Here is a 72089-nt window from a genome sequence, read left to right on the forward strand (position 1 = left end):
TGTGCTCTTCACAGATGAAAGCAGGTTCACACTGAGCACATGTGACAGATGTGACAGAGTCTGGAGACGCCGTGGAGAACGTTCTGCTGCCTGCAACATTCTTCAGCATGATCGGTTTGGCGGTGGGTCAGTCATGGTGTGGGGTGGCATTTCTTTGGGGGGCCGCACAGCCCTCCATGTGCTTTCCAGAGGTAGCCTGACTGCCATTAGGTACCGAGATGAGATCCTCAGACCCCTTGTGAGACCGTATTCTGGTGTGGTTGGCCCTGCGTCCCTCCTAATGCAAGACAATGCTAGACCTCATGTGGCTGGAGTGTGTCAGCAGTTCCTGCAAGAGGAAGGCATTGATGCTATGGACTGGCCCGCCCGTTCCCCAGACCTGAATCCAATTGAGCACATCTGGGACAACATGTCTCGCTCCATCCACTGACAGTTGCACCACAGACTGTCCAGGAGTTGGCGGATGCTTTAGTCCAGGTCTGGGAGAAGATCCCTCAGGAGACCATCCGCCACCTCATCAGGAGCATGCCCAGGCATTGTAGGGAGGTCATACAGGCATGTGGTGGCCACACACACTACTGAGCCTCATTTTGACTTGTTTTAAGGAAATTATATCATTATAAGTTGGATCAGCCTGTAGTGTGGTTTTCCACTTCAATTTTAGGTGTGACTCCGAATCCAGACCTCCATGGGTTGATAAATTTGATTTCCATTGATCATTTTTGTGTGATTTTGTTGTCAGCACATTCAACTATGTAAAGAAAAAAAGATTTAATAAGAATATTTCATTCATTCAGATCTAGGATGTGTTATTTTAGTGTTCCATTTCTTTTTTTGAACAGTGTATTTGGCAGGCAAAATCCCAAGGACAAACCACCAGGAAAAAAAGGTTTTGAGGTCACTCTCTATTCAATGAGCTTTCTATGTGGATCTAGTTTTCTAAGGCACTTGCTTGCAGTCCCTATCGCTAACACTGGATATCAACAGTCTTTAGAAATTTGTTGATGTTTTTCCTTTGAGAAATTAAGAAGTAGGGCTGTTCAGAATGAGGGTCGAGACTAGTGTACTGTTGTGGTTGGGGCGCGACCTGAAAGCTCGCTCCACTTTTATCCACTATTGAACGCAGTTTATCCCGTCTTAAATTTTATCGATTATTTACGTTAAGAAAACAAGAGCAAAGAGAAAGAATTCGGCAGACAGAGTGGGAGGGTCGTCAGATCCTTGACTAGTCTCTCAAAGCACTTTATGATGACTGGAGTGAGTGCTACGGGTGGTAGTCATTTAGTTCAGTCTTGGTCATGGGGTGGCGGGTAGCCTAGTGGTTAGAGCGTTGGGCCAGTAACCGGAAGGTTGCTGGATTGAATCCCCATGCTGACATAGTAAATACAGGTGGAATGGGCATCAACCGAAGCAAAGCCAGCATTGCATTTATTGCATGTGTCACGCACTGGCCTTAGTATTTTGTGTTTTCTTCATTATTGTGGTTAGGCCAGGGTGTGACATAGGTGATTATGTGTTTGTCTTGTCTAGGGGTTTTGTAGATTAATGGGGTTGTGTTTAGTATAGTATTCCAGGTAAGTCTATGGTTGCCTAGAGTGGTTCTCAATCAGAGGCAGGTGTTTATTGTTGTCTCTGATTGGGAACCATATTTAGGCAGCCATATTCTTTGAGTATTTCGTGGGTGATTGTTCCTGTCTCTGTGTTTGTTGCACCAGATCGGGCTGTTTCGGTTTTTCACGTTTCTTGTTTTTGTATATTGTTCATTTTTCGTCTTTCATTAAAGATGTATAAAGATAACCACGCTGCATTTTGGTCCTCCTCTCTTTCACCAGAAGAAAACCGTAACAGCATGGATAATTTTCTCGCTTTCTGGACAGATGTAGAAATACAAATGTGTCTTATAGAACCGATAATCTGTATAACACCCCTTTAATACTATACCAGGTGTAAGTAGAAAGTAGTTCTGTTCTCAGGGCAATATGTGAATTAAGTAATAATAGATTCTTTAGATACCAGAAAATATTAGGGAAATTCCACTTGCAATCCCCAAAAGGTTTGGATGTGCAGAGCCAAACTCAACTGACAGAGTAACATGTGTGAGGAGAGGTCCTGAGAACAGACTGACCAACTCTCGAGAGATTAGTGAGGCAAGCGCCTTGAATCTCACTCCGGCAACCGCTGCAGCTCGTGCCAGTAAGGGAGTATGCTAGCTAGGATAACTACTTAATTGCATCCACCGTGGAGCCCAGTTTCAAAATTGCACCATATGTCCCAGCTGCTTACCGTAGTTTTGAAGTAATCACGAAAAAACAGGACTCATTTTTCACTCTGCCAGCTCCTGTTAGTTCTATTGAGTACCGTGGCACCAACTAGCCTTCCAAACGTTCTATTCCCAGCTTATTGTTCTACGTAACAATGCCTGCTTTGCTATTGTTAGCAATGAGGCCTGCCCATGTTGTTGGTAGATAAAATGTAAACAACAGAAAAAAAATACTCATGGAACTCTGAGGTTGTCCCGTGGTTTACTATAGGGAAATATAAGTATGTCTGTCTATTTTGCAATGTGTATATTTAGATTTTTTCCAATTGGACATTTTAAACATGAGAATCTCCTCTTTCTAATTATGTAAGGCTGGGCAGCGTACTCTGTTGTCATCAAATGCTAGTCCCGAAATACATTTTCCCCTTGGAACGCTCCCCCATTGTTTTCCTATGGATAGGAATGCTGGTATATTTCGCAAAATATCTCACACAATGTGTGTATTTAGATTTTTTTCAAGTCGGAAACCATTTTAATCAGGATAATCTCCTCTTTCTAATTACATAAGGTTAGGCAGCATAGTCTGCTGTCATTGATCGCTAGACCAGAAATATTTTCAATTTCTTCCCTGCTTCCGCATTATGCAGACATAAGGGTAGGCGCAGTACCCGGCCTCAATCTTCAGAGAGAAGAGACTATAGCGTCCAGCCGACGCTAACAAGCAACAGGTAACGCAATTAGCTGGGAGGCTAACAGGAGGACAGACTAGACAACTAAGCCTTGCGTTGTGAACAGGTTGGCCCAACCCGTTATGATTAAACAACATAGGGATTGGAGTATTTCACAGGCAGCCTGATATTCTGGTGTGTCTCAGAGTTATATTTTCAGGCAGTGGGGCTGCTTCCATATCAGCAGCCTGTTCACCACCTGCTTGGATGGCAGGTTCGTGCCATGGTCCCCAGTCATCCTCATCCATGTTTGTTTGGTGGTTGTTCAGGGGGATCCTGAGTTGTTCAGTCACTGCACAAAAATGTCTTTTCTGTTTCTGCTGTATTTTTTAGCATTTGCTAGTACTTCATACGACCGGTCTCTGAGTTGATCAGTGCATGGCCCAGCATCCAATTGCTGGCTGAGTTGTTGGTGGGGTGGAGAAGAACCCTTACTGTTTGTGGATGATGTTGGTCGTGTCATAGTGGTGTTTTACTGTCAGCCCGTTTGCTTGTTTTCTTGGAATGACATTTTGTACCACTTGGGGTTCGATAAGTTTTTTCCATGGTGGTTAGGACCGTGCGTATGCGGTCCTACCGGAGAACTGTTAAGTCCCTCTGTTGGAGTATTACGCCATGCCATGCCAACATTGCTTTCCATGGGTCTTCAACATCCATCGCAGCCTTTTTTTAGGAGCATTTTGGCAATTTTCACAGCTGATTCTGCTTTGCCGTTGCTTTGGCTGTCATATGGTGATAATGTCACATGTTTAAAGTCCCACTCATCAGCAAATCTTTGAAAGTCCATTCCGGAGAAGGGGGGTCCATCATCACAAATAACTGTGTGGGCAACGCCATGTCTGCTTTACTGCTTTTTGCAGCATTCAAGGATGGTGTCTGATATAGTGTACTTCATCTCATTGAGCTCCCAGTAGTCCGAGTGATAATCGACCATGATGAGGTAGTTACTTTTGTTGAATGTGAGTAAGTCCATCCCTGACATGGATGGACTTACTCATAGTCCTTCCATTCACCAGCTCCGGAGGTCTACGTCACCGGCCTTCTAGGCATCACTGAACTGGATTCATTACCACTGTCTTGTCTCATTACGCACACCTGGTTCCCATTCCCCCTGATTAGCATGTTATTTTTGTGCCCTCTGTTCTTCGTTGTCCTTGTTGGTTATTGCTACCATGTCCGTTGGTCCTGTGCTGTTGTATTGGCTTCCATGCTACGTGTATTTGTGCACTCGTCTTATTTAGAGGTTTGGGTGAAGAAAAAAAAACTATTACGTATTCCTGCACCTGTCTCCAATCATTAGGCAACATGACAGAATAACCAACCCCAAATAAATGGAGACAGCAGGAAAGACTGAGCTATCGACCATCGGAGAGACAGTCCAGCATCACGAGGACTGTCTCTCCAGATTCGGCAGCACCATGGAAAGCGTGATGGCAAACATCCTGCGCTTGCAGTCTCCAGCACCGGGTCTGGCACCAGCCCCCACACCACGACCTGCCTCTGTCCCATCTGAGCTGGCCCGCGGAATACCCCTGTCCCTCCCGGAGTGCTTTGACTGCGCGCCAGCAAGATACCGTAGCTGTCTACGGGAGAGACAGGGTTGCCACCGTCATCTCGGCATTGACCGGGCGGGCCCTGGACTGGGGAGCCGTGGTCTGGGAAATGGGCAGACCCGAGGTCGAGTCCTACAAGTGCTTCACCCTCCTATTCCGCTTTGCATGTTTGCCCGGGGCAGAGCGTAGGAGAAGGAGGAATCTGGGCATCTGTTCCTATTGTGGAGAAAGGGGTAATTTCTCCCTGACCTGCCCTCTAGCCCCAAAAAGGCGAGGAGGTGACAAGCTATGGAATTCTCCTGCTCCAACCCAGGTAGGAGGCAAGATCTCCCCTTCTTTTCTGACAACTCAACCAGCATGTTTTCCCGTTTAAATTCCCTGAATAACCTAGTCCCTCACTCCCGTTAGCTCTGATTTGATTCCAGAGCTGCCGGGAATCTTTTAAGTAGCACACTGGCCACTGCATTACGCATTCCTTTGGTTCCCCTACAGTCACCCATTTCGATTTGAGCCCTGGATAATCGTCCAATAGGGACAGGGTTTGTACATCACATCACTGTTCCAGTTTCTCTGCTGACCCATGACACTCATTTAGAAAAGATCACCTTTTTGATTATCGACACCCCCACGCACCCCGTTGTTTTAGGTCTCCCTGGTTGAGGTGGCATAACCCTGTTATTTCCTGGTCTGAGAGGAAACTGCTGGGTTGGTCGCAGGAGTGTCAGGGGAAGTGTCAACACCACTATGGTGGAAAGTCCGGACCATGCCCCTCAAGTGGAGTTACCGGAGGAATTCCAGGATCTGCACCGGGTTATCTCTAAGACCCAGGCTACATTCCTGCCTCCTCAATGCCCCTGGGACTGTGCCATTGACCTGCTGTATGACGCAGTCCTCCCGAGAGGACACGTCTACCCTCTCCTATGCCGAGACCGAGGCCATGGAGACCTACGTACAGGAGAGCCTCTAGCAGGGTTTTATCCGCCCCTCTACATCACCAGCCTTCTCAAGCTAATCTTTGTTAAAAACAGGGGGACTACGCCCCTGTATTGATTATCAAACACTGAATAAAGCCACCGTCAAGTTCAGCTATCCTTTACCCCTCATCCACACCATCATTGAACAAATGCACGGGGCGCAGTAATTTATGATACTGGAATTGAGGAGCGCCAATCTGGTGTGCAATCGTGCAGGCGACAAATGGAAAACTGCCTTTTCCATGACCACGGCCCATTACGATAATCTTGTACTGCCTTTTGGCCTGTCTAATACTCCTTCAGTCTTCCAGGCCTTTATTAACAAAGTGTTTCAGGACATGCTGGGACTGGGCATGGTGGTTTATATAGATGACATTTTGGTCTATTCTGCTGACTGTTTCCATCATGTCTTGTTGGTCAGGTCTGTGCTGGGAAGACTGTTGGAGCATCATCTATATGTTAAACAAGTGTTTGTTTTTCCAGCGGTCTGTGTCTTTTTTGGGCTACCTCACATCCACGGAGAGAGTGGAGATGGAGGAGCAATGCGCCAGCGCAGCCAGGTCATGGCCCATCCCCAACTCTATGAAAGAAGTCCAGTGATTACTGGGGTTCGCCAACTATTTCCGGGGGTTCATCCGGGGCGTCACAGTGGTCGTGCCTCTTGCCTCCCTGCTGAGAGGAGGTCCTCAGCAGCTTCGTTGCACGATGGAGATGGAGAGAGCGTTCAAGACACTGACGACATGCTTCACCACTGCTCCCTTGCTGGCACATCCCGACCCCTCACTTCCCTTCATCGTCGAGGTGGGTATCTCCGAAGCAGGAGTTAGGACAGTGCTGTCCCAGCGCTCCGGAACCCCTCCAAAGCTGCGGCCCTGCGCCTTCTACTCCAAGAAGCAGCTGTGCCCCGCCAAGAGGACTACGACGTCGGGGACCGAGAACTCTTGGAGGTCATGAAGGCTCTGAAGGCATGGAGGCACTGGCTGAAGGGGTCCAAACACCCTGTCCTGGTGTGGACGGACCACCGCAACCTGGAGTAAATCAGGGCAGCGAAGATGCTAAACCTGAGACAGGCCAGGTGGGCTCCATTCTTCGACAGGTTCCAATTCACGCTTTCTTATAGGCCAGGGTCAAAGAACATGAAGGCGGACACCCTGTCTCGCATACTGGAACCCTGCCGGTTCCACAACGACCCTGGTCTCACCTCTACGGTGGACTTTGTCACTGACCTTCCCCACTCCCAGGGGAACACCACCGTTCTCATCATTGTGGACCGGTTTTCCAAAGCTTGTCACCTCCTTCCTCTGCCTGCGCTCCCGTCAGCCATGCAAACCGCGGAGGCTATTTCTATGCACATCTTCTGGCACAACGCAATCCCAGAGGACATTGTGGCAGACCTCACATGTATGGAAAGCGTTCATGGAACGCCTGGGGATCACGGTCATTCTCACCTCCGGGTACCGTCCTCAAGCTAATGGGCAGGTGGAGAGGGTCAATCAGGAGGTGGGCAGGTTCCTGAGGTGTTACTGTCAGGACTGGCCAGGGGAGTGGGCAGATTTTCTACCTTGGGCTGAGTATCCGCAGAACTCCCTCCGTGCCTGATCCCCTCGCTGAGGCTGGACCCAGTGACGACCCGCCTCCTCCTCTGGACATCGAGGGAGGTCCGGCGTACTCGGTCTGTGAAGTCCTGGATTTGAGGCGTTGGGCGAGCATCTCCAGTACCTCATCGGCTGGGAGCAGTATGGCCCAGAGAAGCGGTGTTGGGTTCCTGCGGTGGACATCCTGGATATCCTGGACCAGGGATTTTCACCATTGGCGCCGTGTCCCTGTGGTTGTCCTCGGGGGGGGGGGGGGGGGGGGGGGGGGGGTACTGTCCCGGATCCCCCCAGGACTGCTGCTCATTCCGTTTACCAGCTCTGGAGGTCTACTTCACAGGCCTTCTAGGCATCACTGAACTGGATTCATTACCACCAACCCCAGACTATCTCGTTTGCCTTGTTCCCATTCCTCCTTATTAGTATGTTATATATGTGCCCTCTGTTCCCCATTGTCCTTGTCGATTTTTGGTAACATGTCCGTTGGTCCTGTGTGTACCTGTGCTGTTGTATCGGTTTCAATACTACGTGTATTTGTGCACTTGTTTTATGGGTCTCTACTCTTTTGTTTGGGTGGAGAAAATAAAACCCCCTGTTACGTATTCCTGGGCCTATTTCCAATCATTAGACAATGTGACACAGCAGCGCAAGTCGAAATGTTTTTGGGTTGTTGTTTGTTTTTGGGGTTTTGGGCCGGTTGCGACCGGTTGAACACAGAGTCTCTGGTGGCACAGCTGGTGCTGCAGTACAGCACCCTTAACCACTGCGCCACCCCGGAGGCCCCTATAGTCGATATGTTGATAGAACTTCGGCACCCTAGTCCCCAGATTTGCTTTGTTAAACTCCCCAGCTATAAAAAATGCAGCCTCAGGATATGTGGTTTCCAGTTTGCATAAAGTCCAGTGAAGTTCTTTGAGGATCATCAAGGTATTGGCATGACAAGGGATGTAAATGGCTGTGGCAATGACAGAGGAGAATTCTCTTAGGAGATAATATGGTCAGCATTTAATTGTGAGGTATTCTAGGACGGTGAGCAAAATAACCCTGAGTTCCGGTATGTTCCTAGAGTTACACCACGAGTCGTTAATCATGAAACACACCCCTCCGCCCTTCTGCTTCCCGGAGAGATATTTATTCTTTTCTGTGCGATGTACTGAGAACCCTGCTGCCTTTACCGACCCCAGCAGAGTATCCAGAGAGAACCATGTTTCCGTGAAACAAAGTATGTTACATGCCCCAATGTCTCTCTGGAAAGAAATCCTTGATCTAAGCTCATCAACTTTGTTATCCAAAGACTGAACGTTAGCGAGTAATATACTCGGAAGCGGTGGGTGGTGTGTGCGCCTCCTAAGTCGAACCAGCAGGCCAACTCGAGTGCCTCTCTTCCGCAAGCGATGTTTTGGGTCAGCCTCTGGAACAAGGTCAATTGCTCTGGGGAGAAGGAACAAAGGATCTCTTCCAGGGAAGTCATATTCAAATCAAATCTAATTTTATTTGTCACATACACATGGTTATCAGATGTTAATGTGAGTGTAGCGAAATGCTTGTGCTTCTAGTTCCGACAATGCAGTAATAACCAACAAGTAATCTAACTAACAATTCCAAAACTACTGTCTTATACACACAAGTGTAAGGGGATAAAGAATATGTACATAAAGATATATGAATGAGTGATGGTACAGAGCGGCATAGGCAAGATACAGTAGATGGTATCGAGTACAGTATATACATATGAGATGAGTATGTAAACAAAGTGGCATAGTTAAAGTGGCTAGTGATACATGTATTACATAAAGATGCAGTAGATGATATAGAGTAATGAGTAATGAGTAATGAGAATCAGAGATTCTACTTTGTCATACGTATACATATGAGATGAATAATGTAGAGTATGTAAACATTATATTAGGTAGCATTGTTTAAAGTGGCTAGTGATATATTTTACATCATTTCCCATCAATTCAAATTATTAAAGTGGCTGGAGTTGAGTCAGTGTGTTGGCAGCAGCCACTCAATGTTAGTGGTGGCTGTTTAACAGTCTGATGGCCTTGAGATAGAAGCGGTTTTTCAGTCTCTCGGTCCCAGCTTTGAGGCACCTGTACTGACCACGCCTTCTGAATGATAACGGGGTGAACAGGCAGTGGCTCGGGTGGTTGTTGTCCTTGATGATCTTTATGGCCTTCCTGTAACATGGTGGTGTAGGTGTCCTGGAGGGCAGGTGGTTTGCCCCCGGTGATGCGTTGTGCAGACCTTACTACCCTCTGGAGAGCCTTACGGTTGTGGGCGGAGCAGTTGCCGTACCAGGCGGTGATACAGCCCGCCAGGATGCTCTCGATTGTGCATCTGTAGAAGTTTGTGAGTGCTTTTGGTGACAAGCCGAATTTCTTCAGCCTCCTGAGGTTGAAGAGGCGCTGCTGCGCCTTCTTCACGATGCTGTCTGTGTGGGTGGACCAATTCAGTTTGTCTGTGATGTGTATGCCGAGGAACTTAAAACTTGCTACCCTCTCCACTACTGTTCCATCGATGTGGATAGGGGGGTGTTCCCTCTGCTGTTTCCTGAAGTCCACAATCATCTCCTTAGTTTTGTTGACGTTGAGTGTGAGGTTGTTTTCCTGACACCACACTCCGAGGGCCCTCACCTCCTCTCTGTAGGCCGTCTCGTCATTGTTGGTAATCAAGCCTACCACTGTTGTGTCGTCCGCAAACTTGATGATTGAGTTGGAGGCGTGCGTGGCCACGCAGTCGTGGGTGAACAGGGAGTACAGGAGAGGGCTCAGAACGCACCCTTGTGGGGCCCCTGTGTTGAGGATCAGCGGGGTGGAGATGTTGTTGCCTACCCTCACCACCTGGGTGCGGCCCGTCAAGAAGTCCAGTACCCAGTTGCACAGGGCGGGGTCGAGACCCAGGGTCTCGAGCTTGATGACGAGCTTGGAGGGTACTATGGTGTTAAATGCCGAGCTGTAGTCGATGAACAGCATTCTCACATAGGTATTCCTCTTGTCCAGATGGGTTAGGGCAGTGTGCAGTGTGGTTGAGATTGCATCGTCTGTGGACCTATTTGGGCGGTAAGCAAATTGGAGTGGGTCTAGGGTGTCAGGTAGGGTGGAGGTGATATGGTCCTTGACTAGTCTCTCAAAGCACTTCATGATGACGGAAGTGAGTGCTACGGGGCGGTAGTCGTTTAGCTCAGTTACCTTAGCTTTCTTGGGAACAGGAACAATGGTGGCCCTCTTGAAGCATGTGGGAACAGCAGACTGGGATAGGGATTGATTGAATATGTCCGTAAACACACCAGCCAGCTGGTCTGCGCATGCTCTGGGATGCCGTCTGGGCCTGCAGCTTGCGAGGTTTAACACGTTTAAATGTTTTACTCACCTCGGCTGCAGTGAAGGAGAGGCCGCATGTTTTGGTTGCAGGCCGTGTCAGTGGCACTGTATTGTCCTCAAAGCGGGCAAAAAAGTTATTTAGTCTGCCTGGGAGCAAGACATCCTGGTCCGTGACGGGGCTGGTTTTCATTTTGTAATCCGTGATTGACTGTAGACCCAGCCACATACCTCTTGTGTCTGAGCCGTTGAATTGAGATTCTACTTTGTCTCTACTTTGTCTACTGATGCTTAGCTTGTTTGATTGCCTTGCGGAGAGAATAGCTACACTGTTTGTATTCGGTCATATTTCCGGTCACCTTGCCCTGATTAAAAGCAGTGGTTCGCGCTTTCAGTTTCACGTGAATGCTGCCATCAATCAATCCACGGTTTCTGGTTTGGGAATGTTTTAATCGTTGCTATGAGAACGACATCTTCAACGCACGTTCTAATGAACTCACACACCGAATCAGCGTATTCGTCAATGTTGTCTGACGCAATACGAAACATATCCCAGTCCACGTGATGGAAGCAGTCTTGGAGTGTGGAATCAGATTGGTCGGACCAGCGTTGAACAGACCTCAGCGCGGGAGCTTCTTGTTTTAGTTTCTGTCTGTAGGCAAGGATCAACAAAATTGAGTCGTGGTCAGCTTTTCCGAAAGGAGGGTGGGGCAGGGCCTTATATGCGTCACGGAAGTTAGAATAGCAGTGATCCAAGGTTTTGCCAGCCCTGGTTGCGCAATCGATATGCTGATACAATTTAGGGAGTCTTGTTTTCAGATTAGCCTTGTTAAAATCCCCAGCTACAATGAATGCAGCCTCAGGATGTATGGATTCCAGTTTGCAAAGAGTCAAATAAAGTCTGTTCAGAGCCATCGATGTGTCTGCTTGGGTGGGAATATATACGGCTGTGATTATAATCGAAGAGAATTCCCTTGGTAGATAATGCGGTCGACATTTGATTGTGAGGAATTCTAAATCAGGTGAACAGAAGGACTTGAGTTCCTGTATGCTTTTGTGACCACACCACGTCTCGTTAGCCATAAGGCATACGCCCCCGCCCCTCTTCAGGGTGATTAGAAAGCTTATTTAGAACATCTAGTTTCGATTGACGCAACAGTCAGCATTTGAGCTGGCCACACTGTTTTTTTACAGAAACATTTTGCACAAATACAGTTCATACAAAGTTAAGTCCAGAATGAGGACAGTTGGATGCATTGTTCAGACATTCACAGGAGTAGCTACAGCATAACACAATCATCCAAACATGAAAGCTTATTTAACTGACGTGGCCATATTTTTATAACTCTAGGGCTGACAGAAACTACAATATGAATTAGCTAATAGCAATTCCTATTTATAGTTAATCACGACACGGGTGAGCTCACCATTGATCTAAATATTTGAGTAAAACACTTTTTAGAAATCAAAAGAAATCCGACGATGGGTAGTTTGTGCGCGCCACCATGTTTGTTTTTTCGACCAAAGATAATAAGAGGAGACAAGATGAGTTTGGTCTGTTTATAGTATGCATGTTGAAACGGGTGTGTCGTCTACCATCGGTCACATCCCATCATTCACATCAGAAAGTTCTCTCAAAAAATGAGTGAACCCTTCCTCACCTCATTTTGTTATATCATCGACAGACATTTACGTAAACCCCAGAATGCATTGTATGTCAACAAACATGGCTCTATACATAGCTGGAATTAGCTTAACTCATCATAGTCAGTACAACCTTCAATAAAGTATTTTACACACATAATGAGTCCATTCCAATCTATGCAAGAATCGCTAAATGGGTGACAACCACAATTAGTGAAATGTACTGTATACCTTCCTTGTGACAGTACTTCTCATGGGAATAGTAAAGAAGAACTCTCTAAGAGAATACTGGAACACAGATCCTATGTTTGCAACTCCCTTCTTTGCCACCCTCTTTACCCAAGACCGCTTCCTAGTTCTGCTGCGATGCCTTCATTTCGTCAACAATGCTACTGCCAACTTAAATGACCCGTTACTTACACAAAATAAGAAATGTTCTTATCAGCCTGACATAAGTATTTGGTCGGGTCTTTGTGCCATACAAGGACCTATGCATTGATGAGTTCCTGATGTTATGGAAGGGTAGGCAGGCCGTCCCTCAATATATTCCCTCCAAAAGGCACAGGTTTGGCGTCAAGTTCTTTGTCATGAGCGGCGTGAAGACAGGATTTGTCCTGGACGATATAGTCTACACAGGGTCCACCACTGACATCCAACATTATGAGGGGCTTGGGGTGTCCGGGTCTGTGGTGATGACCATACTGGCTCCTCATCTCTGCAATTGACACACTTTGTATGTGGACAATTGGTACAGCAGTCCCACACTCTTCCAGCATCTGCTCTGCACAGGGGCCTGTGGAACAGTCAGGTCGAACATAAGGGGACGCAGGAAGATACAGAGAGGGGAAGTGGAGTTCAAGGAGAACGGTCAACAGTCGGCCACAGGGAAGGTGGACCACCTGATAGGAGAGAGAAAGATCAAACCATACTGTGTGACTGACTATAACCTCAAAATGGGGACAGTGGATAAGGCGGACATGATAAACAGCTTTGTGGAATGCACTCAGAAAACGACCAAGTGGTATCTGAAGATATTTTTCCATCTGATCGACACTGCTGCCCTCAATGTCCACAAAGTTCACAGCCAACTAACAGGTGAGATAATTACTGAACAAGGTGTTTTTTTGTAATTGGACATACAGTTCCATTATGCAATTATATAGTGACAATATCTCACCCACCTACCCAGACAGTGCTGAAAGTCAACATCAGCTACATCCGATCCCTCTTTGAATACGCCCTGCCAGCCTGGATAACAGCTTCACCGCAGCAGATGAATCGGCTACAGATAGTCCAAAACATGGCAGCAAAAAATGGCTTACAAATGGACAACAGATACACCCATGTCTATAATGCTGAAGCTGACCTAGAAGAGAGGAAGAAAAAAAAAATACTAAAATACAACAAAAAAAGTGTGTGTATGAAAATGTGTAGATATATGTGAAAATGTGTAGATATATTTGAATGCACTCCCTCTCCCCATGCACAGCTGTGAGCTATGATTTTAATGATTTTATTTTTCTATTTTTAAAACAAAACCCCCATGAACTCATGTAGGGAAAAGCAAAAAGGCAAAATCTACAACCGTTCTGATAAAAACCTTAGGGCATTCAGCCTCGGGGGATGCCTTGCTGACCACACCCTCCTTCCTTGCTCCTGGCCTGTCCTGCCTCTTCCACCAATCCAATTGTTTCTTATGGACAGAAAAGAGCAGAGGCTCTGAGCTGTCCAATCAGGTCCATTGTCTACTTGTGCCACCTACCCACTGCCTCATCATCATCTCCCTTCCCTCATCCTCCCCACTCCCTCTCCCCCATAGGTAAAGTAATTACCTACCAAAAGTACAGAGAGAACCTCATGAGAGAGCTGCTAGAGGATCACCACACCCCTCGGCGCCCATACACTTGGGGCTGTCCTGCTGCAGACAATCCCGTACACCTCACTGCACCGCATTTTCCCTGCAAAGGCTCTCAAACTGCTACTCAAGGTAGTCGCACACGGAGGCACTGCAAAGTCTGCCTGTCTGGCACCAGGAGAAGGAAGCAGAGGAGGTTGACAAAGTACATGTGTTGAGCTTGCGACGCACCTATGTGTTTCACCATGCTTTTGGGAGTATCATATGCTCAAGCACTGTTGAGCACATCTGCAGCAATTAGTGATTCACTGACCTGACAGGTGACCTGCCACGATAGAGGTGGGGGAGTGGAAATGCAGTTGTTCAATCACTGCATGACTATGAAATAGGGGTTATGCATATTCTGTTTTTTTTCCTTTAGTAAAATAAATTGTTCAACCACCACCAATACTTCAATAAAATAGACGACTATTACATATTGGCCTAAGTGTTTTCTTGCTGTGTTTTCACCCAGTAAAACTGTTAAGGAGTGTACACTGGCATACAAAAGCTGGCCTCAATCTTCAGCTCGAAAGATGTCCAGCTCCAGTTATGATATTGGCAAATACAGTTTGTGGTTTCTGAAAGTACAGAATAAAGAGGAATTATTAGTAATGAGAATACAATATCAGGATACAGCAATATTACAAAAAACTAACATAACACTGCTATAAAAATGATAAATTGCATTGATAAAATCACAAATAGAGTTTAACAAAAACTGGTAAATGTTGAGCTCCACAAGGGGTAGGGCAGAGCAGAGCTATGCTAAAAATGAAAGCAAACCGTTGTCATAAGGCCAGGGTAGCTTCAAAAGACAACACAAGCTAATACTTCTCTTAGTTTTAGTTATTTTTTTATTTTTTTTTTACAGGGACAGTGCACATTAATCAACGTTTCAGGTAAAGTGCCGGTTTTAGCCAGCCGGCTAATTTAACCGCAGTCCCTGGGCAGGTTATTAAAACAATTACAATATAGAAAATAGCAACATAGGACAAGCAAGACGTAATTAGCATTGTTTTACAGAGCTAATAGAAGAATGTAGCTACCTTATCTCGCATGTCTGTCACGGCTTTCTTCCTGGCAGACCAAAACGCAGCGTGGTTATAGTTCATGGTTCTTTAATAAGAAATCTCAAACATGAACAAACTACAAAACAATAACCGTGAAAACCGTAACAGTCCTAACTGGTGCATAAAACACAAAGACAGGAAACAATCATCCACAAAATACCCAAAGAATATGGCTGCTGAAATATGGCTCCCAATCAGAGACAACGATAAACACATGTCTCTGATTGAGAACCAATCCAGGCAACCATAGACTTACCTAGACACCTAAAAGAACACAACCCCATAAATCTACAAAAAACCCTAGACAAGACAAAACACATAAATCACCCATGTCACACCCTGGCCTAACCAAAATAATAAAGAAAACAAAGATAACTAAGGCCAGGGCGTGACAAAGTCTGCGGTTATGAAGAATACACACAAATATATTATGTTCCATACATACAGTGAGCTGCAGTAGAAACAACATAACACAACATACAGAAACTATTATAACGTAATAAGGAACGTACATCGAAAGAAACGCACACATATCCAAAGTTATTACCATGTAGTAATGAAAACAACAATGAATGCGATGCCGGCACCAAAGGGAAAATGTGAACACGTGTGTGAAGGTCCTGTTCTGACTGGAGATGCATAAATGTCTGCAGAGAAACAATTGGGAAGTGGTTGGGGAAGTTTGTCTGGGTCAGTAAATGCCTAAAAAATAAACTGACAGCAAAAGTAAAATGGCCTACTTTAATGTACATTCATGAAGAGGCAGAACACACCACAATTCAAACTGTTTGAAAATAAAACTTGTTACAAAATAATTTTAATTGACAAGTTAAAAAGGCCTATAAATAAAAACATGCAGCGTACCTTGGTTTGAGGTCTGCGCGGATTAACTGTCCTGTTGCGTAACAATTACATTTTGTTACAGTGAGCGCATTCTGACATCACGTGCATAAAAAGCTCACGCTGGGGCGACCGTTAGAGATATTTGGAACTCACATATGAAAAGGTTAAAGAATTGTATCTTGCTATATGCTAGTGTTTGGCTGATGTAGGCTTTTCTTGTGTGACTTAGTCATAAGCCTGGGTGTACAGATAAGAGCTGTTTGGGTGCGACTGCAGTATGTGACATCCTGTTTTCACGATGTGCAGGAACGTAGCTGTGTGGAAAACTTGCAGGAAGGAGCATACAATGGTGCATTGTCAGCTATCTTAATCTAAACAGAAATGCTGTTGCATACTGTTCTTATTTTTCAGAGTAAATAACTCACGGACAATAGAGAAGCTTTGACCAAGTTTAATTCTTCCCAAAGGTTCTGTACAGCTGTAATTCAGACAACCCAACTCACCATCACAGTTATATACATCCCACATAAGACACTCCTCCTTCTCTCCAATCCTTACAACTTATGGTTCAACAGGAAGAAGGTAACAGGACACCAAACCCTTATTACTCCCTTAAGGGAATCTGTCCTCACCTCCGGACCTCAACCCCTCCTTCACCTAATCCACAGATGTCCATCTGTCTTCCCTATATCAACAGGTTGCTCTCCTCTCGTCCACCCAACACATTCCAAAGCCTTCTGTCTTTTTTCAGATAACCCTTGACTTCTGACCTAAAACCTTAATTCTATGCTTCTTTCATATCATTTATTTAATATCTCAATGTTCAAAGTTATATTATGTTCCCCGCCCCTGTTTCCGCCCATCTGCTAAACTGCCATGTAGACAGAAGAGGTTGTACTTTTTTTCAATAAAAGCTGTGAGCCAACTATGTACGTCAGGCCTTAACCAAGCACTGTTGAATGGATTGTTAACTGCTCCACTGTTGCAAATCTTATAATAAAGCTTCTACCAATATCTTCTGCATAATGGATTTCTCTCTCCTTCAACATAGCCTGAAATTTTAAGTGTTATTTCAAGGTGGCATGTTTGTTCAGTCCTTTATCTGTCTTTAATGCATGCTTCCATTCACAGAACCCTTCAATGGTAAAGGTGAGCCATGACAAGCCACCATGTGACCAAGAAGCCGTCATCAAAATCAAAAGAAAGAAATCAGCCCCAAAAAACTGTAGTCCTCCGCAAGTATGGTTCATCCTTGGGAGCAATTTCCAAACGCCTGAAGGTACCACGTTCATCTGTACAAAGAATAGTACGCAAGTATAAACACCATGGGACCACTCAGCCGTAATACCGCTCAGGTCTGAGACGCGTTCTGTCTCCTAGAGATGAACGTACTTTAGTGCGAAAAGTGCAAATCAATCTCAGAACTACAGCAAAGGACCTTGTGAAGATGCTGGAGGAAACAGGTACAACAGTATCTATATCCACAGTAAAACGAGTCCTAAATAGACATAAACTGAAAGGTCGCTCAGCAAGGAAGAAGCCATTGCTCCAAAACCGCCATAACAAAGCAAGGCTATGGTTTGCAACTGCACATGGGGACAAAGATCGTACTTTTTGGAGAAATGTCCTCTGATCCGATGAAACAAAAATAGAACTGTTTGGCCATAATGACCATCATTATGTTTGGAGGAAAAAGGGGAGCCTTGCAAGCTGAAGAACACCATCCCAACCTTGAAGCATGGGTGTGGCAGCATCATGTTGTGGGTGCTTTGCTGCAGGAGGTACTGGTGCACTTCACAAAATAGATGGCATCATGAGGAAGTAAAAATTATGTGGATATATTAAAGCAACATCTCAAGACATCAGTTAGGAAGTTAAAGCTTGGTCGCAAATGGGTCTTCCAAATGGACAATGACCCCAAGCATACTTCCAAATTTGTGGCAAAATGGCTTAAAACTTCTTAAGGCTAGGGGCAGTATTTTGACGTCTGGATGAAAAGCGTGCCCAAAGTAAACTGCCTGCTACTCAGGCCCAGAAGCTAGGATTGGCATATTATTGGTAGATTTATATAGAAAACATTTTTAATTAAAAAAAAAAGTTAAACATTTTTTTAACAGATTCTACAACTGTTAAAATTATGTCTGTGAGTGTAACAGAACTGATATGGCACGCAAGACCCGAGGACAAAACATCCAGGAAAAGAAAAATTGAGCTGTGTTTTCAATTTGTTTTCTATGGGAAACCCTATTTATGAGGGACCTGGTTGCAGTTCCTATGGCTTCCACTAGATGTCATCAGTCTTTAGAAATTGGTTGATATTTTTCCTTTGAGAAATTAAGAAGTAGTCCTGTTGTTTCCATGTGTCATTCCAGGTGGACTACTGTTTTGTTGCGTGCGACCTAGAACGTGCTTCACTTTGTTTTCGTCCAGAATTGAACACAGTTTATCCCGTCTTAAAATGTATTGATTATTTATGTTTTAGGGTACCTAAAGTTGGATTAGGAAAGTTGTTTGAAATGTTTGGACCAAGTTTACAGGTAACTTATTAGATACTTTGTAGGCATGTTGGGCGAGTTGAAACCAGTGTATTTCTCAATCAAACGCGCCAAATAAATAGACATTTTGGGGATATAAAAATACATTTATTGAACAAAAGGACCATTTGTGATGTTTCTGGGACATTTTGGCATGCCAACATAAGAAGATCTTCAAAGGTAAGGCATAAATATATCGTTATATCTGATTTTTGTGTTGCACCTGGCTGGTTGAAATAGGATTTTCTTATGTTTGTATTGGCTCACTACATTTGGCGTGCTGCAATTTCACTGGATGTTGTCAAATCAATCACGGTAACGGAATTTGAGCAGGATTGGGGTGAAGGGATCCCTAAGAGGTTTTAAGGGCAACAAAGTCAAGGTATTGGAGTGGCCATCACAAAGCCCTGACCTCAACCCTATAGTAAATTTGTGGGCGAAAAAAAGTGTGTGCGAGCAAGAAGGCCTACAAACCTGACTCAGTTACTCCAGCTCTGTCAGGAGGAATGGGCCAAAATTCACCCAACTTATTGTGGGAAGCTTGTGGAAGGCTACCCAAAACATTTGACCCAAGTTAATTAAACAGTTTATAGGCAAAGCTACCAAATACTAATTTAGTGTATGTAAACTTCTGACCCACTGGGAATGTGAGGAAATAAATAGAAGCTGAATTCATTCTCTGTGTCACGCCCTGGTCTAAGTATTTTGTGTTTTTCTTCATGTATTGGGTCAGGCCAGGGTGTGGCATGGGGTTTTTGTATTGTGGTGTGTTTTGTCTTGGGGTTTTGGTGTTTTCGTTACGTTCTTTGTTTTGTAGTGTTTTGTGTTTATTCGTGTTTCACGTTATTCATTAAACATGGATCGCAATCTACACGCTGCATTTTGGTCCGACTATCCTTCACACCTAGAAAACCGTAACAGAATCACCCACCACCAACGGACCAAGCAGCGTGTCAACAGGCAGGAGCAGCCCAAAGAGGAGATGCGCTATAAGGATTTCTGGACATGGGAGGAAATCCTAAATGGAGAAGGACCCTGGGCTCAGCCTGGAGAATATCGCCACCCCAAAGAAGAACTGGAGGCGAAGAGGCACCGGTATGAGGAGGCAGCACGGCGAATCGGAAGGAAGCCTGAGAATCAGCCCCAAAAATGTCTTGGGGGGGGGCTCAGGGAGAGTGTGGCAGAGTCAGAAGTCAGACCTGAGACAACTCTCCCTGTTTATCGTGAGGAGCCAAGGAGGAGACCAGAACCAGAGCCGGTGTTGGAGGTGAGCGAAGCAGAGACTGTAAAGGAGTTAATGGGGAAATTGGAGGAGAGAGAAATGAGGGAGTTGCTGTGTTGGTGCTTTTTGCATGGAATTCGCCCGACGGAACGTGTCTGGGATTTGATGGCACCTGGGTTAGCACTCCATACTCGTCCTGAGGTGCGTGTTAGTCGGCTGGTGAAGTTGGTGCCAGCCTCACGCACCAGGCCTCCTGTGCACATCCCTAGCCTTGCACGTCCTGTGCCAGCACTGCTCTCAAGATCTCCAGTACGCCTTCACGGTCTAGCCCATCCTGTGCCACCTCCACACTCCAGCCCTCCGGTAGCAGCTCCCCGCACCAGGCTTCCTGTGCGTGTTCTCGGTTCAGTACCACCAGTACCAGCACCACGCATCAGGCCTACAGTGCGCCTCGCCTCTCCAGCGCTGCCAGAGCCTTCCTCCCCTACAGCGCTGCTGGATTCTCCCGCCTGTTTAGCACAGCCAGAGCCTTCCTCCTCTCCTGCGCTGCCGGAGTCTCCCGCCTGTTCAGTGCTGCCAGAGCCTTCCTCCTCTACAGCGCTGCTGGAGTCTCCTGCCTGTTCAGCGCAGCCAGAGCTGCCAGCCTGCATGGAGCAGCCAGAGCTGTCAGTCTGTATGGAGCAGCCAGAGCTGCCAGTCTGCAAGGAGCTGCCAGTCTGCAAAGAGCTGTCAGTCTGCAAGAAGCCGCCAGAGCTGTCAGTCTGTATGGAGCAGCCAGAGCTGTCAGTCTGCATGGAGCAGCCAGAGATGTCAGTCTGCATGGAGCAGCCAGAGATGTCAGTCTGCATGGAGCAGCCCGAGCTGCCAGTCTGCAAGGAGCTGCCAGTCTGCAAGGAGCTGCCAGTCTGCACGGAGCTGTCAGTCTGCAAGGAGCTGTCAGTCTGCAAGGAGCTGCCAGTCTGTAAGGAGATGCCAGTCTGCAAGGAGCTGCCAGTCTGCACGGAGCCGCCAGAGCTGCCAGTCTGTAAGAAGCCGCCAGAGCTGTCAGCCTACATGGAGCAGCCAGAGCCGCCAGTCGGCATGGAGCAGCCAGAGCCACCAGTCAGCATGGAGCAGCCAGATCTTTCAGTCTTTTTTATTTTTATTTTTTTATTTCACCTTTATTTAACCAGGTAGGCTAGTTGAGAACAAGTTCTCATTTGCAACTGCGACCTGGCCAAGATAAAGCATAGCAGTGTGAACAGACAACACAGAGTTACACATGGAGTAAACAAAAAACAAGTCAATAACACAGTAAAAAAAAGGGGGGAGTCTATATACAATGTGTGCAAAAGGCATGAGGAGGTAGGCGAATAATTACAATTTTGCAGATTAACACTGGAGTGATAAATTATCAGATGGTCATGTACAGGTAGAGATATTGGTGTGCAAAAGAGAAGAAAAGTTAATAAATAAAAACAGTATGGGGATGAGGTAGGTGAAAATGGGTGGGCTATTTACCAATAGACTATGTACAGCTGCAGCGATCGGTTAGCTGCTCAGATAGCTGATGTTTGAAGTTGGTGAGGGAGATAAAAGTCTCCAACTTCAGCGATTTTTGCAATTCGTTCCAGTCACAGGCAGCAGAGTACTGGAACGAAAGGCGGCCAAATGAGGTGTTGGCTTTAGGGATGATCAGTGAGATACACCTGCTGGAGCGCGTGCTACGGATGGGTGTTGCCATCGTGACCAGTGAACTGAGATAAGGCGGAGCTTTACCTAGCATGGACTTGTAGATGACCTGGAGCCAGTGGGTCTGGCGACGAATATGTAGCGAGGGCCAGCCGACTAGAGCATACAAGTCGCAGTGGTGGGTGGTATAAGGTGCTTTAGTGACAAAACGGATGGCACTGTGATAGACTGCATCCAGTTTGCTGAGTAGAGTGTTGGAAGCCATTTTGTAGATGACATCGCCGAAGTCGAGGATCGGTAGGATAGTCAGTTTTACTAGGGTAAGCTTGGCGGCGTGAGTGAAGGAGGCTTTGTTGCGAAATAGAAAGCCGACTCTTGATTTGATTTTCGATTGGAGATGTTTGATATGAGTCTGGAAGGAGTCTAGCCAGACACCTAGGTACTTATAGATGTCCACATATTCAAGGTCGGAACCATCCAGGGTGGTGATGCTAGTCGGGCATGCGGGTGCAGGCAGCGATCGGTTGAAAAGCATGCATTTGGTTTTACTAGCATTTAAGAGCAGTTGGAGGCCACGGAAGGAGTGTTGTATGGCATTGAAGCTCGTTTGGAGGTTAGATAGCACAGTGTCCAATGACGGGCCGAAAGTATATAGAATGGTGTCGTCTGCGTAGAGGTGGATCAGGGAATCGCCCGTAGCAAGAGCAACATCATTGATATATACAGAGAAATGAGTCGGCCCGAGAATTGAACCCTGTGGCACCCCCATAGAGACTGCCAGAGGACCGGACAGCATGCCCTCCGATTTGACACACTGAACTCTGTCTGCAAAGTAATTGGTGAACCAGGCAAGGCAGTCATCCGAAAACCGAGGCTACTGAGTCTGCCGATAAGAATATGGTGATTGACAGAGTCGAAAGCCTTGGCAAGGTCGATGAAGACGGCCAGGATCCGCCAGTCAGCCAGACTCTTCCAGATCTGCCAGTCAGCCAGACTCTTCCAGATCTGCCATTCAGCCAGACTCTTCCAGATCCGCCAGTCAGCCAGACTCTTCCAGATCTGCCAGTCAGCCAGACTCTTCCAGATCTGCCAGTCAGCCAGACTCTTCCAGATCTGCCAGTCAGCCAGACTCTTCCAGATCTGCCAGTCAACCAGACTCTTCCAGATCTGCCAGTCAACCAGACTCTTCCAGATCTGCCAGTCAACCAGACTCTTTCAGATCTGCCAGTCAACCAGACTCTTCCAGATCTGCCAGTCAACCAGACTCTTCCAGATCCGCCAGTCAGCCGGGATCTGCCAGAACTGCCAGTCGGCTAGGATCTGCCAGTCGGCCAGGATCTGCCAGTCGGCCAGGATCTGCCAGTCGGCCAGGATCCGCCAGTCAGCCAGGATCCGCCATATCCGCCAGTCAGCCAGGATCTGCCAGTCAGCCAGGATCTGCTGAAACCACCAGCCAGCCAGGATCTGGTAGATCTACCTACCTGCCTGAGCTTCCTCTCAGTCCTGAGCTTCCTCTCACTCCTGAGCTTCCTCTCACTCCCGAGCTTTCTCTCACTCCCGAGCTTTCTCTCACTCCCGAGCTTTCTCTCACTCCCGAGCTTTCTCTCACTCTCGAGCTTTCTCTCACTCTCGAGCTTTCTCTCACTCCCGAGCTTCCCCTCAGTCCCGAGCTGCCTCAGTCCCGAGCTGTCCATCAGTCCCGATCTGCTCCTCAGTCCAGTGGGGTTCTGGGTGAGGACTACTAGGCCATGGTCGGCGGCGAGGGTGGACTATCCAGGGATGCGAGGAGAGGGGACTAAGACATTGACTGAGTGGGTTCCACGTCCCGCGCCGGAGCCGCCACCATGGACAGACGCCCACCCGGACCCTCCCTATTGTTTTGAGGTGCGTTCGGGAGTCCGCACCTTAGGGGGGGGGGGTTCTGTCACGCCCTGGTCTAAGTATTTTGTGTTTTTCTTCATGTATTGGGTCAGGCCAGGGTGTGGCATGGGGTTTTTGTATTGTGGTGTGTTTTGTCTTGGGGTTTGGTGTGTATGTATTGGGATTGTAGCTAGTGGGGTTATCTAGCAAAGTCTATGGCTGTCTGGAGTGGTTCTCAATCAGAGGCAGGTGTTTATCGTTGTCTCTGATTGGGAACCCTATTTAGGCAGCCATATTCTTTGAGTTTGTCATGGGTGATTGTCCTTAGTGTCCTTGTTCCTGTCTATGCGTTAGTTTTCACTAGTATAGGCTGTTTCGGTTTTCATTACGTTCTTTGTTTTGTAGTGTTTTGTGTTTATTCGTGTTTCACGTTATTCATTAAACATGGATCGCAATCTACACGCTGCATTTTGGTCCGACTATCCTTCACACCTAGAAAACCGTAACACTCTGTAGTATTATTCTGACATTTCACATTCTTACAATGAAGTGGTGATCCTAATGCCCTAAGACAGTGGATTTTTACAAGGATTAAATGTCAGGAATTGTGAAAAACTGAGTTTAAATGTATTTGGCTAAGTGGAATGTAAAACTTCCGACTTCAACTGTATTACCTCAACTAACAGGTGCCCCGCACATTGACTCTGTACCAGTACCCCCCTGTATATAGTCTCCACATTGACTCTGTACCAGTACCCCCCTGTATATAGTCTCCACATTGACTCTGTACCAGTACACCCCCTGTATATAGTCTCGCTATTGTTATTTTACTGCTGCTCTTTAATACTTGTTACTTTTATTTATTTTCATTGTTGGTTAGGGGCTCGTAAGTAAGCATTTTACTGTTGTATTTGGCGCATGTGACTAATAAAATTGTATTTTATTTAAACTGGTCATCTCTGTATAGACCCACTGGTTGATGCTTATTTCTAAAACCCTCTTAGGTCTCACTCCCACCTATCTGAGATATATCCTGCAGCCGTTATCCTTCACATACAACACGCATTCTGCCAGTCACATTCTGTTATAGGACCCCAAAGCACACAGTTTCTTGCAGCTAACGACTGGAACGAGCTGCAACAAACACTCAAACTGGACAGTTTTATCTCAATCTCTTCATTCAAAGACTCAATCATGGACACTCTTACTGACAGTTGTGACTCCTTTGCATTGTTGTCTCTACCTTCTTGCCCTTTGTGCTGTTCTCTGTGCCCAATAATGATTGTACCCTGTTTTGTGCTGCTATCATGTTGTGTTGATGCCATGTTGTGTTGCTACCATGTTGTTATCATGTTGTGCTACCTTGCTGTGTTGTCATGTGTTGGTGCCATGCTATGTTGTGGTCTTAGGTCTCTCTTTATGTAGTGTTGTGTTGTCTCTCTTGTGATTTGTGTTTTGTCCTATATATTTTTTACATGTATTTTTATATTAATCCCAGCCCCCACCCCCGCAAGAGGCCTTTTGCCTTTTGATAGGCCGTCATTGTAAATAAGAATTTGTTATTAACTGACTTGCCTAGTTTAAAAAAATGTTAAATAAAAAAAAACGAATTACAAAAATTAAATCACACACTCACAAACTGACAACATAACGTGTGCACAATTGATTGGTTAGAGAGAGATGGTGCCGTCAGATAGGGCAGCTCTGGTTCTAGCGCTTAAGCTTACAAGCATTTACACCTGCAATAACATCTGCTCAATGTGTATGTGACAAATAAAATTTGATTTGAAAGACAAAAATTAATCCACTCAAAGGTGCACATTGCAGTAGACTTGCAAATTAAATCAGTTTATTATCAATAGTTTCAAATACAGATAATATTTTTGAGACCGCAAACATTTATTCAAATAGATTAAAACACTACCTTGGATTGAGTAAATATAAAATCATCCATAATCCAATAGTAAAGAAATCAAATACATGATAAACACTGCCAATTAGACCATGATTTGACTGTGAAACCACTGATGATGAGCATAAAATACATCGCCTCGCTACTGTTATTTTATTGTTGCTCCTTAATTATTTGAAATATTTCTTTACTTTTTATTTTTTTCTTAAAGCTGCATTGTTGTTAAGGGCTTGTGGGCAAGCATTTCACTGTATTCTCCACATGCGACAAATACATTCTGATTTGATTTTAAAAGGTTATCATGATCATTACACTAAAATGGAACACTAAGAAACTACAAACATTAAATATTAGGACATCAGTAAATATTATGACATTGAGAAATTAACTTTGGCATCCAGTATAGTATACAGTATTGAATGAAACAAAATCAAAAGTCAATTTACAGTTTACTGTAAAGAACCTATAGTTGTTTTAACAAGCTTATATCTCATGCACCTTGCACATAAGTTACTGTATCTATTTTGAAAAGCCATAGGCTACCGTGTGGAAGCACAAACAAAAAAAGTATAGTAATTATGCAGCAGTAGAAAGGTCAAATTGTCATTCAACTAAGGTTCAACAAGAAATTATTCACATTATGATTATACTGAATTCATGATATTCATATGCTGAATATAAAAGTATGATTTTATCCCTTTACTAACATGTCTCCAGTGGAGGTTGTGTTACTGGATGGCTGCAAGGATGTTGTTGTACTCTGGGGTGTCTGGGTCCATGTACTTCTTATCGGACACCCAGGACTTCAGCCTCGCCTGCTGATTCTGGTCGATGATCCCCTCTTTACTATGGTGATTCAGCATCTGATTGAAGCCAGCTTTATAGTAGAACACCGTTCCTTCAGGAGATAAATCAATGGATCCCAGGGTAAGTTTATTGGGCTTTCCTAGAATAAAAACATAAACAAATTCATATTAAAACTTTCTGTGAAAATGAGAAAAATCTAGTGAAGAATTTCCTATATAAGAAGGACAGACTTAAGGGATAATGCCCGGGAAGACGGTGTTTGGAGGATACATTGGCACGGGTGTTGTTTAGAACGGCAAACCGTTCTAAATGTTCCATTGCAATACTGGCTGGCAACATTCTTATCCCTTGCTTGCTAGCTAACCAACTAATGCTAAGTTGCAGTCACTTCAAAAAGTGCAGCCAGAATAACAGCAAAGTAGCCGCATTTGCATTTGTTTAAGCTGTTTTCTAGTGACATTAATTTGGATACATCCATAACAATGAGATAATGAGGCACGATTTCGCCTGGCATAGAATATGTGCTCACTCGTCAGGACACATTCATTATTTCGACTGGCTGAGAAACACTGCCTGTGTGTCTCGTCCCAACTCCCGACACGTTCATTACCATGGGACAGCTGGAGATTTGAATATTGAAACAACGTTGCAAATGTGGCAAATCTTCGCTGTTGAAAACTAAATGTTAGTCTAAAAGAAATGTGAGATAACGTCTAGATGCTTTTATAGTGGAGATCAAGTTTAGAAATTGCCTGGCTGGGCTGATGAGACAGTGGATTGCGCAGTCAGAGTAAATAGGCATTTTAACATCATATATTTAGCCGGTGGTAACTTGTGGAATAGACATCGGCTGGAATGTGGTTTTAATCAATTAGCATTCAGGAATAGACCCACCCATTGTATAAAGGACAATAATCACCTGCTTTGTCTCTGAGCTGGTCGGAAGCAATAGGATGAGCCATGATGAAAGATAACTTCAGTGATTTCTCCACATCTCCGCTTGCAAGTGTATCCGCCAGCAGCTTCCTATGAGTTGGAAGGCCATGCACAGTGTTGTTAGGAGATTGAGAACATTACGAATAGGGAAGCAGCATAGATAGTAAGTATTCAATTCCTTAAACACCACAAGAATGGAACTTTTTACATTGTAGCTAAATTAAAGGGCTGAAAGGTCTAAGAAGAAGGGGACCAGGCAGAAACTTTGCTTAAATTATATGAAATTAAGTTTGTTTCTGTGTTTTTATTTCAGCCTCGGTTGTGTATCACAGGGAGAAAGGGAAGGGATGGATTGCACCTATATTAATAGATAATTCACCTGCAGATGACAGATGTCTTACTCCTTCCAGTGGTTAGAGCATTCCTGTGATGCTGTTTGAGAACCCGCATTGTGAGCAGGTTCCCTCCATTTTGATCTGATTCAATGCTGTTTATCATATCATAAAGCTTCGGATTCTTCTGTTGAAGATTTTTCATCTGAGATTTGTGGTCTCTGGCCAGCTTCAGGGAATTCTTTGGTGGGATATGGTCTGCCTCCACAATGCCTCTTTCCCCCATGTTGTCAGAGAAAAGTTTGGTGTTTTTGACGCTGATGAGGGAATAGAAGAGAAAGGGTTGTACTATGGAAGTACAATTCAAGTAAACACATCTATTTACACAATTTGTATGTCAATGCTTTATGAATTATTATATACATTTCTGGTCTTAATAATATATTCAAGTGTAAAAACAATGCAGGGTCATTATAATAACATTGGTAGATTTGAACAATGCCCATATAAAAATGTAAAAAATTATTATGCTAAAATACCTTTTGTAAGGACCAACTAATCCAAGGTGGTACGTAAAGGCTATGTCATACTCATTTATCCCTGAGGAACTATAAGGACAATTCTTCATGGGCCTGATATCATGTTCATATTCCCCATCATTCGTCCGTTTTCTATTCCTGGCCCCTCCAACTATAGCATATTTTCCATGATTTTTCTCAAGTGCATCATAGGCCTTCTGGGTTTTAACCATTTCACTATAAGCCTGAAGGCTCCCTTTAATCTATGGGAAGACATAACAGGTATCAATAACTCTAATTACTCCACAACCAAGGTTAAAGATGCAATATGTTATATTTATTTATTTTATTCATACAGTTGGTATCTACCAATCATCTTAATTTCCTAGTGTTCTTTCATCGGATTTGATGAAAATGGCATATTTCAGAAAGTTACTTAGTTTAAGAATTATTTAAACTATACGTAGACATGAGTAGGCGTACAGTACCTGGTCTTTAACATTGTTTCGTAGATTCACAGCTTGACTTGTGATCTCATCCTCTGACCTGTTAGATGTTGCCTGTGCTAGGGCATGGTACAGGCAGTTCTTGTTCTCTGAGCGCACAGGGATTACTTTGCCATCTTGGATGATGTCAAAGTGACCACTGTATGGACTTTCCACTCCTTGGATTCTGTCTTTTGCTTTAGAGAGGATTCCGTCCTCACTGAAAGAGCAGAAATAAAGAGCACCATTGGTTCTCATTAATGTAGTTCTAATGGAGAGATCCTAATTTTGGGAGATTTGCAGTATTGTTGATGAAGGTCTACCAAACAGTTTAGGACAAATACCTGTGTGTTTTATCAGGCTCTTTGGTCAGCCGTAGAGTGATTTGGCCGGCTGAGCTGTTCGTTCCCGGGTAGGACTCCTCTGAGAGCGTTTTCCCATCTTGATCCACCACTTTGAACTGGATGCCTTTACCATGGAGGAGGTCACTGTTTGTGAGGACATAAATGTCCAGGGCCGAGGCTGGTCGATTAACATCACCAATCTTCTCTGCATAGTCCAGAAGTTCTTTTGTGTCAGTCTCTGACAGAGCTTTCCCAGTCTTCTGACTGGCTGACTTCATATCATGTTTATGCTGCCGGTCCTGGAAAAAGGCTTCAGTTTTGTGTCTGCCAAGTACATTGTCAACAACTTTTCCAGTAACTCCATTGAGCTTCTTCTTGAATGTTCCCGTCACAAAAGAGGACATATGACCAGCACAAGCATCTATGAACGCTTCGGAGACACTTTCCGAAATGGAGCTTAGGAACTCATCCTTTAGGCGAATCACATCTGGTAAATCATGTCTGCCATCTTGGTCATACTGCTCCACATATCTTTGCTGCTCTTCAATTTCTTTTTTTAATTCGAGGACAAATATGTCATTGATAACATGTTCTGTAGGAATAGACCGAATCATTTGGACCAAGGTTGTGGTGTGTTTAGCTATTTCTCCACTTATTTTGACTCCTTTTTCAATTTTGACTCCTTTTGCAATACTTTTTTCCACAAGGTCAGTTGCATTATTGCACACCTCAGAGAGTCTGCTGATAACATCACTGACTAGGGATGTGGTGGCATCAGTCATGAGGCCAGGAATAAGTTCTTTTGTCATAACTTGAACTAAATCTTTTGTTTGTTGTTCAAGCTTTGAGTCAATCTTATAGTTGCTGCGGTTCTGCAAAGCTCCTTTAGGTACTGCAGAGCTAATGTATTCAGTGAGACTAAGATCTAGTTCGGCATTCTTTTTGACTGTTGAATTGACCATGTCTTTGAAAGCTTTTTCTAAAATAGTTTTAAAGATGGCCCCAATTCCAGCATCAATGGCATAGTTAATTCCTGTGATTACACCCTGCTTCCCTATCTCCTGAAATGCATTCTTGGTTGCGTGTTTTAGAGCCATCTTCATGTTTGTAGGGGATGCCAGTTTCTTCATTGCAGTCTTAATTGTTTCTTTGGAGATAGACTTTGCTGCTCCCTGTGCGGACTTGAAAACATATTTTCCTGTGCCAATGATATCCTTTGCAACAGATGAGAGTTTCATAGTACCATTGAGGACTTTATATGCTGTGATGGCAACTTTTCTAATGGCGCTGAACCCTGCGGAGAGCAGAGACATCCCAATGCTGATGCTTTTGGAGATGGCCCATTGTGCCCAATCGAATGTGCCCGATATCATGCCAGATATCCCTTCAATCATGTCAGAGACTCCTTCAGAGATGAGATTTAAGCCAATCTGGGTTGCAGAGCCAAACGACAGGGCACAAACCAGAACTCCAAGGATGACCTGACACATACCGATGAAGAAACAGATCAAAGCGTCAAAGCTGAACTCTGGCTTCTTTTTCACCTCAAACACAATGCTCAGGCCATTGTCATACAAGGCCGTGAGTTCATTTCCTGTGATGTAGTCTTGATTTTCTGAGAGGCTGTACACTGAGGATACCTCTGTTATGGCTGTGCCTTCACCCTCAAGCTCTTTAAGTTTATTTACTGCAAGGTCAATGTTAAGTATCCAAGCTTTGTGAATGCTCATCCTGGAATCTATTTGCTTTAGAAAGTTGCATTCTCCTTCATGATGTGGTTCAAAGTTGCCTCTTGTGGCAATCTGAAAAGAAATCATGGTATTTGTGGTTTCTGACAAGTAAACATCCATAGATGTCTTTGCCCTTTCCAGTAATTTCCATGCCTCTGTTTTGTAGCCATCTTTTCCCATGTTGATGGTGATGAAAGCTTGGTTGTACATTGCCACGGCACTGTAAAAAGGGTCACATTCTTCAACATCTTTCCAGTAGGACTTTGCTTCATAGTCACACTTACTTTTGTTGCGAAGGTGCAAGTCTGTTCTGCCGGTAGCCTGCTTAATGTGGTCATAGAAGTTTTGACTTTTTCCATTCAGCAGCATGTTGCCCCTATTTGTGATATGCTCAAGAAGGTCTGCTTTAAGAACACTGATATCTTCGTGCTGACGGATGTGCTCCTCGTGAAGGGTAAGCCACAATGACCATGTTTCTTTCAAAGCATTGAGTGCAGGCTGGTAATCAAACTTAGGGCCTTTTTCTTTAAAACACTCAGGGACATCATTTGGCCCCAATCCTGACAGGTCATCTCTCTCCTGTTTTGTGAAGTTGCCATGAAACTTGTCAAGAAATTCACAAAACGTGCCAAACAGGTCCTCTTTAATTTTTATTTCGAGAAGCTCATCTGTCTCCATATCTTTGATGCGTTGGACTTCGTACTCCTCTCTCAATTGTCTCATGATCTCCACAGGCTGGCCCTGGTATGCTGGGGCAAGGTTATCCCCACAGAGGATCATCTGGGCCATGCCCGGGTTTCCCTTCCGACCAGTTCTTCCAAACACCTGTTTCTCCACTCTGCGACTCCCAGGGTAATGTGTCAGGAGGACGAAGAGGCCACCACGTATGTTGACATCCTGATCAACCTTGATATCAGTTCCACGACCTCCTAGATTTGTGGCTATGATTACATGTCCCCCTCTGAATTTGGTTCTCTCAATGTTGTGTTTCTCACTGATTGTGTATAATGTGATGGGGGGATGTGGATTCTCACCCTCTATTTTCTTCAGAAGCTCGTTTGCGGTCTTGACATCTTCACATACGACCAAGACAACCTGACCACTTTCTGCCACCCTCATTGCTGTCTTACAGAGGATCTCCATCCACTGGGCTTGCCCACTGACCTGAATTGCTGGAAGCTCAACAACCTTCTTATGGCGATGAGCTGGTATTATGTAGCTGTCTGTTTCGTAATGCCTTGCAAGGAAATCTTTGTCGGCATCACCCCCTAATGTCCCAGACACACCAAATATCCCATTCCCTTTCAGGTACTTTTGAAAGTAATGGAAGTTTGAAAGGTAATTAGTCACATTGGACAAAGGAGTGGTTGCCAGCTGGTGTTTCATCTCCAGAAACTGCTGCAGGCCGTCCCCCCAGCGTTTGTTCTTCTCCAACACTCCACTGGCCTGGAAGTCCACTGGGATGATAGCATGGTAGAGATGCTTGTCTCTGACAGCTTCCAACGTCTGATCAATCATGTACTCTCTGCCTTGTGTCATCATGATGGCTTTCAGGGCGTTTTCCACAAAGACTGGTAACTGATTCTCAAGGTACTTCTCAAGGAAAGAGGGGATCACAAGAAACTCTGAGTTTGACTGAGAGCTGCCAGAATATTTGATTTTAGACTTCAGCTCAGAGACTGTTGCCTTAATGACTTTGTCTTTAGGTATGATCTCGCTGGCTCGTCCATTCTCGAGGAGAAGCATTTTGATTTCCAGGATATCAGGGTTGTTGTGCAACCTTTTCTCCTCAACCAGCACGGCTTTATTGTTTGTCACAGAGTAACAGTCAATGGCCACATCATTCTCCAGTGCTTTCTCCATTATGGTGAGCAGATCACACTGTTGAGTAATTCCAACTTTGGCCAAGAATGTATCAACAGTTCTCCTGTTCTCTGTTGTATCGTCATTCTCTGTGTTCTCTAGAGCATGCATGAACATATCAAAATCTTCATCTGAATAGATACCCAACTCCACTCCGGCTTCCAAAATGTGAAATTCAGAGAATTCTTTAGATGTCGCTGGACCGATAACAGCTAACTTTGCAGCCTTGTGAAAATGCTGGATTCCAGTTGCCCACTCAATCTCTCCAGTATCTTCCACCTCAATTGGCTGACACATAGATACCATGGCCCATATGCTAGCAAGGACTTGTCCGAGGTGCCTCAGGCCACTTGCCTCGTGGGATAGAAACGTCACCTGAACTCCATTGTCCAAGGTCATGTAGTCCACTTCATCCACAATCACCATGTCGAACCTCCTCTCCCCACGTGTGGTGTCCTTCTCGAATTCCTGCCTCAAAGCGTCTGCTGCAAAGCTGCCAACGGTTCCGTAAACTAATTGTTTCCTGTAAGCCTCCTGTAGCATACTATCCCTGCTTTCAGGGGAGCTTCCCTGTATCTGTGGTGGTGGCACAACAGAGGATGTGACACCAAACATGTCATACAGTTTCTTCCACTCCTCTTGGTCTCGGCGAGCAAGGACTGGAGAACTGGTCACAACATCAACCTTAGTGCCACGGATGGCCTGGATGGTGGCAAACATAGCCAAGATGCAAGATTTTCCTTCACCTGTGCCGATTTCCAGAAGGATACCTTTTTTCCCTGTTAACTTTGGTAGAAGGAGCATGAGCAGTGATGCCAACTGAGTGAGTCGGGGAAAGTAGCCTTCTATTTTCACAGCAGTGAGCAGTGATTCCAGCGGAGTGATGCTAGGAAAGTAGCCTTCTATGTTCTTACCGTTTTGAGTGTAAATGGTTGAGCAGTCTTGCACAGCAATAGACATCCTTATTAGGACCTCCTTGAGAACAGCAAGGTCAGGGTTAGTAAAATCCAGTGACTTGATCATCTGCTTTGCTTCCTCTATCTTTACCTGATCCAAGTCCTCCTTTGCATGTTTTGGAAGTTCCTCTGTCATATATCCTAGAATTTCCTTCATTATGGACAATATTTTCTCTGGGTACTTTTCATTTTGCATTTCATTCACAATGGTGTCAGCATCCTTGTCCCCTTCTGCCTCAGCATACAATTGTAGAGAGTTGACAGGGTCTTTATCTTTCAGGGCAGAGAGAGTAGAGAGAAGATCCAGCTTGTTTGTCTGCACAGTATGAAGGATTGAGGTTGCTAACTCTTGGTTTATGCCTGAAACACCTCGCAAAAAGAGCAGAATTTCTGAAGGTGTCCAGATCATGTTGAAGAGAATTTGACTAAGGAGCCCCTTGTTTTTCTCTGACACCTCTGTGAACACGTCAAGAATGCTCAGAACAAGTTGTTGAGCCACTGTTGGATTTGTGCTGTACAGCTGTTCAAGAAGACGGATGAGAAAGTCATACTTCTGGTCCCAGTCAGGTAGTTGGTCCTCTTTACTGTCTGTGTCCGAGTCATTGGTCAACGTTAGCTCTGTCACAGCCGTGAGGATGCTAAACTGCTCAGTGAGCGATTGCTCTCCTTGGCTGATAGCACGATCTATGGTCAACTGACACCAGATCGACAGTTGAGGCTCTCCAAAGTATTTAAAGGTTAGTTCATTCTGAAGATTTTTCATTCGGTTTTCAAGCTTGTCCTCTTGCATGCCTTTGTCTTCAGTGATCTCGTATTTCTTCAGAAGATCTTCAAACTTATTTTTCAAGTCCCCTGGCTAGAATGAAATGGTCCCAAAACAAAAAATTGCAAAGAAAAGGAATATTTTAGTACAGATGCACTAAAAGATGTGTGTCTGTCACGCCCTGGTCTAAGTATTTTGTGTTTTTTCTTCATGTATTGGGTCAGGCCAGGGTGTGGCATGGAGTTTTTGTATTGTGGTGTGTTTTGTCTTGGGGTTTTGGTGTGTATATATTTGGGATTGTAGCTAGTGGGGTTTTCTAGCAAAGTCTATGGCTGTCTGGAGTGATTCTCAATCAGAGGCAGGTGCTTATCGTTGTCTCTGATTGGGAACCATATTTAGGCAGCCATATTCTTTGAGTTTGTTGTGGGTGATTGTCCTTAGTGTCTTACTTGTACTCTCTGTTAGTTTGCACTAGATAGGCTGTTTTCGGTTTTCATTACGTTTATTGTTTTGTAGTGTTTAGTGTTTAGTCGTGTTTACGTTTTGTTTAATAAATATGGATCGCAATCGACACGCTGCAGTTTGGTCCGACTCTCCTTCATCACCACTAGAAAACCGTAACAGTGTCATACTATAAACATTTTTTCTATTAGTGATGTTTCCATGTAAATTGGCAACTGTGTGTAAATATGAAAAAACTGTATTTTCAGAAATATATAATATGTTTATCATTAAGTTAACACAACATTTATGTGAAACACAAAATCATTCATGCGAAATAAAACCTATTCTACAACCCTTTATTTAATATCTCTTACCTCATCCCTTCTGATTGCTGCAGCGTCATCTTCTATCATCTGGTGTAGTACCTGTGTACGCTGGTGATGGCGCTGTTGTCCTTTTAGTCTCAGCTTCTGTCTCAGCTTTTCTCGTCCCTTTGACACCTTCTTACCCGAAAGTTCGCTCTCCCTTTCGATTTCTTGCTGGATCGTCCTCTCCCTCTCCAGTTGCTCCTGGCGCCTCCTCTCCTCCTGCTGTTGTCTTCGTTGCTCCTCCTGTCTTCGCCGCTCCATCTCCTCCTGCTGTTGTCTTCGTTGCTCCTCCTGTCTTCGCCGCTCCATCTCCTCCTGCTGTCGCCTTCGTTGCTCCTCCTGTCTTCGCCGCTCCATCTCCTCCTGCTGCTGACGGATAAGGTCTTCCTCTTGCTTCCCTGATGGATGAATACAAATGTTGCAAATACTAGTTGCTGATATACGATGTATTGAGGATATATGGTTTATTTAAAAAGGAACATTTCGAACATGATAATGTAGCTCAGCAGATTTGTAAGAATTGACTTACCATAGTTTGGACATGTTGGACTATTAGACTCTGTGTTGCACAACAGCTGAATGAGTGAACGGCCACTGGTTTCTATAATAGTGAATGTTTGACTTCCGTCCTGCTTGTGACTGTTGAACTCATATGAGAAGGAGTTGCTACTGTGATTGTCATATCTTAACTTTAGGTAGCAATGGATCCTCCTAGAGTTGAGTTTTCTTTGTACACTACCCATGCCATGCAACGTGCCACTGCCACCTCCCTGGAAAACAGAAAATCATTACCAGATATACATTTTAAATTTATAAATGTGTAAAGATTCATCTTCAGCGATCCAACTTAATGCTCAACAATTTCGAGATTTGATCTCAAAATAAAATGTCCAGGTCTGATATTACACTGGTTTTCATTTTGACACAGGGACAATATTGATAAGTGCTCTGGCTTTTACTGCCAACAGCCACTTTCAGGTAGTCTACAATACTTAAAGGTAGTCTATACTCAGCAAAATGGCATTATCATACACAATGGGCGGACTTTATTCATTTTAACAACATCAACAGAGTTCAACTCTAACAACACTGCCATTATTAGTTCAGCTCTTCATAATGTTTACCTTCCTTTGTGGCATGCCAGCATTGGGAAGAGACAATAATCTAGGTTTATAAATGTCATGATCAGGTATTTCACAGAGCACCTTACACTCAGCAAAATTACATTACTGCCGTTATCAATTACCTTGCCATATTTAAATTCTGTTGATTTTGTTGTCTGTAAGAAAGTTTCCCGTTCGCAACAGAAGTGTCACAACATTACATTACGTTTTTAACTATCATGATTTTACAGTGACTCAGATACTTACGTCTCCGACAAGTTCGTAGTGCCAAGTGTAAGGGGTTTGGTTCCTTATAGACACCGAGGCCCCCATTATTCAGAATCTGTTGGGAAAAAACAGCCTTACACCAGTCTTACACCGAATAATTTAAAATGTAATGTGTTAATTTATCTACTGGACTTTTTCTCAAGTTATCATACTAGCAGAGAATGAGGTAACGCTTTAAAATACACTATGCAGACCTATTGCTATTCCTACTTATTCATTGTTTATTCATTCTTATTAATACAAGTTGTATTTATTTATTCATAATTTACAGTGGTTATCGACGGGATTATTTTGAAAAGTACAACAATTCTCTTATAGGAAACAAGAACTATCAAATTTGTGTAGCTCCCCGCAGTCTCCGCAAGCATCACTTTTGGGGCATAAACATGTCAAACAAAAAGTAGCAATAAATGTTTTCTTGAAAATGCTGTTTTTAGATAACTATGATGTGTAATAATGATATACAGTATATCTAATAGCATGACATTTAATATTGTTAATAGTTGTTAACATTTTAACAAAAATGAGAAGTATGTGTATTGGTCTACTTGATAACTTGTGGTGAAGTCAGCAGTCGTGGGACATTTGTGTTTGAGGGTGCTGTACTATAGTAACTTTGCAAACCAATCACAACACATGGTATTGGGTTGGTTCTGCTTGTGTCCTGTGCATAAAACATTTCTGGTGTCAGCGTTACATCACTTTAGCGTGTGTGGTCAGGTTTCTTAGATCAGGTGACCCGTTGAAAACAAAAAAACCTGCCATACCTTGCGCTAGAATGATAAGTTTGTCATTCTGTCAATTATTATCATTGAACAATCTATCTTTTGGTGTTAAAATGAATAGTGATTTGAAACATAATAACCAGTCATGTAAACAGCTTTTATATTTGATAAAAATGAGATTTATATTACTGTCCCACTTCCCGTGAATGGAGTTTGAGTAGTGGAACAGGTACCTTTTTTAACAATGCACAAAATAAACCTTTAATCATTTAAAATGTAAATTCCTTCATTAGATATTCTAAAGTACATTGGAATATGTTGTTGTAGTTGTTCATAATATCTCCAGATCTAGTCTAACTGCTAAATAGGCCTAGCACATAAACCGCATAGGATGAGTGGAAGGAATTAAAGGGAAATAAAAAGGGGAGGGAAAGAAAGGAAGGACTGGTTGTCACGACTCCTACCGAAGGTGGCTCCCCTTCCCGTTCGGGTGGTGCTCAGCGGTCGTCGTCACCGGCCTACTAGCTGCCACTGATCTTTTCCTCCCCCTCCTTGTCTTTTTATTAGGTACACCTGTTGTTAATTAGGTTTATTAGTTGGGCTTTATTAGCCAGCCGGCCTGCCTGCTGGGTGTGCGGGATTGTTTTATGTGTACATGTATGTAAGTCACGGTTGTTCGTGTCCGTGAGTTGTTTTTGCGACTGTTTAGTTCCCCTGTGTTTTGGGGCATTTGTTTTGAGTGGCGTCTGTTTTCACCTGGTTGGTGAATAAAGAAGTAGCACTACTCTGAACTCTCTGTCTACTGCGTCTGACTCCTCCCTCCACTTACCCCGGGCATTACAATGGGGAAATGTATTTGCACCGTAATAATTCGATATTAGGCTAAATTGATTATTGCAGTAGACAGATTATGCAATAATCATGTAGGCCTAAACACCTTACTCTGTTTATCTTAATCAGGGTAAGGTCAAAATCAAGTAAGCTTTAATTAAACACCTGGTTTTCTGAGTGATCTTTTGAATTTTTAGGACATGTAAACTAGTGATGCGCGGGTTGCCTCATAACCCGTAGATGAGTTTAAGGTCAGTAAATATTGTGTGGATGAAGGGTGGGTGCGTGGCAGGCGGGTTGGATAAGGACAAAACAATAGGCTACCTAAAAAAAATCCATAAATGTATCATTCTTGTAAAATTTATTTATAGGTGAGCGGGTGACACACAATACCCCATAATAACAAAGCAAAAACAGGTTTTTAGACATTTGTTTTCACTTTGTCATTGTGTGTGTGTGTAGATTGAATCAATTTTATAATAAGGCTGTAACTTAACAAAATGTGGAAAACGTCAAGGGGTCTGGATACTTTCCAAATGTACATGTTACAAATTGGAAAAATATAGGCTACAATATATTAAGAATTTGAAAAACATACAATATGTTACGCAAAACTTATCAGGGCTAGAGTTCGGTGAAGGGTTAGTTAAAAGGGTTAGGGGAAGAGTTAGCTAACATGCTCAGTAGTTGCAAAGTAGCTAAAAAGTAGTAAGTAGGCTAGTTGAAAAGTTGCATATTAGCTAAAATGCTCAAGTTGTTCAGGATGAAATTCGAACTTGCAATCATTGGGTTGCAAAACATAACATATCACACTATTATCAGTGTCCCGGATATACATTGGCTATGTTAGTCTAGTCTATGAGACCAGGTTGCCTGTAGAGGTGCTATCTTTATCAGCATCATACAAACTGATAGTATTTCAACCACATTCAATTAGCCTCCAAGTCGAACTGAAATATTATCAGAACCATGTTGAATCGTTTCTATTTCCATAAAACCGGTCAAACTGATACCTTTTATAGATTGCATTTTATCCCGGTCCCTAAACGTCTTTGATCCGCGAAAGTATCAGCAATAACAGAGAACTTTACCGATAGACTAGATTGAAGCATTCATTCCATCGATTTGTGACATTATTCTGGTGAGCAAGGGTTTATTTGGTCTTCTAGGGCAACACATATTGACAAAAGAGAAGCTGCATGTATCTAATTTTAGACAAGTTAACTAACAAATAGTCTACCAAAATGTCGGAAATTATAGAGAGAAACATCTAAATCAGGCAAAGAATCGTTCTGCCATCTCTGACTTTAGCCTACAGGCATTTTCTGTATTAGTGGGTTAGGGTCGGGCCTCAGATTGTCACTTTATCACATATAGTCAGGCGGTTGCGGATGTGTACAGTTTGCTCACCTGCGCACCACCAATGTAAACACGTTATGCGCTGTTCCGGTGGTGTGTTTAATCTGAGCACGCTGGTGTGATTAATCTGAGCATGCGCTAGCACCAGCAGAACATGCCTCCCTCTTAAGAGTTCGGCACAACTGAAGAAGTTTTCACATGCAAACTTTATATGTCCGAACTCAGAATCAAATATGCTTCCCAAAAATAGCATGTTTTCGGTGGTAGAACGTTTATTTTGATTGGAAATTTTCGGCTGTTATCTGAGAGCCATCAGTTTGCCTGATTTCAAATGTGTCCATGTAAATCTTTCTTCTTGCAATGCATGTAAACCTTTTAACCAAACTACTATATTAATAATCTGACTATCCACAATAATTGCATTATTGTGTGCATGTAACTGAAGCCTACTCACTGACATGTACACTGAACAAAAATATAAATGCAACATGCCACAATTTCAAAAAGTACAGTTCAGGATATCAGTCAATTGAAATCAATTCACGAGGCCCTAATCCAAAGTAGAAATGCTCACTAACAGGGATGTAAACAAATTTGTTGACAAAATTTGAGAATTATTTTTTTTGTGCATGTGGAACATTTCTGGAATATTGTATTTCAGCTAATGAAACATGGGACCAACACTTTACATGTTGTGTTCATATATTTGTTCAGCGTAAGAAACTGAGGAAAGAAAGGAGGCTGAATTTATGAAAGGGACATTTGGGAAATAATAGAGGTGTTTCAGGGTCAAGTAAAAGCTGTGCAGACTCCTTTCGATAGATTTTCACCCAGACCTTGGAATGTTCCCAAATACATTTCCCAATAGTATGGAGATGGTTTAGTACAAGGCCATTGACACAAAATGGTAAAAATAGAGTGTGTTATCTACAACCGTCAACAAAGTTACAAGTGCCAGGTGAAGTGGGACACTAATGTATTTCTTATGAGAAAATAGTGTCCTCTTCTTCAACTTAATTAAGTGTCCCACTACAACTTAAAGCCACGCTTTAGCAAAAGTATGGGTCTGATGTTGTTTTAGTGGTTGTACATAATACATGATCAACTTGTTTCATCATAAAAATGCCCAAATGCCCCTTTTTTGAAACTGCATTGTTGGTTAGGGTCTCGTAAGTAAGCATTTCCCTGTGAGATCTACCTGTTGTATTCTGTGCATGTGACTAATAACATTTGATTTGAGATAAGACCTTAATGAAATAAACATCACTTCAGTAGGGGTAGACTGATTTTGATTGTGTACATAATCATCTACCAAAAAGTGTCCCACTCATGCATATATCACCCTACACACAAATAGCCCATTGAAAACAATCCCGTTTCATCTAGTTAGTTTTCAACATAAATCAAAGCCTAAAAAACGAGTTGTACTATGTAGAATAGTCTACACAGTGAACAAGATTTGAACTCACCTTTTCCTCTACTTTCCCTCTTCTCTGTGTTCAGTCAGCGCTCTGAGAAGGTGAAAATGAGAAGGACTAAAAACATCTCTAACACAGTGAACTTTGAGACACTGCACAGCTTCTTATGTACTTTTCTCTGAAGCTGATATTGACCTGACACAGCCAATAGCCACAGTGGTTTCACTTTCACATTTCAAAGACCAGCCTCCTTGTTTTACTTTACCCATATACTTGAAGAGGAGAGATTACTGTATTTTTTACAGCTGTTTATACCCTCTTGCTCTCACCCTACAGTATATGCATTTTAAGGAGAACGTTTTATTAGAGGCTGTAAAAGATAATGTAAACATACATTTTGGTCAATTGAGACATGGCATGTGTTGGTGACGAAAGAAAGAATGAGAAATTGTGATAAGTTTGTTGTAATCAATATAACGTTTAAACAATTAGAGAACCCGTTTTTTTATAAATACAAGACTGCACTACACTTCTGTGAAAGGGCCGCTTAACCACATGACGTGCTTAAAGTAAACGGGCCAGAAAGACACTTTAGCACCGTGATGTAACTTTGTGGTGTAAAACACAGGCGACGTGAACATGGGATGTGGCTTCAAATGAAAAGCTGTTTTTTAAATAACCCACTCTGTTAATATATAAAAATTGTTTGTATTTAACCTGGCGATTCAGTTAGGAAGAAATTCTTATTTGCAATGAAGGCCTACTGGGGAGCAGTGGGTTAACTGCCTTGTTCAGAACAAAATCTTTTTACCTTGTCAGCTCAGGGATTCAAGCCTGAAACCTTTTGGTTACTGGCCCAACACTCTAACCACTAGACCACCTGCTGCCCCCATAAATCTTTTGCATTGGCCGGGAATCAAACCCCGGCCTCCCGCGTGGCAGATATAAGTTGTCAGCAGTTGAAACAATAAGAAAGCTCTCTCGCTGCCACTGTTTCAGATCATTTGAGGGACAGGGCTTGACAAATGTAAACACTCAAATTCATGGACACAACTTTGAATGCCATATCTAGCTTTTTGGGGCCCCTAAGCAAGATTTGGTTGCCCACACTTCGTGGACAAAACATTTTATTGGCCCCATCTTGGCGGCAGAGAGAAATGTGCAGTATTAAAGTTTATGTCCTGCAATTCTTCACATTTTGCCATGGGGCGTTGAGAAAATGTTTCTGTTTTGCCACGGGGCAAAGTGGACATGTCGCAGTTTTAAAACTAATTTCATGCGATTCTTCTCATTTTGCCATGATCAATGAGGGCCCCATAGAGGTCAGGGCTCGTGCCTTGTGTGCTCGGTCAGTAATTTGTCCATGATTACTACAAGGTTTAGATAACCGGCTAGACTAACTTACCTAGCAAATAGCAATCTGTAAAATGTTAGTTGACAAGGCTAACATACTGTATGTAATATTGTGTTTAAAAACCTAGTAAAGTGTCTTTACATGATCAATTTATAAGAGGAAACCAACATCTTCAAGAATAGATCCCAATTAACACTTTTGGCACCATCTGGTGCCGTTATTGGAGATTTGCGCAGATTTCTTTTTAAATACAAATGTTAAATCTACTCCTCCGAATGGATGAGGTGAGTTTCTGAAATTCAATGCATGAAAAATGCTCATACGTGATTACAAACCACACACTTGCATTGATTTGTGTGTACCAAAATGTTTAGCTTTTTTTTAGATACGTATGCAGTGCATTCGGAAAGTATTCAGACCCCTTGACTTTTTCCACATTTTGTTACGTTACAGCCTTATTCTAAAATAGATTTTTTTTAAATTCCCCTCATCAACCGACACAATACCCCATAATGATAAAGCAAAAACTGTTTTTTAGAAATTGTTGAAAATGTATAAAAATCAAACACTGAAATATCACATTTACATAAGAATTCAGACACTTTACTCTACTTTGTTGAATCACCTTTGACAAGCTCTGTGAGCTTGGATGGGGAGCGTTGCTGCATAGTTATTTTCAGGTCTTTCCAGAGATGTTCGATCGGGTTCAAGTCCGGACTCTGGCTGGGCCACTCAAGAACATTTGGAGACTTGTCCTTTAGCCACACCTGCGTTGTCTTGGCTGAGTACTTAGGGTTGTTGTCCTGTTGGAAGGTGAACCTTCGCCCCAGTCTGAGGTCCTGAGCGCTTTGGAGCAGGTTTTCATCAAGGATCTCTCTGTACTTTGTGCCATTTCCCTCAATCCTGAATAGTCTCCCGGTCCCTGCCGCTGAAAAACACCCCCACAGCATGATGCTGCCACCATGCTTCACCGTGCCATGTTTCCTCCAGACATGACGCTTGACATTCTGGCCAAAGAGTTCAATCTTGGTGTCATCACACCTGAGAATCTTGTTTCTCATGTTCTCAGAGTCATTTAGGTGCCATTTGGCAAATTCCAAGTGGGCAGTCATGTGCCTTTTACTGAGGAGTGGCTTCCGTCTGGCCACTCTACCATAAAGGCCTGATTGGTAGAGTGCTGCATTGATGGTTGTCCTTCTGGAAGGTTCTCCCATCTCCACAGAGGAACTCTGGAGATCTGTCAGAGTGACCATGGGGTTCTTGGGTCACCTCACTGACCAAGGTCCCTCTCCCCCGATTGCTCAGTTTGGCCTGCGGGTCAGCTCTAGGAAGAGTCTTGTTGGTTCCTAACTTGTCCCTCTAGTCGGCTGGCCCTCGCTACATATTCGTCGCCAGACCCACTGGCTCCAGGTCATCTACAAGTCCATGCTAGGTAAAGCTCCGCCTTATCTCAGCTCACTGGTCACGATGGCAACACCCATCCGTAGCACGCGCTCCAGCAGGTGTATCTCACCTAAAGCCAACACCTCATTTGGCCGCCTTTCGTTCCAGTACTCTGCTGCCTGTGACTGGAACGAATTGCAAAAATCGCTGAAGTTGGAGACTTTTATCTCCCTCACCAACTTCAAACATCAGCTATCTGAGCGGCTAACCGATCGCTGCAGCTGTACATAGTCTATTGGTAAATAGCCCACCCTTTCTCACCTACCTCATCCCCATACTGTTTTTATTTATTTACTTTTCTGCTCTTTTGCACACCAATATCTCTACCTGTACATGACCATCTGATCATTCATCACTCCAGTGTTAATCTGCAAAATTGTAATTATTTGCCTACCTCCTCATGCCTTTTGCACACATTGTATATAGACTCCCCCTTTGGTTTCTACTGTGTTATTGACTTGTTAATTGTTTACTCCATGTGTAACTCTTTGTTGTCTGCTCACACTGCTATGCTTTATCTTGGCCAGGTCGCAGTTGCAAATGAGAACTTGTTCTCAACTAGCCTACCTGGTTAAATAAAGGTGAAATAAAAAAAATAAAACTTATTCCATTTAAGATTGTTTTCTCGGGAACCTTCAATGCTGCAGTATTTTTTGGTACACTTCCCCAGATCTGTGCATCAACACAATCCTGTCTTGGAGCTCTACAGACAATTCCTTTGATGATCTGACATGCACTGTCAACTGTGGACCTTATATAGACAGGTGTGTGTGCCTTTCCAAATCATGTCCAATCAATTGAATTTACCACAGGTGGAATCCAATTCATGGAGGCAGGTAGCCTAGTGGTTAGAGTGTTGGGCTAGCAAGGTTGCTGGATCAAATCCCTGAGCTGACAAGGTAAAAAAAAGATGTCCCTCAGCAAGGCAAGCCACTGTTCTCCAGGTGCCATGGATGTTAATTTAAAGCAGCCCTCCTCACTTTTCTGCTTCAGAGGGGTTGGGTTAAATGTGGAAGACACTTTTAATTCAATGTCATGTCATACAACTGACTAGGTACCTTTCCTCAATCAAGTTTTAGAAACATCTCAAAGATGATCACTGGAAACAGGATGCACTTGAGCTGAATTTCTAGTCTCATAGCAAAGGGTCTGAATACTTTGTCATTAGAATAATGCTTGAACAACAAAAAAAAATTGAAAAAGGGAAGGGGTCTGAATACTTTCCCGAATGCACTGTATATGTGCTTTATTTTCCATAAAGAAAAAAATTAAGACATTTAAATAATCTTCCTCTCCCCGGGGGGAGAGTGTGCGGGATTCCACCCGGACGGGCAGATCCCGGGTGGACAGCTATACCTTCTACCCGAGACGTACCGGGGAGATAGGGGTCCGGTGGTGATCCGCTTGTCATCGATACCTGGAGGTGGTCTCGAGGAGGGCCGACCGGGCTCTCTTCCAGGTACGACAACAGCGGCGGACAAAATCTGGGCAGAAGGTATGCTGACTTCTTCTTCCTGCTCAGGGAACACCCCAGGGAACACTGAATAAGAGATAGGCCCATGTCAGAGCAAGGAAGGGTGTTGCGGGCGTATTCGACCCACACAAGCTGCTGGCTCCAGGTGGTGGGATTGGAACCCAAAGGACAGTCTGACCGACGACCTAATGAAGGTGCAGAATGACTTCCAGAACTGGGACGCAAAATGAGGACCCCGGTCAGACACCATGTCTACTGGTAGTCCATGGATCCAGAAGACGTACTGCACCATGAGCTGGGCCGTCTCTTTGGCAGAGGGTAGTTTGGGGAGAGGAATGAAGTGGGTGGCTTTGGAAAACCAATCCACCGTGGTCAGGATGGCAGTGTTGCCATCAGACAGGGGAGACCCGTGCCAAAGTCAAGGCAGATATGAGACCAGAGACGATGAGGGACAGGCAGAGGTTGGAGGAGACCAGCCGGAGCTTGCCGAGGAGTCCTGTTCTGTGCACAAACTGTGCAAGCAGCGATGAATGCGGACACGTCAGGGACCATGGTAGGCCACCAAAAGCGCTGTGACACAAAGGCCAGGGTCTGACGGGAGCCCGGGTGGCAAGCAAGCTTGGAGGAGTGGGCCCACTCCAGGACCACAGAAAGGACGGCGTCAGGAACAAACATCCGGTTATCAGGGCCCACCTGGGGTTCGGCTGGGAACTCTGCACCTCACAGACCTGCTTCCCTATTCCCTAGCTGAGTGCCGTCGCCAGGCACGAAATGGGCAGGATGGTCTCGGGTTATGGGGTCGTAGTCGCGGGGCTATAGCGGTGGGACAGTGCATCCGGCTTGACATTCTTGGATACGAGAGGGAGAAGTTGAACTGTGTGAACAGCAGGGCCCATCTGGCTTGCCTGGAGTTGAGGCACTTGGAGGTGCGGAGATACTCCAGGTTCTTGTGGTTGGTCCACACGATGAATGGATGTTCTGCCCCCTCTATCCAGTGCCTCCATTACTCCAACACCATCTTCACCGCGAGAAGCACATGATTCCCCACATCGTAGTTCCTGTCCGTGGCGTCGAGGCAATGTGAGAAGAAGGCGCAGGGATGTAGCTTGAGGTCCTGGGCAGAATGCTGGGACAGTACAGCCCCCACTCCGACATCAGAAGCATCAGCCTCCACTACGAACTGGGATGGGTCAGGACGAACCAAGATGGGAGCTGTGGTGAAGCAATGTTTGAGGTCCCGAAACGCCCAGTCCGGCAGCTGGAGACCACTTGAACGGAACCTTGAGCGAGGTGAGTGCTGACAGGGGGAAAGCCAGGGTGCTGTAACCCCGGATAAAGCAGCTCGGAAGTAGGCTGGGGCCAATCAACCACCTCTCTCAACTTCCCGGGATCCATTTGTACACACCCTGCAGCGATGATGTAACCCAGAAAAAGGATGGTGGAGCAATGGAACTCGCACTTCTCTGCTTATACAAACAGCTGGTTCTCCAGTAGGTGTTGGAGGACCTGTCGTACGTGGAGCACATGTTCTTGGGTGGAGCAGGAGAAGATCAGGACGTCATCGATGTAGACAAAGACGAACCGGTTCAACATATCGCAGAGAACATCATTGGCCAGAGCCTGGAACACAGCAGGGGTCGTTGGTGAGGCCAAATGGTATGATCAGATACTCGTAGTGGCCGCTGGCCGTGTTGAAGGCGGTCTTCCACTCGTCCCCTTCCCGTATCCTCACCAGGTGGAAGGCATTCCGTAGATCTAGCTTGGAAAACACGGTGGCCCTCTGGAGCGGCTCTATCCCCGAGGAGATGAGGGGTAGGAGGTAGCGGGTCTTCACCGTTATGTCGTTGAGACCCCAGTAGTCGATGCGCTAGCGGCTGAAGAAGAAGGATGGATAAATCCCAATGTAGGTCTCCATCGTCTTGGTCTCTGGTCCCTACAGAGAGTACAGTCGTCCTCGGGAGAGTCGTGCTTGGGAGAAGGTCAATCCCGCAGTCATAAGGTCGGTGCGGCGAAAGCGAAGTGGCTCTGGCCTTGTTGAACACCTCCCAGAGGTCCTGGTACTCCGTAGGGATGTCGGAGTGGCCCGGGGCGACTTCCGAGCCCCCAGGAAGGCGTCCCAGGGCAGGTTGTGCTGACTTCAGGCAATGGGTGTGGCAGAACGGGCTCCAGCCCATGATGGCATCAGTAGACCAGTTAATGAGAGGATTGTGCCGCTGGAGCCAGGAGAATCCCAATACCACAGGAATCTGAGGAGAACTGGATAGCCTCGCTGTGATTCCCTGACACAGGTCGGTTGATGGGAGTGGTGTTGTGGGTGACCCAGCCTATAGATCGCCCGTCCAGCGCTCCACAATAGGTTCCTCTCACTGGTATTGTCACGACCCTCATGGGTGTGGAAGTGTGTGTGTGTGTATGGGATAGGACTGCAGTCAGGTGGTTTTCGGGTTGGGCCTCTATGTCCCCCCTCCCAGCAGTGTATTCTCTCTTCAACTGCTGACCTTATATGGAGTTGAGTTCCACAATCCTCATTGTCCTCATCAACTGGCCTGCCTTACCAGGAACTGAAACCAAACCGCTACCCTTTGCCACCTTCCTTATAAATATTGAGCAATAACACGTTTGATCAGAATATCAACTTTTGGCACTTCCCCTTGTCTCACTCAGTACTTTGCATACCCAAAGTTCCTATTCACCCTTCATTGACCTTTAACATATACATTTCTTATACGTGTAAAGTTATCAATATGTTCTAATATGATGACAGGAATATGCATATTTCAAGCCAGAATCCAACAGGTGGAAAAGTGAATGTTTCTCTGTCTCCCAACTTCATAATTGCATTGATCTCAGTAGAGTCATGTTTTTAACTTGCCCTATGTTTGACAGCCACACTTCAGGATAGTCAGACAGGGCAGACGGGGAATCTTCAGAAGAAGATTGAGGGTCTTTACCTCAATGTGAAACAGAGGAAACACTACCTCTACCGTTTGACAGGTAAGCACCAACAACAATATGACCTCAAACACATTATTAATCAAGCAGTAAAACTGATATGTGAAAGAAAATGCATTTGTCATACATATGAGACCATGTTTATGATCAAATGTAGGCATGACATATGTTAGTCATTCATCTAATGCAAAACATTTCATTAAACTGAGAAATTACATGACAATAAACAACAGATTATCTTGTGAGCCACAACTCTGCATGGCTTGTACAGTATATAATAATTCTATAACATATCTGTCAGAGTGGATTCTAATCTCTACACCCAATAGACACAGTTAAACTAAGTCATTCTTAAGTTCCCCACAATTTTTAATGCATCAGTATTTACACTCCAATATATTAAACAATTTATTTGTGATTCTTTGGAGTCACATTTTGGTTTCTAGTTGCTTCTGTCCATGGCTGTGCCACAGCTGTGTGGTTGCGCCCGACAGTGACAAGTGGCAAGCAGGACATCCTGATTGGAATAAAAAGTAAATATGTGGTTTTTAAGGACTTTACTTCTATTTACATGTTTTTAAATAATGTAATTAATTACTTCTGACTCAGGCTGCCATAACCTGTCCGTTCCTGCTCTGAACTGCTCCGGGTGTCTGAGACATTGGACAATGGGGCTGTGCGAACCTGTAAAGAGTGGCTACTGGCCAGCCACCGTGACTCACCAGACCATCTTCACAGTGGACCTCTTCAAGTCCTTTAAAGACATGAAGGTGTTGGCCCCAGGATTCTCCCGTCAAGCCTTTGTGGGAATGCTTCATGGAAGAACAAAGCACTTTGGCAGGGTAAGTGTGTATACACTGTTCTAATAATATGATAATTTTAAGGAATTAGCTGTTAATATTTTTCCCTAATATAAAAATTGCCCCCTACTTATACCTCTGTATGTTTAACATGTTATTAGAGTGGAAAGATATGTGGTGACACATTCCAGAAGGCATTTCTTGAGTGGATTTACGACACGGATTGAAATAGACACGTTTTGTGTAAGCGATCTCCTCCATTGTCCTGCCTGGTTTGGATGGGAAAGCCTCAAGGTTTGTACTACCTTCTTATTTGTTGGATGTTTTGTTCAGGGAATAATTATACATTCTTAAAGTGCATGCTGTTCTTTTTGTAATGAAGTATATGTTTGTGGTGATTGTGGTGGTTAATTTCTGTATTACCAAATGAGGAGAGAGACAAACATCACACACCAGTTATACTTAAACTACATATTTAATAATAAGAGCTTTGCAATAGCACTGACTTTCAACTATTACCCATTTCTAATGAACTTGTCAACACAATGGCCACTGAGATTTTTTATAAAATCGATCCACCCCCCTCTTCGACATGACAAACCACAGATATTAGGAACAGTTCACAAAGGAAGACTTTTACTTGAGAGAGGAGAATCCTATAGCCAGATAGCATTCGCTATAAATGATCATTCAGTTTGGTCCCTAAGACGAGGTTCTAATCTCGTTCCTGGTACTTCATAGAAGAAAAACACCAACTCATCCATTGGCATAAATCAATTGTCAACTCTAGATACTCCCATCTCAAGTAAACCCCTCTCTACCCCACTCCTGGACAAGCTCACTGAGGGGAGTGAACTTCTAGGTCATACACTATCCCAGGATAAGTGCAACATCAGAGAGGACATACAAGGGTTCCAGACACTGCCATACACCTCCCCCCAATAGAAAAGGAGGGAGTGACTTGCACACAGACATTGTGGAGACAAATAATTGTTTCCCCATGAATCACTCCATCCCTTCACGTGGTTTAAGAATAGGTAAAGACACATTCACATATGAAAACAATGTTCCTCTTCCCTTTCTGATATTCTGCATAGCACCAAGGACATGTGAAAGAAAAGCCTGACCTCTCCCCTCTCTGGGCCCCAAGTACCTGAGCCCCAGCTGAGGGAAGAAGTGCAACTGCCAACACCAGAGTCCAAACGGATATATTCTAATAACAAGTATATCACATAAGCATATTATGCAGATAAGACATCTTAATTATCTAATTATTATTATTATTAGTAATATTAGACCATAGATGAGCCAGTGGAAAATAGTCACTCCCCAAGCACCAAACACTGACTGAACCCACCCTAACGGATTCCAGTCGATGTCAGGCTGGTGTTCCCTTTCGAGAACACCACTAAGCTCTTTCAAATGTTCCACTACAATAGTCAAATATTAATCTCCCTGGGGTATGAATGTACAGCAGTGATCTCCTATCATTTGACACACCCCTCCTTCATGTGCTAGCAACATGTCAAGTGCCACCCTATTTTGTGTTGCCATGAGTCGAGTGGCTTGCAACTCTGGTCTTATAATAGAAAACCCTGAAGTGGTCAAATTTACCAGGGATTCCAAATGATATCCTAGCCTATCCAACTCATGTGCATTCTCTGATGCCCCATACCAGGGGATTAAACCGCGCCACAACTTTTCCAATTTCAGGGATCGTCGCGAGTCACTGGGGACATAATTGGATTGCGAGATGCCCCTCTTAATTCATCTTAACCTGCTTGGAATGGAGGAATTATTTTTATGCATTACCACAAGGAAGATGTTTAGTTTACAAAAAATACAGCACCCTGTCCAATTTGTTGGTAGGTAGAGATAGGCTTTATCACCACAGATCCAATAATGATCAGTAAATGTTGCCGAGCCAAATTGATGAGGAGAACAGTCGTCAGTTTCTGCATCAATAATGGTGTGCCCCACCCTCAGTTCAATGGGGTTTCCAGAGCTGCATGTTCCCTTCTTCCAGCTACATCCTATTGGGAAAACACTATAATTGACACATGTTGACATTCCCAGATAGGATTCATTAAATTGTGGTAAGGAAATATTGCTTGGGTTGTGACAATGACTGGTCCTGAATGGGGTTTGCTGGGGTTGGACTTGAATAGGTTCTGGTACACGGGATCTAGGTTCTGGTACACGGGATCTAGGTTCTAAGATGATTCTACTGCACCAATGTGAACAATCAAATCGACCTCTTAAATCCTTTGTTGATGATAAATCACCATTAATGCATTTATCCCTCAGTGTTCTACCTAGTGAGGGTTGACCCACTGTGTTCTCATTGGACAATAGCACTTCTAGTGCACATAGTGTCATTAATGCTGACCTCTACTGAATACTGTAAGAATGGGGAGATCGCTGAATGTGGAAACAAGCTACATACATAACAGGAGGTATTTCCTAACATCAGTTCAGTCTTTACTGTATAGTTAAGCAGCGACCACCAAGTGTTTCCCTCGTGATTCCTACTGTGATGCTCATCCAGTGGATGCATCGACCTTCTTCTTCTTTCGATATGGGAGCGGCTATTGTTTTCTGGTCTCCTGTCCTGAGCCTGCCGTTGGCTGGAGCTGGAGTGGCTGTTATTTAAGTCCCGCCATGGGACTGAACGGTCCTCAGTCGAGGGCCCGTACCATGTTGTCCTTCCAGGACCGGTTGTCCTTGAGTCACTGTCCATATGGCAACTGTAATGAGAAGGCTCAAGACAAGAGCAAGAAACATGATGCGTAGAGCCTGGGCCTGATCCTCCCATGGCCATCTAGTCGGTGACTTCCGGCGTCTCTGGTCCTCCATCCTCAGGGTCTGGTGGGCAGTATGGCACCTTCCTGCAGTGGCTGGCGTGGATCCAAGTAGACCTCTCAGCTATGCGAACAGCAGTGGGGGTAATCAGCATCACCTGGTATGGTCCAGTCCACCTCTGCTGGTTCCAATGCTTTCGTCTCAGGTCTTTAACCACTACCCAGTCACCTGGTTGCAGTTTGTGCAGGATCCCCATCAGAGGCTGGGATAGAGCCGCTTTCTCCCTGGGGAAAATAGCCTTCAGAACATTGTTTAGAGCAGTACAATAACTTACCATGTCATCGTCTTCTTCCGAAGAGGAGAGGTGAAAAGCATCAGAGGACCAATATGCGGCGTGGTAAGTGTCCATGGTTCTTTTAATACGTAAACGTACACATGAACAACTGATTACAAAAAACAAGAAACGTGTGAAACCCTAAACAGCCCTATCTGGTGCAAAACACAGAGACAGGAACAATCACCCACAAACACACAGTGAAACCCAGGCTACCTAAGTATGATTCTCAATCAGCGACAACTAATGACACCTGCCTCTGATTGAGAACCATACTAGGCCGAAACATAGAAATACCCAAATCATAGAAAAACAAACATAGACTGCCCACCCAACTCACGCCCTGACCATACTAAATAATGACAAAACAAAGGAAAGAAAGGTCAGAACGTGACAGTCACAGCCCATCAGTGTCAGCTTGTTCTGTGGGAAGGGAGAATTGATCATCCTCATTGGTCTATCTGTCAGAACCTCATGAGGAGCCAATCCAGCGGTTCTGTGGGGCCGCCCTCACATGTACATCAGAGCCAGGGGGCATCGCAGTGACCCAGGAATGCCCTGTCTCTGCCATAAGCTTCTCCATCTTAGATTTTAGGGTCTGATTAGCGTGTTCAACTAAACCGCCTGATTGCGGCCTATAGCTACAATGGGTCCTAGGTCTATCTGCAGACTCTCAGACAAGTTCTGTATCACCAGGTTCACAAAGTGAGAGCCATTGTTGCTGGTTAATTTAGATGGTAACCCCCGCCTTGGGATGATCTCCCTAAGGAGATTCTTGGCTACTGCCATAGCAGTGGAATGTCGACATGGGAAAGCATCTACCCACTTGGAGAAGGCATCCACTATCCTCAGACAATATTTGTAACCCTGACAAGGAGAGAGTTCAATAAAATCCATCATTATGTGTTCAAATGGTCCTTCAGGGGTTGGAGCCGACAGTGGCATGGGAATCCCTCTTCCCATGTTGTTAGTCACATTTTGCACAAAATTGTTCAGCAAACACAGAAAACCCAGGTGCAAATCAAAATATATTTACAAAATCAACAACTCCCCCCTTTGACACATGATCCCTACCATGTGACGCTTACGCACACCACCTCCTTGTCCTGTCCCTGCTGGGGCTGCTCCCTGGTAAAACATCATCTGGGCAGCCTGTAGTTTCTGTGTCTTCACTTTTTCTTCCTTCATTTTTTCTTCCTTCTGAGTACTTTGTTGTCTCTCAGCGTGCTTGCAGTGCTGTACCACAGTTGCTAATGGCTCAGTCTCCCAACTGATGCAGGTAGTCCTCACAGCATTCTCCAGGCCCGGTGTCAGACCCCTCACCAGGGTGTCTTTCAGCAGATCCCCATATGCATGTTCGTTTGGTCTGATACCACTGTGTAGCCTGAAACAGGTCTCAAGTCTCTTTCTGAAAGCCTCCAGGCCCGCGTCTTTCTTCATAGTGCATTCTCTGATTGCAGTCCAGTCGGTCTTAGTTGGATACATCTCCACAATCCTGGTCAGCAGCTCCGTTATCTGGTCCTGATATGTACCATTCTCAGCCCACAGGTAGTTGCAATCAAACTGTCCCTATACATCTGCCCACCTGAGTCCCAGTTTATTTTTACAGATATGGGCTATCTCAGCAGCAGATGGTTTGTACTGACCCACCAATACCCTCATCTCTGCTGAACATTTCACAGCGTCCTTACTTGGGTCTGGTAGGTCTTCTATAATGTCTTTGATTTCATCATGTCTCCACGCCCTCTGGACATACACAATGAGGCTCCGTGCTGCGGCGGCAGCAGCATTAGCATCATCAGGTCGAGGTTAAGGGTTGGCACAGGCCATCAGAGGGTATTGGTATATGTCTGTTGCTGGGTCGTATGGGGGAGGGGGTAGGGACACTCCTCTCGGTCCTGGCCCGTAGACGGTCCTTCAGTGGGGGAGTCAGCTGGGGTGCCCCTCCGTCCTCACTTTCCTCATTGGAGCTGAGTGGAGGAGCCTTTTGAAAAGGATTACCCTTCTGGCGTGCTCCCCCCACCGCGCCTCCAGTGTGACTGGCCGGGGTCACTCCAGACCCATTCAGGACTACAGCCAGGCTCCGTGTCAGACGATCAATCACCGTGGTGTTGGGAGAGACAGGGGGTGGGGCTGCAGGTTGTAGTGGTCTTGTATCCAGCGGACCAGCAGGAGACGGCTGAGGAGAAGGGAGGTCCAGCAGTAGGGAGGGGGAAAGTCTCTGTCATCATCATCCTTCCTATTCTTTCTCACTGTTTCATCTTTCCCATTCTTTTCTCCTTCCTCAGTCTGAACTACCATATTCTGACAGGGTTTTCCCCGAAATGGGTCCTGTCTCTTCTTTCGTTTATCAGCGTACTTTTCCCGTTTCCTGAATTTCACCCATTCCATTTGATCATTTTTCCCGAGTTTACCTTCCTTCTCTACCAATTTCTGTCTTATCTCGTCTAACAGCGTCACACTTAGTGTCCCTGTCAAAGGAAAATCACCCTCTCTATGCCATATATATACCTGTTCCAGAATATCCCTACCCCATTTATCTACCATAACCTTCAAGGCTCCGGAATGCCTGGTTCATTGCGCCAGGGCGCACCCATGGCTCCTTAGTCACAAACACAAAATCTCTCACACACACACACACACACACACACACACACACACACACTCACACACACACACACACACACACACACACACACACACACACACACACACACACACACACACACACACACACACACACAGAGAAAAACAGTTATAACAAAAATTCCTTAGGTACTCACACAGAACTAAAATGATCACCCACACCGGATTGGTCAGATGCTCACACAGAACTGGTCAGATGTCCACACAGAACATCAGAACATAATTGAAAGGTTACCCACACAGAATCAACCTACCTCGCTCACACAGAATGCTCCTACAAAGATTACCTACACAGGATTTCAAACCCTGTCTATATGTACAGGGAAACCCTGTTATCAAAATATTACCTAGTGGTCCCAAAACAAAACACCCACACAGGGTAACCCAGGGCATACCTAGCTAGCACATTTAAAATAATTGGATTTCACCACTTCTGAGGGTCACTTAGACACTTTCAGAACGAGGTCCTTCTTCCAATAGGGCTTCACCAAGTACCGTGTTTCACACAGAACGCACAGTCAACCTGGCACCTCGCCCCTACAGACCGCACCAATCCCCACTGTGATCAATTCAGTGTCAGGACGGCTCTAGCTCGTCTGCAACTGACCAGTGGCAGAGTTTCTTTGAGTCCACAAACTCTCAGATTACTCGACTCGGCCCTGCTTACGCCTCCAAGGTGCCCCCCTCTCACAGGAATACACACTCAGAGCCCACGTAACAGAGGCAATTGTTAAAAAACTCAACTTCAAGTCAACACTATGGCTACTGAGATCTTTTATAGCAAAGATCCATCCCCCTAGTCGAAATGACAAACCACAGATATTAGGAACAGTTCACAAAGGAATTGATGAATGACTTTTACTTGAGAGAGGAGTATGGTCCCTAAGACGAGGCTCTAATATCGTTCCTGGTACTTCATAGCACAAAACCACCAACTCATCCAATGGCATAAATCAATTGTCAACTCTAGATACTCCCATCTCAAGTAAACCCCTCTTGACCCCACTCCTGAGGGGAGTGAGCTTCTAGGTCATACACTATCCCAGGATAAGTGCAACATCAGAGAGGACTTACAAGGGTTCCAGACACTTCCATACACACCTCCCCCCAATAGAAAAGGAGGGAGTGACTTGCACACAGACTTTGTGGAGACAAGTAATTGGTTCCCCATTAATCATGCCATCCCTTCACATGTCAAATAAAAATTCATTCTCCATGAAGAAAATTTGTGGGACAGTGATTTGCCATTTTGCTTTTTCCAAATCCCTCCGAGACACACACAGACACATACACAGAGAGGTTGGAGCAACACGATCAGATGACTGGGAGTTGAGTCAGCAACCCACCACTCTAGGCTACTTAACACATCTTGGTGGTTTGATGTATTCATTTGTGATTTAATCTTGCAGTCTGACTCTCTATTTAGTGTTGAGAAGGGCTTCAATGATGGTGTCTTCCGAGGAAAAGTCGATGATGTGAGCCATCGTCAAACATGTCCATACAAAGAACAATCATTTATCCATTCTCACAGTTTCTATAACATAGCTTAATGTCACCCAGTTTAGAACTTTTTTATTTTAAGTTCATCTCTGAACATCACCGTGATTTCATGTTGTAGACACCAGGCAAAGGAGTGTGTGTCACGTCAGAGTGGACAGCGGCCAAAGAGACGTTAGGAAATGAATCTGCCAAAGTAGAGGAGGGCCTTGTGATAGCAGTTTGCCGACACGACGTGCTCCTCAAGGCCCTCAACATGGACAAAGGCGAGATATACTGTATGCATCTGCAATGTACTTGCAGACAGAGCTGTCTTTTGCTGGAATGGTGGGCTTTTTATGCTGCTGTGTTACATGCAAATACTAGCCATATTTGCAGAAAGTTGTGCAGGCGTGTCCAGAGTTGGAAGAGCTTCTAAAAATGCACCTTCTCCTTTCCGTTATGCCCTTGCCTATTTTAATAAAGGTTAAATAAAATACAAAATAAACACAACCAGAGAGGAAGTCGAACAGGTGAATAGTTTTATGTCCAGAGGTGCTGTCATGACACAGTACATGTCCAAGGCTGGTAAGTAAATTCTAATAACATAACTAATGCTGAAGAAGGTTTAGGATTGAAACATAATTCCCTTAAAAATGTTGACCTACTAAATGGTCCTTTATATTTCAGCTCCAGCACACTTCAATTAATATGATAAACCTAATTGCCCCTCTCCTGGACTGTCACCTTGCCATGTTGGAGAGGCTTGCGTACTCCAATGACCCTGAGCGCTAAGCCAGAGGCGGTTAATACTCCCGGCAGGTGCAACCAAGCCGGCCAGGTCGAAGGGTAGGAGGCAGACAAAGCCGTCCATGGTCCTCCATGTTAGGGGTTGGGCGTGAGGCTAACTACCCCACCCCGGATAGATACAGAGATATTGATGAATGGAAAATAAATTGCCCCATAGCAGGAACATTTTTTGGACACATGTTACTGCTAAAGGGAGAAGATGACAGTGAAGGACATTTACTTTTTGGGATTCACTGATGATGCTACGATGATGTTACGTAATGTTCCTGTAATTGCAATCTTTACGTTGATTGGTTAGGCACACAGTAGTAAATTATTAGAATAGCAGACTAAAGACAGACATTATCACAATATTGGCAATGGACTGGAATAAGAGGAAGTTGATGAGGTCCAGCAGTGGCCTGAAGGTATTTTAGGGTCCAAACAAATAGAGCAAAACTGAAACGTACAACCAGAAAAAGCTCAAACCAAGTTTATTCTACCCACAAGCATATATTTCTAGCTTCTGACTCGGCGGAGATGACACCTTGCATGTCTAAGATAAACACTCCTTCTCTGTTGTTAGGCAGAAACCCAATAGGTTCCTCTCACTGGTATTTTTTTATTTATATATATTTATATTACCTTTATTTAACTAGGCAAGTCAGTTAAGAACACATTCTTATTTTCAATGACGGCCTAGGAACAGTGGGTTAACTGCCTGTTCAGGGGCAGAACGACAGATTTGTACCTTGTCAGCTCGGGGGTTTGAACTCGCAACCTTCCGGTTACTAGTCCAACGCTCTAACCACTAGGCTACGCTGTCACGACCCTCATGGGTGTGGAAGTGTGTGTGTATGGGATAGGACTGTAGTCGGGTGGTTTTCGGGGTGGGCCCCCCCTCCCAGCAGCGTCTTCTGTCTTCAACTGCTGACCTTATATGCAGTTGAGTTCCACATTCCTCATTGTCTTAGTTTCTCAGCAACTGGCCTGCCTTACCAGGAACTGAAATCAAACTGCTACCCTTTGCCTCCTTCCTTATAAATATTGAGCAATAACATGTTTGACCAGAATATCAAATTTTGGCACTTCCCCTTGTCTAACTCAGTACTTTTCCATACCCAAAGTTACGATTCACCCTTCATTGACCCTTAACATATAATTTTTTTTTGTGTAAAGTAATCAATACATTCTAATATGATGACAGGAATATGTATATTTCAAGCCAGAATCCAACAGGTGGAAAAGTGAATGTTTCTCTGTCTCCCAACTTCATAATTGCATTGATGTCTGTGGAGTCATGTTTGTAACTTGCCCTATGTTTGACAGCCACACTTCAGGATAGTCAGACAGGGCAGATGGGGAATCTCCAGAAGAAGATTGAGGGTCTTTACCTCAGTGTCTTTACCTCAGTCTTTACCTCAGTGTGAAACAGAGGAAACCCTACCTCTACCGTTTGATAGGTAAGCCCCAACAACAATATGACCTCAAACACATTATTAATCAAGCAGTAAAACTGATATGTGAAAGAAAATGTATTTGTCATACATATCAGACCATGTTTATGATCAAATGTAGGCATGACGTATGTTATTCATTCATCTAATGTAAAACATTTCATTAAACTGAGAAATTACGCCCCGATAGTGACAAGTGGCAAGCAAGACATCCTGATTGGAATAAAAAGTAAATATGTGTAACGGTATTCGTCGTCGGATTAAGAGGAAGAGGAATCATCGGACCAAAGCGTGGTAAGTGTTCATACTTTTATTTTAAACTGAACACAATAACAAAAATAACAAAGCGAATAACCAAAGCAGTCCTGTTTGGGTGCAGAACACTAAACAGAAATTAACTACCCACAAAAATCCTGTGGGAAAAAGCTATCTAAGTATGGTTCCCAATCAGAGACAACGATAGACAGCTGTCCCTGATTGAGAACCATACTCGGCCAAAACAAAGAAATACAAAAACATAGAAAAAGGAACATAGAATGCCCACCCAAATCACACCCCTGACCAAACCAAAATAGAGACATAAAAAGCTCTGAGGTCAGGAGGGCATCGCTGGAGGCTCCGGACTGGAGGGTGTCTCTGGAGGCTCCGGACTGGGGGGCGACTCTGGAGGGAGGAGACGCTGGGGAGACCTACAGGAGGCCTGGAGCGCAGAGGAAGCACCGGATGAACCTGGCGTTGGAGCATAGGGTTCAGTGGAAAGATATGTGGTGACACATTCCAGAAGGCAGTCCTTGAGTTGACTTACGGCAAGGTTTGAAATAGACAAGTTTTGTGGAAGCGATCTCATCCATTGTTCTGCCTGGATGGGATGGGAATCGCAAGCAATAACGCTTCCATAAAGCCTCAAGGTGTGTACTACCTTCTTATGTGTTGGATGTTTTGTTCAGGGTATAATTACACTTTCTTAACTTTTTGGCGCACCGATCCCTTTAGAGGGATCATTTTCGTCAGCATCCGCTGAATTGCAGAGGGCCAAATTCAAATTAAATTACTAAAAATATTAAATTTTCATGAAATCACAAGTGCAATATACCAAAACACAGCTTAGCTTGTTGTTAATCCACCTGGTGTGTCAGATTTCAAACCAAGCGTTTATGTTAGGACAGCTCTCTCAGTAGACAAAACATTACAAATAGCTAGCAGCAAAGTAGATTGGTAACGAAAGTCAGAAAAGCAATAAAATTAATCGCTTACCTTTGATGATCTTCGGATGTTTGCACTCACGAGACTCCCAGTTACACAATAAATGTGTGTTTTGTTCCATAAAGATGATTTTATATCCAAAAACCTCCATTTGAGAGAGAAAATGTCTGCTCCAAGCTGCTCGCGCATGCAAAAATCTAAGGACACTCAGCTATCCACTGACACAATGTGATAATTCTCGCTCATTTTTCAGAATAAAAGGCTGAAACTATGTCTAAAGGCTGTTCACATCACCTGGAAGCCATAGGGAAAGGTATCTGGTTGATATCCCTTTAAATGGAGGGAAGGCATGCAATGGAACAGAGAGGTTTCAGAAAAAACAGCACTTCCTGGTTGGATTTTCCTCAGGTTTTCACGTGCAATATCAGTTCAGTTATACTCACAGACAATATTTTGACAGTTTTGGAAACTTTAGAGTGTTTTCTATCCTAATATGCAAATTATATGCATAGCTTCTGGGACTGAGAAATAGGCAGTTTCATTTGGGTACGTTTTTCATCCAAACATCAAAATACTGCCCCCTAGTCTCAAGAGGTTAAAGTGCATGCTGTTCTTCTTTTTGTAATGAAGTATATGTTTGTGGTGATATTTTCCAGTTGGTGTTCTTTACAGAAGAAGATTCATTGTCAACTAAAAGTTCATTTTCCCTGAAGAAAATTTGTGGGACAGTGATTTGTCATTTTGCTTTTTCCAAATCCTTCCTAGACACACACAGACACATACGCAGAGAGGTTGGAGCAACACGATCAGATGACTGCGATTTGAGCCAGCATCCCACCTCTCTAGGCTACTTAACACATATTGGCGGTTTGGATCATGTACCAATTTGTGATGTAATCTTGCAGTCTGACTCTCTATTTAGTGTTGAGAAGGGCTTCTGTGATGGTGTCTTCCGAGCGAAAGACGATGCGGTCATCCTTCATCAAACATGTCCATGCAAAGACCAATCATTTATCCATTCTCACAGTTTCTATAACATAGCTTAATGTCACCCAGTTTAGAACTTGTTTCTTTTAAGTTCATGTCTGAACATCCCCATGATTTTCATGTTGTAGACGCCAGGCAAAGGAGTGTGTGTCACGTCAGAGTGGACAGCGGCCAAAGAGACATCATGAAATTAATCTGCCAAAGTAGAGGAGGGCCTTGAGATAGCAGTTTGCCGACACGACGTGCTCCTCAAGGCCCTCAACATGGACAGAGGTGAGATATACTGTATGCATCTGCAATGTACTTGCAGAACGAGCTGTCTTCTGCTGGAACGGTGGGCTTTTTATGCTGCTGTGTTGCATGCAAATACTAGACAATAATTGCAGAAAGTTGTGCAGGCGCGCCCAGAGTTGGAGAAGCTTCTAAAAATGCACGCCCCCTTTCCGTTATGCGCTTGCCTAAATAAAATACAAAATAAACACAACCAGAGAGGAAATTGAACAGGTGAACAGTTTTATGTCCATAGCTGCTGTCATGAGAAAGTACATGTCCAAGGCTGGTAAGTGTAATATAATAACATAACTAATGCTGAAGAAGGTTTAGGATTGAAACATAATTCCCTTAATAATGTTGAACAACTAAATGGTCCATTATATTTCAGCTCCAGTACACTTCAATTAATATGATAAACCTAATTGCCCCTCTCCTGGACTGTCACCTTGCCACGTTGGAGAGGCTTGCGTACTCCAATGACTCTGAGCGCTAAGCCAAAGGCGGAAAATCTCTTACCTAGAAACGTCTTCACGAACTGAGATTCTGGTGCCAAAGGAATACTGAAAATACATTCGTCAAATCAATCGAATCCATTCTCTTTGCGACCCCAACAGAGTAGTAACATTAGGAACCACCGGGGCACGGGCAAAAACTGCATCGTTCGCAGGCCTTAAGTCCTGGACCAATCCCCTATCACATGAAGGTTTTCTAACAGGCAAGATAGGGGTGTTACAGGGTGATTCTGGACAGGAAATTAACCTCTAGCGTCGAGCAATCCCGTATCCGGGAGCGTAATTATAGCCTCAAGCTCATTACCATAACGCAACGTTAACTATTCATGAAAATCGAAAAAATGAAATGAAATAAATATATTGGCTCACAAGCTTAGCCTTTTGTTAACAACACTCATCTCAGATTTTCAAAATATGCTTTTCAACCATAGCTACACAAGCATTTGTGTAAGAGTATTGATAGCTAGCATAGCATTAAGCCTAGCAACAGGCAACATTTTCACAAAAACAAGAAAAGCATTCAAATAAAATCATTTACCTATATACCTTATACCTTATATGCATAGTCGAGCATCTTTTCGTGACAAAATATCTTGTTTAAAACGGGAACGTTTTTTATCCATAAATTAAAAGAGCGCCCCATATATCCAAGAAGTTAAAGTGCCATTAGCTAACAGGGATGCATAAACAGGAGTAATACCTGCTATTTCCTCCCTACCGAGTGGATACTGTGATCTACATGGGTGCCTGGTATCTTTAGGAGTGACCACCATTGGCTCAACTCCCTTTATTCTCCCAAAATCATATTTGTCCCTTGCCCATAGGCATTCAGGGACCCCTCTCAGGAGGGGTGAGTCTTCACTCACCAACATGATATTGGTAGAAAAAGAAACCTGATCATCACCATGCACACCCCTCTCAGTTCACGTTTTCCGGTGAATATATTGACCCATCAGGGCACATCTCCCAGTCTATAGCATCAACCAAGCATTTCATCCAAATTCCATTATCCACACATTCTACTCTGTCTGATTTTGCCAGGGACACATGTGGTGCGCTATCCTCAAACAGGTAGAGCTCTTTCTGTGCAGGGGTTAGATTAACCCATAAAGCACATAAATCACTGCTACAGTATAAACCCTCACACTGCACTGACTCATTCTGTAATGTATCACACAGCCATTGTTTCTCATAATGGAGATCTCTTGTCAATGGTGAAAAATGGGAGGTGCAATGTAAGCCTGCTTCAGACATGACACTGCCCTCGTAGCCCCAATGGGTTTTGGCCATTGAAAAAACACAAGCAATATTGGGCACCTCATCATCAACATCCCATGCATAATACCAGTCACAAAACTCAGACATTAACATCAATTGCTACCCCCCCCTTCCTCCTCTTCCTCATGAATACCGGTTAAACCAGATCGGCCACATGTTATGTTGATGCCCAGTTTACACAGGAGGTCCCTGCCCATAAGATTGACAGGACAGTGGTCAGAGTAGAGAAATTCATATAGACACTTCTCCTCACAAAAGGAGACAGGCAGAGATAAAGTTACCTGCTCTCTGAATGGGAGGCCTGAAGCCCCTACAGTTTTGACTGTTTCATTAGACATGGGAGGCTTTGTCATAGCATTGCAGTTAATGACAACCCCAGTATCAACAAGAAATATTAGTGACTCACCACTGACGCAAGCCTCCACGGTTGTCTCTACTCTCGGAAGGGCGTGACACTTTAAAAACAAATGCTCTTGTTGCTCTGAGGATTTTAGCACAACTGTCCCTGTCTCCTCATCACGTCAAAACTCCTCCTCCTGTCCCTGTCCTGGATTGTACAGGGTTGTCTGTGCCGGCGGCCCCGTCTGCCAGGCTCCAGGTTGCCAGGGTCCAGGTTATCCTCTGCCTGATGGGACTCCTTGTGGACCCCACTGTTGATGTTGCTCGACAACGTGAGGTGCCCGACCTGCCATTGGTTGGAGGGTGGCCACGGCTGTTGTTGGAATGGGGCTGTCCATGCAGGTGCTCTTTTTCCTCCTCTTCTTGCCCCCTCCCTTTGGGCCCCTCTTCTCTGTCCACCCCTGCCTGTGTTCCTCTGTGGATTCGTTGGCTCGGAGCAGTCAGCAGCAAAATGACCCGGGTTCCTACAGTTGTAGCACGGGCGCACGCCACCTCCTTGTCCAGTCCCTGCTGGGGCTGCTCCCTGGTAAAACATCATCTGGGCAGCCTGTAGTTTCTGTGTCTTCACTTTTTCTTCCTTCATTTTTTCTTCCTTCTGAGTACTTTGTTGTCTCTCAGCGTGCTTGCAGTGCTGCACCACCGTTGCTAATGGCTCAGTCTCCCAACTGATGCAGGTAGTCCTCACAGCATTCTCAAGTCTCTTTCTGAAAGCCTCCAGGGCCTTGTCTTTCTTTATAGTGCATTCTCTGATGGTAGTCCAGTCGGTCTTAGTTGGATACATCTCCACAATCCTGGCCAGCAGCGCCGTTATCTGGTCCTTATACGCACCGTTCTCAGCTGTGGGCTGAGAACGGTGCGTATAAGGACCAGATAACGGCAGTTGCAATCAAACTGTCCCTGTACATCCGGCCCACCTGAGTCCCAGTTTCTTTTTACAGATATGGGCTATCTCAGCTGCAGATGGTTTGTACTGACCCACTAATACCCTCATCTCTGCTGAATATTTCACAGCGTCCTTATTTGGGTCTAGTAGGTCTTCTACAATGTTTTTGATTTCATCATGTCTCCATGTCCTCTGGACATACACAATGAGGCTCCATGCTGCGGTGGCAGGAGTATTAGCAATATCAGGTCGAGGCTGAGGGCTGGGACAGGCCATCAGAGGGTATTGTCGATACATGTGTGTTGCTGGGTCGTATGGGGAGGGGGTAGAGACACGCCTCTCCGTCCTGGACGGTCCTTCAGACGGTCCTTCATCGGGGGAGTCAGCTGGTGTAACCCTCCGTCCTTACTTTCCTCACTGGAGCTGAGTGGAGGAGCATTGAAAAAAGGATTGTTGATCTTCTTACCCTTCTGGCGTGCTCCCCCCCACCGCGCCTCCAGTGGGACTGTTCGGGGTCACTCCAGACCCATTCAGCACTTCAGCCAGGCTCCGTGCCAGACGATCAATCACCGTGGTGTTGGGAGAGACAGGGGGTGGGGCTGCAGGTTGTAGTGGTTTTGCATCCAGCGGACCAGCAGGAGACGGCTGAGGAGGAGGGTGGTCCGGGAACACTGGGTAGAGAGTTTGAGGAGTACAGTAGGGAGGGGGACAGTCTCTGTCATCATCATCCTTCCTATTCCTTCTCACTGTTTCATCTTTCCCCTTCTTTTCTCCTTCCTCAGTCTGAACTACCATATTCTGACAGGGTTTTCCTCGAAATGGGTCCTGTCTCTTCTTTCGTTTGTCAGCTTCCTTTTTCCCATTTCCTGAATTTCACCCAGTCCATTTTATCATTTTTCCCGAGTTTACCTTCCTTCTCTATCAATTTCTGTCTTATCTTGTCTAACAGCGTCACACTTAGTGTCCCTGTCAGAGAGATTAAAGTAGATGTCACGTGTCAACATTTTGATTGATGACCCTATGTGAACCTATGTGAACTCTATGTGAACCCTATGTAGTGATGACGTGTGCATGTCTTCTGGTCAGGCAAGCCTGGTTAGGTGGGGGCTATGGGGTGAGTAAGGGTCCATTTGACAGGCCGTTAATGATTGATGACCCAAGCCTGATAGGCAAGCCTGGTTAGGTGGGGGCTATGGGGTGAGTAAGGGTCCATTTGACAGGCCGTTAATGATTGATGACCCAAGCCTGATTTATGACCCTATGTAATGATTTATGACCCTATGTCATGTAGAAGGGTGCATGCCCAGGGGTGTTGTTGGGGTTGAGTAAGTGACCATGTGTCAGGTCAACCTGTTACTGTTTCTCACGGTTTGGGGTGGTTAATGCCCCTTATAAAGCGCCTGAACAATACCTGTTTAAGAGTGCACAAGATCTTAAGAATAACCATGGAATTTGGGATCGGTACCAAACAAGTGATGACGGTAACAACTGAAGCAGGCCCTCGGGTTGCCCATAGAGCAAGGGCAAAGTATCAACCAGCAATATATGATGCGCCAAAAAAACGTTTTTTTAAATGTGTATAGAACCCAAATACCGCCAGCAAATGCTCTGACAGATCAAGTGTTGATGTCTAATGGCCAGCAGTGGGGGTATCGGTTTGATTACCTGGCCTGTAGAGTGACCCTCTATACGGTAGATGAAGGAGAAGAATATACAGACCAGACTGTAGGCTTGGAATATGGTGTTGAAGACTGGTCGGTTTTTCGCAAGGTTGTGTGTCCTGAACTGAGCCTTATCACCAAGGGGTATAGTGTGTTCACGGGCCACGAGACCCGTTGGGAAGGTACCCCGGACTCCTCAGGACAAATATTTCACAGGGTGAAAATACAAAGAAAGAATGGCCGACCGTGCGGCAGCGTGGAGTTCTATATCGGCACCGAGGCAATCCGAAACCACAACCTTAGGGGTGGTGGCCTGACTGGGGATACCCGACTGCGTCTGCTTATTCCTTTTAAGAGTTGGGATGTACTGGAATTGAAAATGTTGCAACCGTTGGATGCTCTCTTTGTACAGAGCCAACAGCGTCAGAGCCTTGTTCATTTAAAGAAGTGCATAATATATACGAATCGTAAAGATTACGATGCAAAAGAGCCTCAAGAAGATACAGCGTCAGAAGAAAACTAAGTAAGCGGATGCTTTAACCCCGCCCCCCAGATACCCAAGGGCCTTGTTCTACAATAAAAAGAAAAAAGCAGCCAGTTCTTCATTTCAGCATACACCATGGATCTCCAGACCATCTACGAGGAAGCCACTACGTCATGGGGGCCCGACACTAAAGACTCTATGCCACGAAGCCCTACACTCTACGCACCCCTGGCAAGACCCGTGACACCCCCGACATTTACCCAGCCTGAGGATGTGTTTGATGGGGTGGCCAGTACTATTTTTGTGGATACAATCAAGGCCTCTGTAGCTACACTTTTAAACGTGGTGATTGGCGAATATATACGAGAAAAATGCATCGGCTGTGAGATCAATCATCCCAGCCAGCGTCGTCATCCTTGCCTCTACGACCCTCCTAGATACTACTTTTTCAATCATTTTGAGGAGCTGGTGAAAAGACTGTGGTCCTGCCGTTTTATACCAGCGCTGGTCATCGCCCTGGAGTCTATGGGTATTGCGCCGTCTATCCCTAGAGTTTACGGGGTAACCGAAGCCTTCCTACATGAACTGAAGGAGGCCATCTTCATCCATGAGAAACTCAAAGAAATCCGACACACCCTGGTGGACGACAACAAATACAGGGAAGCTGTGGTGGCTGATGTGATGCTTTTCTGGCTCAATAAATCCCAAGAGACCGAGTGACATTTTGTTTATTTAGAGCTATGGGTAACTATGTGTCTACGATGTTTGAGCGAATAAATACATTTTTTCTTTTGAGAGACCTTACAAATGTTATGCATCAGATTATTGAAAATAAAGTGAACAATGTAAAGTTCTACACAACCCACAATACAGGGGTTATTGTAGAGCGTGTGTTAAAAATGGAGCAAATCATGAAACATGTCCGACATACGGGCGAGAGTTTACAATGGTCACATATGGTATCAAGGCTTGTTGAGGATTCTGAAGAACTAGAAATAACTTTGGCTAAGATTTTACATTATTTGTTTGAACCACCCTTTAATGTGAATGTGTATCATATTTGTTGTTTATATACTTATATATCAGACGTGTGTGTTTTAAAAATTCAGCGAAACAAACCTGTAAATCTAAACAATATATACAGGGTGTTGCATGCTGTGATTGTTGAGAAAACGGGGACTTGTATCTTGCAACAAATCCTGAATTGTCTGTATATGTAATAATTGTTGCATTCTTAAAATAAAAATTCACAAACTGAAATGTTGTCGTTATATGAAAGTGGCTCATTACAGTTATTGTACCTCAGAGAGGCAAGAAGGATGGCTGAGCAGCTGTTGAAAAACATATATTATAATCCCTCTAACCCCGGGTCTTATGGGGGTAAAGAGCGTTTACAGAGAGCTATAGTCGAAGAAACAGGTAGTCTGTTAAGCGATGCTAAAGTGAATGAATGGTTATCAGAGCAAGATGCCTACACTCTACATAAACCTGTAAGAAAACATTTTCCAAGAAATATAGTTTTTTCTACGCATCCATTATCCCAATTTCAGGCGGATCTATGTGACATGCAGTCCCTTGCCGATAAAAATGATGGAAATCGCTACATGCTAACGGTTATAGATATTTTCTCTAAATTAGCCTATGTAAGGGTGTTAAAAAATAAGAGCGGGGCAGAGGTGACCAGGGCCTTTGAATCGATCTTGAAGGCAGGAGGCGCCCCCAAGAAAGTGCAGACGGATGGCGGAAAAGAATTTTTTAATAAAACATTTCAGAAGCTAATGAATAAGTATAATATAGTACATTTTGCTACAGGCTCTGATTTGAAAGCTTCGGTTGTGGAACGCTTTAATAGGACTTTGAAAGAGCGGATGTGGCGCTATTTTACAGCTCACAACACCAACCGATATACAGACATAGTTCAGGATTTAGTAAACGGGTACAACCACAGCTACCATAAGACTATACGTATGAAGCCCTCGGAGGTCTCTTCGGAAAACTCTTTTCAAGTCTTTAAAAATATGTATGGTTTGTTCCCACTTCGCCGTAAGAAAAAAATGACTTTTAAATTCCTAGTGGGTGACTTGGTGCGTATATCAAAGTTGAGGGGTGTTTTCGACAAAAAATACGAACAAGGCTTTAGCTCGGAGTTGTTTACCGTTACCGAATGTCTGCCACGCATTCCGCCGGTCTACAAATTAAAAGATTATGACGGGGATCTTATAGAGGGATCTTTTTATGAGAAGGAATTACAGAAGGTCCAGTTGGGTAAAGACAAAGTCTTTCACGTGGAGGAGATTCTAGATCAGAAGAGAGAAAAGGGTAAAAAATGGTTGCTGGTCCGCTGGAAAAACTGGCCTCAAAAGTTCAACAGTTGGGTATTGGAGCAGGATGTGGTGGAGGCAACGGGGCTTAATTTAAACCCCTAGTCATGATAACTAGCGCATCATTCGCGTGTACACAGTTGGGCATCATGGAACACAGCGGCTTCTACCTGACTCTCCCCAGTAATGCGTCGGCACAGATATATCGTAATAATCAGAGTTCGAAGTATACAACCAATTTTCCAAAGCCTATAGAGTTATCAGAGGCTTGGGAAGTAGGTCTCAGCGAGATTACATACCCCCATAGTTGGTATAATATCAAAGCTAAGGACCGTGATTTTTATTGCAAAAGGTTCTCGGAACCTGCGAAACTTATTAAGCTTAAAAAAGGTTTCTATAGAACCGTCGACAGGATCGTCTCAGAGTTGAATGAACACCTAACCCTGAACAAGATGGAAATATTCCTATTCTACAATCCAATCCATAAAAGGATACAAATCTCAGGGCCTGCTAACGGAGGTATAAAGACCAGCGGTAATTTATCCTACATGTTGGGGATGGGTCCCAATAAATGGACGTATGTGAACGATAAATTATTCCCATTCCCTGCGGATATACATGCAGGCTTTTACAACATATTTGTCTATACCGACATCATAACCTATCAAAGGGTCGGAGACAGCTGTGTGCCCCTCCTGCGAACAGTTCATATAGACGGCAAGGATGGGGACATCGTCACTGTCAATTATGACAAGCCGCACTACGTACATGTCAGCAAGAACTATATTGAAAACATTCTGGTTGAGCTTAAAACGGATCAGAACGAAAACATTGAATTTACTTATGGTAAAACGATTGTAAAACTCCACTTTAGACCCACCAAAACCTCTCTACATATATAATAGCTGTATTATATTTATAAACATAATACAAATAAAAGTGTTATGGAGCACCATCAGCTCGACCCTAACCGTTATGTTTCATACTATGTGGATCAAGTGGGTAATGGACTACCAGGATATCATGGAGCGCCGACAATGTATGGTTCGGGGATAGGAGGTATATTCCGTAACCTCTTCAGGATGGTTTTACCGTTTATGAAGAGAGGCTTCAGCATAGCCAAACCACATTTAAAATCAGCGGCTAAGAATATAGTAAGTGAGGTTGTAGCCAATGCTATGACCCGAAGGGCGTCACCAGAGGTGGAGCATCAAGAAGGCTCGGGGCTTATGATATTGTCTCGAAGGCCAAAAAAGAGACCCCCTGGTTTAAGGCGTAGGCCGGCACCTAAAAAGCGGCGGTTAACTGTTAAAAGAACCTCAGTAAGTCAAAGACGGGGTAAAGTGAGGAGGTCTGTACCAAAACAGGCTAAAAGAATACTAGGAAGTATTTTCTAAAAGAATAAGTGACATGGCTCTTTTACATCGAATGTCCTCTGAAGCTATAAAGACAGAACTTGATCTTTTCACGGCACCGTTAACGCAGCATTCAATAGATAGATCCAGTTATGTGGAGATAGCCCCTCTCTCTGCTATTACCGATAACGGGCCTATCGAATTTTTCATACCAGGCCATGGTGACAACTATCTGGACCTCAACACACCTTGGTGCATTTACGTCTAAAAGTGACCAAAAGAGATGGGTCTAATATTGCAGACGATGCCAAAGTGAGTCTCATTAATTACCCCTTGGCCACCATTTTCTCCCAAGTTGATGTGACTTTGGGTGAACGCCTAATCAGTCAAAGCAGCGCTACATACCCTTATAGAGCCATCATGGAGTGTTTACTAAACTACTCCGAAGACACTCTCAAAACCCAATTTAGCGCCGGGCTGTTTAGCAAGGATACTGCAGGAGCCTCTATGGAATCGACAGACCCTTCCACCGGTGCAAACAAAGGACTAGCGGCACGAGCTCGCTACTGCGCCGAATCTCGAGAGTTTCATTTGCTAGGCCCTATACACTCTGACATTTTCTTTCAAGAACGGTTACTCTTAAATTCGGTTGATTTAAGATTAAAATTAACCAGGGCCAAGGATGATTTTTGCCTGATGTCTCCCCAAGACGGGGATTTTAGTTTGAAAGTGTTGGGGGCAACCCTTTTTATTAAAAAAGTATCTGTATCTCCGGCCGTGCGCCTGGGTCACTCACATGCTTTGATGAAAGGAAATGCCCTTTACCCTCTCCAAAGAATTACCATGAAAACCTTTAGCATACCTGTGGGCAGTAGAATCTGCAGTCAAGAAAACCTATTTCTAGGCCCTTTACCTAGATATGTGGTTATAGGTCTGGTTGATCACGCCTCTAATACGGGCAGTTTAGATAAAAAACCCTTTAATTTTCAGCACTTCAATGCAGAGTATGTAGCGCTCTGTCAGGACGGACGTCAGGTTCCGGCGAAGGCTTTCCAACCACAATTTAATAACAACATATCTGTGCGAGAATTTTACAATCTATTCCTGGCTACAGGGCGACATCTAAAAGATCTCTCTTTACCTATTGACAGAAATGATTTTGCAGAGGGTTACACATTGTATGCTTTCAATTTATCACCTGATGATGACACCTCAGGAAATCTGTCTGTGGTGTCCCAAGGTAACCTCAGGCTGGAAATGCGTTTCCGTACACCTTTAGCCTGTACAGTTAGCATGATTGTTTACGCATGCTCTGATTCAATCTTGGAAGTGAATGCCCGAAGACAGGTCTTAGTGGATTATTATTAAGGACCTTTGAACAAAGACATGAATACCCAAGAGTTGGACGGTCTCATGAGCCGCTTGATTGGAAAACAATTTTGTGGAGTGTTGGCTTGTGATGAATTACCTATTGAGATATGGTCTGAGAGGCCTGCAATGTTTATTGTCAATACCCATCCTAAACACATGCCTGGTGAACATTGGCTAGCTATGACATTAGAACAGGAAGGTGGACGAAAAATCTCAACTTTTTTTGATTCCTATGGCTTTCCCCCCGGTTTTTCACATTTCCCTAAATCTATTAAAGATTTTTTGACCCTAAACGGTACAAAGATCTACTACAACATCAAACAAGTGCAAGATAACCTTTCCACTACATGCGGTCACCACTGTGTATTTTACCTGTGCCAAAGAGCCCGGGGAGTTTCTTTTGAAGATGTTATGTCTCTTTATAAGGATGATTTAAGAAGTAATGATAACCTTGTATCTTGTTTTGTTAGAAAATATCAAAAGTGTTCAAATGTGTGTCCTTTAAGAACGCGTAATCAAGGCGTATGCTCACGTCATATGTTTCAAGAATGCCACAAATGTTAACTTGCTTATTTTTCAAATAAAAAATTTATTGAATTTAATCATAGTCATTCAAAAGTCATTTTCAAAAGTCTAACCACGCCGAGAGATCGGGTTTAGGAAAAGGTCCTGAGACGTTCATGGGAGTAAATGAGTTAGCATCATCGCTTTCATAGGGGGACGGTGTCGTTGGGGCATCTTTAGGGGTGCTGTATCTCGTTGAAGGCTTTTGTTTTAAAGCTTGAATCTGTTGACGAAGCTTATGGTTGGGTACACCGGAGAGGGGGATGTTGAGGATTGCCAGGGCCTTAAGAAACTGACGCCAGCCGGGAGGCCTTCGGTCATCAGCAACCTTGTGGGCAGCCGTGGTACTTTTAAGCAAGTCCTGCATATGGGACCCCCTAACCACAGAGCCCTGAAGGATAAACTCTCCAGAGTCGTTCCAAGCAGCTATCCCCTTTGAGTCTTTTATCTTGTTCATAATGTATTTAACATTCTTCCTGTTACGTAAAGGCACATGTGTCAGTAGGTCATGCATAACTTTATCTTCAAATGGCATTTGAGCTTCACCCGACATATTATCTCCACTAGGTAAGATCGACGGTACAGGCCTTACAGGGGCATGGCTATCGTTAGGTTCGACATCTGTTAAAGGGTCCGGTAGGGAAAGGGTTAAATGGTTAGTCTCTCTCTCCCCTTGCTTTACCCGAGTCAAATACCTTTGCATTAGGTTTGTGTATTTTTGAATCTTATCATAGGGGTTCAATCCTTTTCGGTTCAAAACATCCTTCATGGCCGTATCCAAATCATTTTCCGCTGTTTGTCTGATATCTTCAGGACCCTGCATTTGTTTTTTAAGTCTATCCAACTCTTGTTGAGGCACCAAGTACATTTTAGTGGCCATCACACCACGTGTTCAACCCCCACGTCTGGCCGCAATAA

At 44.3% G+C, this 72089-nt stretch overlaps 1 protein-coding gene and 1 long non-coding RNA gene across 2 annotated transcripts; one reads left to right on the forward strand and one right to left on the reverse strand.

Annotated features, from left to right (window-relative positions):
- Nucleotides 1-24981: 24981 nt before the first annotated feature.
- On the reverse strand, nt 24982-40483 carry LOC109884655 (uncharacterized). The gene is made up of 10 exons (XM_031821485.1): nt 40405-40483; nt 36000-36075; nt 35159-35399; nt 34636-35027; nt 28506-33910; nt 28165-28381; nt 27698-27939; nt 27206-27475; nt 26810-26916; nt 24982-26029 (listed from the first exon to the last, which is right to left on the reverse strand). The coding sequence occupies exons 2-10, from the start codon at nt 36063-36065 to the stop codon at nt 25812-25814; spliced, it is 7158 nt and encodes a 2385-aa protein (XP_031677345.1). The 5' UTR covers nt 36066-36075; nt 40405-40483; the 3' UTR covers nt 24982-25811.
- A 6981-nt stretch (nt 40484-47464) lies between these two features.
- On the forward strand, nt 47465-48664 carry LOC116372960 (uncharacterized). Its single transcript, XR_004209461.1, has 3 exons — nt 47465-47618; nt 48186-48418; nt 48538-48664. It is a non-coding gene; the product is annotated as an uncharacterized LOC116372960 (long non-coding RNA).
- Nucleotides 48665-72089: the final 23425 nt, after the last annotated feature.

This window comes from Oncorhynchus kisutch, unplaced genomic scaffold (genome assembly GCF_002021735.2).
Source record: "Oncorhynchus kisutch isolate 150728-3 unplaced genomic scaffold, Okis_V2 scaffold3980, whole genome shotgun sequence".
NCBI lineage: Eukaryota > Metazoa > Chordata > Actinopteri > Salmoniformes > Salmonidae > Oncorhynchus > Oncorhynchus kisutch.

Coding starts and splice junctions, on each gene's coding strand:
- LOC109884655 (XM_031821485.1), bottom strand. CDS start 36,065: ATGGGGGCCTCGGTGTCTATAAGGAACCAAACCCCTTACACTTGGCAC. Junction 33,911..34,635: donor CAGCAATCAGAAGGGATGAG/GTAAGAGATATT, acceptor ATTTCATTCTAG/CCAGGGGACTTGAAAAATAA. Junction 27,476..27,697: donor TTAGTTGGTCCTTACAAAAG/GTATTTTAGCAT, acceptor TTCCCTCATCAG/CGTCAAAAACACCAAACTTT.